Below are 71,694 nucleotides of genomic sequence, written 5' to 3' on the forward strand. Positions count from 1 at the left end.
GCCCCCCCCCGGGATGGTAGTAACACAGTACTGACCCCCCCCCCCCCCCCCCCCGGGATGGTAGTAACACAGTACTGACCCCCCCCCCCCCCCGGGATGGTAGTAACACAGTACTGACCCCCCGGGATGGTAGTAACACAGTACTGACCCCCCCCCCCCCCCCCCCCCCGGGATGGTAGTAACACAGTACTGACCCCCCCCCCCGGGATGGTAATAACACAGTACTGACCCCCCCCCGGGATGGTAGTAACACAGTACTCACCTCCGTCTCCTCCTCTATCTTGGCTCCTTCTGCTTGCAGTACTGACAGTAGAGAATCCGGGCCGGCCACGTCATGAAATCGCTCTGTGGAAGTCAAAAGGCAAAATCAGTCCACCCGGTCTTCATTATTCACTGGCCTCCCTTCCCTGATCTTCCATCCCTCGGCTAACGCACATCAGACACCGACTGCATCGGCTGCACATTTCTGTGTTTTGGCTGAAGTTGTCTGGATCCAGTTTGGGGAAGGACAGCGGTTGAACCTGTGCAAGCGCAGCGGCAGACTGGACGTGAGCCCGTTCTCCTTGCGCACAGAAACAGGCCGTTCGGCCCCACAGGTCCGTGCCGGTGTTTATGCTCCACATCAGCCTCCTCCACCCCTCTACATCTCAGCCCTTCAACATCAACTTCTATTCAGGAGGTTGATTCCTGAGATGAAGGGGTTGCCTTATGAAGAAAGGTTGAGCAGGTTGGGCCTATACCCATAAGCCCAACAAGCTCCCCGCTGGAGTGGGACTAAACTACAGAACCAGTGGGAACCTGTTTAACCTTCGCTGTCTCCAGGCCAGGTCCAAGACCACCCCAACCTCTGTCGTCGAGCTACAGTACGCGGACGACGCCTGCTTCTGCGCACATACAGAGGCTGAACTCCAGGACATAGTCGACGTATTTACTGAGGCGTACGAAAGCCTGGGCCTTACGCTAAACATCCGTAAGACAAAGGGCCTCCACCAGCCTGTCCTCACCATGCAGCACTGCCCCCCCAGTCATCAAGATCCACAGCGTGGCCCTGGACAACGTGGACCATTTCCCATATCTCGGGAGCCTCCTGTCAACAAGAGCAAGCATCGACAGGTAAGTGGACAGAGGCGGCTAAGTGGAGCTGAGTCCACGGCCAGATCAGCTATGATCTTGTTGAATGGCAGAGCAGGCTCAAGGGGCTAGATGGCCTACTCCTGTTCCTAATTCTTGTGTTCTTGTGTTTGTGTTTGACAACGAGATCCAATTCCGCCTCCAGTGCGCCAGTGCAGCCTTCGGCCGCCTGAGGAAGAGTGTGTTTGAAGACCAGGCCCTCAAAACTACCACCAAGCTCATGGTCTACAGGGCTGTAGTAATACCCGCCCTCCTGTATGGCTCAGAGACATGGCCCATGTACAGCAGACACCTCAAGTCGCTGGAGAAATACCACCAACGATGTTTCCACAAGATCCTACAAATCCCCTGGGAGGACAGACGCACCAATGTTAGCGTCCTCGACCAGGCCAACATCCCCAGCATCGAAGCACTGACCACACTCGATCAGCTCCGCTGGGCAGGCCACAAAGTCCGCATGCCCCAGACACGGGATTCCCAAAGCAAGCGCTCTACTCGGAACTCCTTCACAGCAAACGAGCCAAAGGTGGGCAGCGGAAACGTTACAAGGGACACCCTCAAAGCCTCCCTGATAAAGTGCAACATCCCCACTGACACCTGGGAGTCCCTGGCCAAAGACCGCCCTAAGTGGAGGAAGTGTATTCGGGAGGGCACTGAGCACCTCGAGTCTCATCGCCGAGAGCGCGCAGAAATCAAGCGCAGGCTGCGGAAGGAGCGTGTGGCAAACCTGTCCCACCCTCCCCTCCCCTCAACGACTATCTATCCCACTTGTGACAGGGACTGTGGCTCTCATATTGGACTGTTCAGTCACCAAAGAACTCACTTCAGGAGCAGAAGCAAGTCTTCCTCGATTCTGAGGGACTGCCTATGATGATGATGATGATACGCATTGGAATTTAGAAGGATGAGAGGTGATTGTGGAAAGATCAGAAAGGATTAAGAAGTTAGTTCAGACCTGGGGTCGAAAACCAATGAACTCTCTTGCACAAAAAAAAACAAGCAAGCATTGAGCTCAGGGTGAAGGAGATAAGGGAATGAGATAAGGTTGTAAAGCTGCAGGATAATAAAGCCAAATTCAAAGGAGTTGCCCTGGGTAAGAGATAGTGTGCAGATACTGAATGCCAATTAACAGAGTTCCGGCAAATGCTAATGACTGAATGAAAGGTCAGCTGTAAGAAAAACAGACTGAAGGCCAATGGACAGGAGGGAGTTACCATTAACAGGACCGGCTGTGGGGGAACAGCAGGGGGCGTTGGGAATGGATGAAAATACTTCATTGATCAAGATAAGGTTCACACATGGTAACGAAGACACCGACTTGGTAATAACTCTTGGAGGAGAGAGACAGGTTGCAATAACAGCAGAATGTCTCTCTGTATTTCTTCTAAATACAAGCAGGCAATTAATAGTAACTCACATGTGTTAACTGATAGAAGAAAGGTTATAAAGATAGACAAGTTCGGACGGTCCGGAGCGAGAACCTAGAAGCAACACTCGGCAGAAGCAGGGACCAGAGGACAGTGCCTTGAAGGAACAGTGACCGGATTGATCATCCGGGGATGTATTGGGTAACAATGAGAATAGTTAGAGCGAAAAGGAACACCTTTTGGAACGCATTTCTCCAGAGTTAAATAGAGTGTAAGTAGTGAGTCTTGTACTTCTGTATTGGGGAACTATAGAGTGTAAGTAGTGAGTCTTGTACTTCTGTATTGTGGGGAACTATAGAGTGTAAGTAGTGAGTCTTGTACTTCTGTATTGTGGGGAACTATAGAGTGTAAGTAGTGAGTCTTGTACTTCTGTATTGTGGGAACTATATCAAGTTTCCACATGATTTGCGCCTGATTTTTAGGAGCAACTGGTGGAGAACGGACTATCTTAGAAATCGCAATTCTCCACATTTTTTTTTCTGCAGTTCTAGTCAGGTAGAACAGTTCTAGTTTGGAACAGAATTTTTTCTTCAAAAGGGGGCGTGTCCGGCCACTGACGCCTGATTTGAAAGTTTCCACAGTGAAAACATACTCCAAACTAAAGTAGAATGGAGCCAGTGAAGATTTTTGTAGAACTGAAAAAACCTGTTCTACACATAAAAAAATCAGGTGTAGGTTACAAATCAGGCGTCCAGAACGAGGTGGGGGGGAGAGGGGGAAGGGAACTTATTAAATTCTACAATAAATCCTTATTTATACTTATACAAATATTATACAAATAAATCCAACCTGAATAAACATTTATAAGCAAAGAAAAGATTAAATAAACCATCTTCCTACCTGTGTGAAAGTGCTTCAGCCAGGGAGAATGCTGCAGCAAGCCTCACAAAACGAGGCAGCCGTTCCCGAACGCAGGCGGGCGGGCGGGAGGGGAGGAGGGAGCCGACCGAACGCGGGGGGGGAAGGGAAGGGAGATGACCGAACGTGGTGGGGGGAGAGAGCCGAACGAACGCGGGGTGGGGGGGAGAGGGAAGGGAGCCGACCGAACGCGGGAGGGAAAGAGAGAAGGCTGCAGGAAGCCTCAAAAATTGAGGAGCCATTTCCCGACGGCAAAGGGGGGAGGTCGTCAGGAAACGGCTGGCTCAACTTTCTGAGGCTTCCTGCAGCCTTCTCACTGCGACAAGAAGCCTCAGTGCTGATGGCAATGTACTTTTATTAAAAAATGTTCAAAAATTAAACAGCTACCAAGAACTACAAAAATGGCCGAGTGGCAATGTTTTTTTCACACTGAGCATGCGCGAACGCTCCAACGCGCACGCGCAGCGTTGCCGGCAGGAAAAAAACTAATTTAAATAGTAGCCGCCCCCTCCCACTTACAAAATCGGTGCGAGTGTAGGCTCCGCCCCCCTGGGCGCCGCGCCAAACAGACAAGGAGCTGCAGGGCGCTCCAGAATCGCGAGTTTTTTTTTTTAGGCGCCCAGCTCAGAGGGGCGCCCGTTTTTTTTCGTGTGGAAACTTGGGCCCACAAAGTGTAAGTAGTGAGTCTTGTACTTCTGTATTGGGGAACTATAGAGTGTAAGTAGTGAGTCTTGTACTTCTGTATTGGGGAACTATAGAGTGTAAGTAGTGAGTCCTGTCCTGTCCTGTATTAAACGAACATTAACGGTATTGCCATTGTCCAGTGTGTCATTTAACATTTAACTCAAGAACCGTCGCAGGCAACTACTAGTCACACGTCTAGCGAAATAGCCGTTTCTGCAACAGAGATCTTATTGAGACGAAAGATTCTGAGGGGGCTTGACAGGATAGATGCAGAGTGGATGTTTCCCGTTGTGGGGGAATCTAGAACATAAGAACATAAGAAATAGGAGCAGTAGGCGGCCATACGGCCCCTCGAGCCTGCTCCGCCATTCAATATCATGGCTGATCTGATCATGGACTCAGCTCCACTTCCCTGCCCACTCCCTATAACCCCTTATCTCCTTATCGGTTAAGAAACTGTCTATTTCTGTCTTATATAAATTCAATGATCCAGCTTCCACAGCTCTCTGAGGCAGCAAATTTCATAGATCCACAACCCTCAGAGAAGAAATTTCTCCTCATCTGTTTTAAATGGGCGGCCTCTTATTCTAAGATCATGCCCTGTCGGTCTAGTCTCCCCCATCAGTGGAAATATCCTCTCTGCATCCACCTTGTCAAGCCCCCTCATAATCTTACACATTTCGATAAGATCACCTCTCATTCTTCTGAATTCCAATGAGTAGAGGCCCAACCTACTCAACCTTTCCTCATAAGTCAACCCCCTCATCCACGGAATCAACCGAGTGAACCTTCTCTGAACTGCCTCCAAAGCAAGTATATCCTTTTGTAAATATGGAAACCAAAACTGCACGCAGTATTCCAGGTGTGGCCCCACCAATACCCTGTACAGCTGTAGCAAGACTTCCCTGTGATCTTCGTGAATGACGGAGCAGGCTCGAGGAACCAAATGGCCAACCCTTGCTCCTATTTCTTATGTTCCTTTCGCCCTCATGTGTTTATCGGGCTTCCCCTTAAATGCCTTTATTCTATTCGCCACAACCACTCCCTGTGGCAGTGAGTTCCACATTCTCACCACTCTCTGGGTAAAGAAGTTTCTCCTGAATTCCCCATTGGATTTATTGGTGATTATCTTATATTGATAGCCCCTAGTTCTAGTCTTACCCACAAGTGAAAACATCTTCTCTAGGTCTACCCCATCAAAAAAGTTCATAAATTTAAAGTGTGATATGGAGACCAGAACTGTACACAGTAACTCCCAGTGTGATATGGAGACCAGAACTGTACACAGTAACTCCCAGTGTGATATGGAGACCAGAACTGTACACAGTAACTCCCAGTGTGATATGGAGACCAGAACTGTACACAGTAACTCCCAGTGTGATATGGAGACCAGAACTGTACACAGTAACTCCCAGTGTGATATGGAGACCAGAACTGTACACAGTAACTCCCAGTGTGATATGGAGACCTGAACTGTACACAGTAACTCCCAGTGTGATATGGAGACCAGAATTGTACACAGTAACTCCCAGTGTGATATGGAGACCAGAATAGAAGCATGGTCTAACTAAGGTCCGAGAGTGTAAGTGTAACACAACTGCACTTACCCAGCTCCGTCCTGTGCTCCTGCACCGTGTCGTGCAGGTTCTGCAGCTCCGTGTATTTGTCCTGGAGCTGGCCCTTGCCCTCCTCCAGCTGCGGCTGAAACTCCAGGTTCTTCTCCGCCAGGCTGCGATTGGCCGCCAGCAACATCTCCCGCTCCAGCTGGAGGTTCTGCACCTGAGGGGAGACGGACAGACAAGACATAAGTGAGCAGGGTCCTCAGTGCGGAGGGAGATGGCGTAGAGCCCCCTGGCAGAAGTGAGCAGGCTCCCGAGGTGAGCAGGTCATAGTGCAGAGGAAGATGGCGGAGCCCCCCCGACCGAGATAAGTAGTGTCCTAGTGCGGAGGAAGACCATGCAGCCCCATGATAGAGGTGAGCAGGGCCCCAGTGAGGAATGAGATGGCGGAGAGCCCCCTGGCGGAGGTGAGCTGGGCCCCAGTGCGGAGAGCCCCCTGGCGGAGGTGAGCTGGCCCCAGTGCAGAGGGTCCCAGTCTGGAGAGAGATGGGAAAGCCCCGACAGAGGCAAGGAGGCCACATTTTCGGGATGTGGGCAGCGGTGGGAGTGCCAGCATTTATTGACCATCCCTAATTGCCTCTCGAAGGTGATGGTGAGCCGCCTTCTTGAACCGCTGCAGTCCGTGTGGTGAAGGTGCTCCCACAGTGCTGTTAGGGAGGGAGTTCCAGGATGTTGACCCAATGACGATGAAGGAACGGCCGATATATTTCCAAGTCAGGATGGTGTGTGTGTCTGGGAGGGGAACGTGGAGGTGGTGGTGTTCCCATGCGCCTGCTGCCCTTGTCCTTCTAGATGATGGAGGTCGTGGGTTTGGGAGAGCTGGGGCCTGGGTTCAAATCCAGTCTGGAGACCAGTAACTGAAGGCAGTGCTCAAACAGTGATTCACTCCCGTCTGGTACTGTACACCCCGTGTGTGTCTCAGTGCCCCCGGTACATGTACAGTACACAGGGTAAAGGGGAACGATTCACTCCCGTCTGGTACTGTACACCCCGTGTGTGTCTCAGTGCCCCCGGTACATGTACAGTACACAGGGTAAAGGGGAACGATTCACTCCCGTCTGGTACTGTGCACCCCGTGTGTGTCCCAGTGCCCCCGGTACATGTACAGTACACAGGGTAAAGGGTAACGATTAACTCCCGTCTGGTACTGTACACCCCGTGTGTGTCTCAGTGTCCCCTGGTACATGTACAGTACACAGGGTAAAGGCGAACGATTAACTCCCGTCTGGTACTGTACACCCCGTGTGTGTCTCAGTGTCCCCCGGTACATGTACAGTACACAGGGTAAAGGGTAACGATTCACTCCCGTCTGGTACTGTACACCCCGTGTGTGTCTCAGTGTCCCCTGGTACATATACAATACACAGGGTAAAGGGTAACGATTCACTCCCGTCTGGTACTGTACACCCTGTGTGTGTCTCAGTGCCCCCGGTACATGTCAAGTGGAGAGTGGGAGAGAGAAAAAAAGGGCAGAGGAGAGTGAGGGAGAGGGAGAGAAAAGGCAGAGGGGATTGGGGAAGGGATGTGAAAGAAAAAAAGACTTGCACTTGTATAGCACCCTTCACGACCACCAAACATCTCAAAGCGTTTTATAGCCAATGAAGTACTTTTGGAGTGGAGTCAATGTTGTGATCTGGAAAACACGGCAGCCATTTTGCACACAGCAAGCTCCCACAAACAGCAACCTGATAATGACCAAATAATCTGTTTTAGTGATGTTAATTGAGGGATAAATATTGGCCAGGACACCGGGGATAACTCCCCTGCCCTTCCTCCAAATAGTGGCCATGGGACCTGAGAGAGCAGAATGTCTCATCCGAAAGACGGCACCTCCGACAGTGCAACACTCCCTCAGTACTGCCCCTCCGATAGTGCAACACTCCCTCAGTACTGCCCCTCCGACAGAGTGGCACTCCCTCAGTACTGCCCCTCCGACAGTGCAGCGCTCCCTCAGTACTCCCCCTCCGACAGTGCAGCACTCCCTCAGTACTGCCCCTCCGACATTTCAGCACTCCCTCAGTACTCCCCCTCCGACAGTGCAGCACTCCCTCAGTACTCCCCCCACCCCCCCCCCCGACAGTGCAGCGCTCCCTCAGTACTGCCCCTCCGACAGTGCGGCGCTCCCTCAGTACTGCGCTCCCTCAGTACTGCCCCTCCAACAGAGTGGCACTCCCTCAGTACTGCCCCTCAGACAGTGCAGCGCTCCCTCAGTACTCCCCCTCAGACAGTGCAGCACTCCCTCAGTACTGCCCCTCCGACAGTGCAGCACTCCCTCAGTACTGCACCTCCGACAGAGAGGCACTCCCTCAGTACTGCCCCTCCGACAGAGAGGCACTCCCTCAGTACTGCACCTCCGACAGTGCAGCGCTCCCTCAGTACTCCCCCTCCGACAGTGCAGCACTCCCTCAGTACTGCCCCTCCGAGAGAGTGGTACTCCCTCAGTACTGCCCCTCTGACAGTGCAGCGCTCCCTCAGTACTCCCCCTCAGACAGTGCAGCACTCCCTCAGTACTGCCCCTCCGACAGTGCAGCACTCCCTCAGTACTGCACCTCCGACAGAGAGGCACTCCCTCAGTACTGCCCCTCCGACAGAGAGGCACTCCCTCAGTACTGCCCCTCCGACAGAGCGGCATTCCCTCAGCACTGCACTGGAAGTGTCAGCCTACATTTGTGCGCTCAACTTCCTGGAATGGGACTTGAACCCACAGCCTTCTGACTCAGAGGCGAGAGTGCTACCATGGAGAGAGAGAGAGCGAGAGCGGGAAAGGGCGGAGGAGAGTGAGTGAAAACGAGAGAGAAGGAAGAAAATAAAGCGATCGCACGGTACACATCGCGAGGATAGGCTCCAGCTGTGGTGCCTGCGCAGTCGAATAGCCTGCCAACACTCAGTGGGTTGGGGTGTTGGCGGGTTAACAGACAGCTGTGAGTCACGGACTCGCGGCCTGGCCCGCTCAGGCGAGAAGGGAAGTCAGCCTGCCACGCTGCCGTGCAGGTTACTGTACGTGTGGAATGCAGTTTAGCGGGTTCCCGCCCGGTCGAACCGGTACGAGGCGGATTAAACCGAGCGCAGATGCAGCCCTCTGCCTCGTTAACCCTTTGCGGCCCCCCTCGAAACAAATGCGTGTGGAGCGGGCAGAGATCAGATCCCCCACCCTGGCCCACCTTCTCATCAGGGACCCTTCCAGGCTGCAAAGAGAGCGAAAGATTTGGATTTCTACAGCTTCTATCACCACCTCAGGGCGTGCCAATGGGCTTTACAGCCATTGAAGTGCTTTTGGAGTGTAGTCGTTGTTGTAATGTGGGAAACGCGGCAGCTAATTGGCACACAGCAAGCTCCCATGGACAGCCAAGTGTTAATGGCCCGATCATCTGTTTCACTGTGATGTTGATTGAGAGATAACTATTGGCCCAGGACACTTGGGAGAATTCCTCCCTGCACTTATTCGAAATACTGCAATGGAATCTTTTACGTCAACCTGAGAGATCAGACGGGGCCTCGGTTTAACATCCCATCAGAAAAACCTCCCACAATGCAGCACTCCCTCAGTACTGCCCCTCCGACAGTGCAGCACTCCCTCAGTACTGCCCCTCCGACAGTGCAGCGCTCCCTCAGTACTGCCCCTCCCACAGTGCGGCGCTCCCTCAGTACTGCCCCTCCGACTGTGCGGCGCTCCCTCAGTACTGCCCCTCCGACAGTGCGGCGTTCCCTCAGTACTGCCCCTCCGACAGTGCGGCGCTCCCTCAGTACTGCCCCTCCGACAGTGCGGCGCTCCCTCAGTACTGCTCCCCCTCAGTACTGCCCCTCCCACAGTGCAGCACTCCCTCAGTACTGCCCCTCCGACAGTGCAGCACTCCCTCAGTACTGCCCCTCCGACAGTGCAGCACTCCCTCAGTACTGCCCCTCCGACAGTGCAGCACTCCCTCAGTACTGCCCCTCCGACAGCGCAGCACTCCCTCAGTACTGCCCCTCCGACAGTGCAGCGCTCCCTCAGTACTGACCCTCCAACAGTGCAACGCTCCCTCAGTACTGCCCCTCCGACAGTGCAACGCTCCCTCAGTACTGCCCCTCCGACAGTGCACGCTCCCTCAGTACTGCCCCTCCGACAGTGCGGCGCTCCCTCAGTACTGCCCCTCCGACAGTGCACCATGATCGAAATAAATGCACCAACACTAATCGCTCTCTCGCTGATGAAACTCGAGGTATTTAGTTTCACTGCTGTGCCCAACTCTCATTTCCGGGATTTGTGTAACAGCCCCTGTGCCTCCAGTAATTGCAGAACCTTGAACCACACAGAGCAGGAAGGGGCCCAGGCCAAACTGTGTCCCACGCTCGCTCAGCTAATCACCAGTTGACAAGAGTCGGCAGGTTAGTGAGGGACGTCAGATCCCCAGGCCGTTCAGCCCCTCGAGCCTGTTACACAGGAACAGGAGGAGACCATTCAGCCCCTCGAGCCTGTTACACAGGAACAGGAGGAGGCCCATTCAATCAGATCACGGCTGATCTGTACCTCAACTCCATTTAGCCATCTTTGCTCCATATCCCTCGATACTGTTGCCAGGCAAAAGCCTATCAGAGCTTTTTTTGGTAATTTCTAATCGACACTCAGCCTCAACAGCTTGTTAGGGGAGAGAGTTCCAGATTTCCAGCACCCTTTGTGTGATCAAATGCTTACTGCCAGCTCCCCTAAACGGCCTGGCCCTTGTTTCAAGGTAATTCACCCTTGTCCTAAGGTAATTCACCCTTGTCCTAGATTCCACTTGCAGAGGAAATACTTTCTTCCTCGAGCGACACGATCAAATCCATTAATCACCTTAAACACCTCAATTAGACCAGCCCTTAATCCTCGAAACTCATGTAATTGGCAACCAAGTGAGTGAGGACACCAGAGTAATTGAAGGCTTTGTACCCAGTGTCAATAACACATCCTGGTTAAAGTGACTGTCTCAAGTAATGACACTCATCCCTGCTCCCATTCACACAGCTATAACTGTGCAGGGAGACGGGGAGATACACACACCCTGACAGTGCAGCGCTCCCTCAGTACTGCCCCTCTGACAGTGCAGCGCTCCCTCAGTACTGCCCCTCCGACAGTGCAATGCTCCCTCAGTACTGCCCCTCCGACAGTGCAGCGCTCCCTCAGTACTGCCCCTCTGACAGTGCAACGCTCCCTCAGTACTGCCCCTCTGACAGTGCAACGCTCCCTCAGTACTGCCCCTCCGACAGTGCAGCGCTCCCTCAGTACTGCCCCTCCGACAGTGCAGCGCTCCCTCAGTACTGCCCCTCCGACAGTGCAGCGCTCCCTCAGTACTGCCCCTCCGACAGTGCAGCGTTCCCTCAGTACTGGCAATGAGAGTGTCGGCCTGGATTTTGTGCTGAAATCTTTGGAGTGTGACTTGAACCCATGACCTGCTGACTCAGAGGCGAGCGCGATGCCCACTGAGGGACAACTGGAGGATGATTTTAAAGCACGCTGTCTCTCAATGCTCCATACATGTGACCAGCTAGCTCAGCAGAGGGCACGCTGCATTGAGTCTGCTTTCTAGAGGGGAGAGAGACGAGGGAGAGGGAGGGTGGAACGGCGGAGGGAGGGAGGGAGGGAGGGAGGGAGGGAGGGAGGGAGGGAGCCGACGAAGTGATAGACAGAGACAGAGGGAGAGAGATTGACAGAGGGAGAGAGATTGACAGAGGGAGAGAGATTGACAGAGGGAGAGAGATTGACAGAGGGAGAGAGATTGACAGAGGGAGAGAGATTGACAGAGGGAGAGAGATTGACAGAGGGAGAGAGATTGACAGAGGGAGAGAGAGATTGACAGAGGGAGAGAGAGATAGAAAGAGAGAGAAAGCACAAGGATAAACAAGAGTATCTGTCAGAGAGAGCACGAGCGAGAGCACTGGTCTCAGCACTGATCATGAAGCCTCTTCACATCGTTCCGAAATAAAACCCCTCGGTGCTTGGCGTACAACGGATTCCGTCGTGGAGTGGGCCGTGGCAGCCATTTTGTGCAGAGCAGTTCATTTGTTCGGAGGGTGTTGGCCGAGGGACGAATGTTGGCCCGGACAATGCGGGATTGGGGGGGCGGCGGTGAGAAATCACAGGCCCCTCCGACAATGCAGCACCCACCCCTCCCAACCACCCTCTGCCCCCACCTCTGCTCGAGGCTCCAAAGCAAGGGGGCTGGATCGTACGAACGTCTGACTCCGGGGGAGCATTACTGACCGAGACGAGGGAGTTATACAAAGAAACAAACACACACACACACGGAGCAGGTCCAACATTCACTGCCAACAGTTCGCCAGCACAGCGATGTCGCTTGCTACGGCGAGGTCAGATTTCAGGAAATAAATCGGGAGGCACACAACAATCTGATAACGGAAGAGCGTGTCAACACCGCAGTTAGGGGAAATTCCCACCGCAGCACCAGCCTCTGCCAAGGCCTTCCATACCACTCCATTTCAATCCCTACCCAACCCCAGGCACCGACTGCTGAATCTGGCGGTCCTGGCTCCATGGGCGGCATTCTCTCGGAGTCACCACACGCCCGAGGCGCAGGAGCTGAATCAACGCCGACACTCCAGTGTCAGTGCTGAGGGAGGGCTGCACTGTCGGAGGGGCAGTACTGAGGGAGCGCCGCACTGTCGGAGGGTCAGTGCTGAGGGAGTGCTGCACTGTCGGAGGGGCAGTACTGAGGGAGCGCTGCATTGTGGGAGGAGGAGGGGCAGTACTGAGGGAGCGCCGCACTGTCGGAGGGGGGTGCAGTACTGAGGGAGCGCCGCACTGTCGGAGGGGGGTGCAGTGCTGAGGGAGCGCCGCACTGTCGGAGGGGGGGGGGGGAGTTCTGAGGGAGCGCCGCACTGTTGGAGGGGGGGCAGTGCTGAGGGAGTGCCGCACTGTTGGAGGGGGGGCAGTACTGAGGGAGTGCCGCACTGTTGGAGGGGGGGCAGTGCTGAGGGAGCGCCGCACTGTCGGAGGGGGGGCAGTACTGAGGGAGTGCCGCACTGTTGGAGGGGGGCAGTACTGAGGGAGTGCCGCACTGTTGGAGGGGGGCAGTGCTGAGGGAGCGCCGCACTGTCGGAGGAGGAGGGGCAGTACTGAGGGAGCGCCGCACTGTCGGAGGGGGGGCAGTGCTGAGGGAGCGCCGCACTGTTGGAGGGGGGGCAGTACTGAGGGAGTGCCGCACTGTTGGAGGGGGGGCAGTGCTGAGGGAGCGCCGCACTGTTGGAGGGGGGCAGTACTGAGGGAGTGCCGCACTGTCGGAGGGGGGGCAGTACTGAGGGAGTGCCGCACTGTTGGAGGGGGGCAGTACTGAGGGAGTGCCGCACTGTCGGAGGGGGGGCAGTACTGAGGGAGTGCCGCACTGTCGGAGGGGGGGCAGTGCTGAGGGAGAGCCGCACTGTCGGAGGGGGGGCAGTACTGAGGGAGAGCCGCACTGTCGGAGGGGGGGCAGTACTGAGGGAGTGCCGCACTGTCGGAGGGGGGGCAGTACTGAGGGAGTGCCGCACTGTCGGAGGGGGGGCAGTGCTGAGGGAGTGCCGCACTGTCGGAGGGGGGGCAGTACTGAGGGAGCGCCGCACTGTCGGAGGGGGGGCAGTACTGAGGGAGCGCTGCACTGTTGGAGGGGGGAGCAGTACTGAGGGAGAGCCGCACTGTCGGAGGGGCAGTACTGAGGGAGAGCTGCACTGTTGGAGGGGGGGCAGTACTGAGGGAGCGCCGCACTGTCGGAGGGGGGAGCAGTACTGAGGGAGAGCCGCACTGTCGGAGGGGGGGCAGTGCTGAGGGAGAGCCGCACTGTCGGAGGGGGGGCAGTGCTGAGGGAGCGCTGCACTGTTGGAGGGGGGAGCAGTGCTGAGGGAGCGCCGCACTGTCGGAGGGGGGGCAGTACTGAGGGAGAGCCGCACTGTTGGAGGGGGGGCAGTACTGAGGGAGAGCTGCACTGTTGGAGGGGGGAGCAGTGCTGAGGGAGCGTCGCACTGTTGGAGGGGGGCAGTGCTGAGGGAGCGCCGCACTGTCGGAGGGGCAGTGCTGAGGGAGCGCCGCACTGTCGGAGGGGCAGTACTGAGGGAGCGCCGCACTGTCGGAGGGGCAGTACTGAGGGAGCGCCGCACTGTCGGAGGGGCAGTACTGAGGGAGTGCTGCACTGTCGGAGGGGCAGTGCTGAGGGAGCGCCGCACTGTCGGAGGGGCAGTACTGAGGGAGCGCCGCACTGTCGGAGGGGCAGTGCTGAGGGAGCGCCGCACTGTCGGAGGGGCAGTACTGAGGGAGCGCCGCACTGTCGGAGGGGCAGTGCTGAGGGAGCGCCGCACTGTCGGAGGTACCGGCTTTTGGATGAGACCTTAAATCAAGGGCCCCCATCTGCCTTCTCGGGTGGACGTAAAAAATGCCAGGGCACAATTGGAAGAAGTGCAGAGGGGGCTATCCCCGGTGTCCTGGCCAATATTCCTCCCTCAACCAACATCACGAAAACAGCTGATCGGGTGATGATCACATTGCTGTTTGTGGGAGCTTGCTTGTGCACAAATTGGCTGCCCGTGCTTCCTGCATTGTAACAGTGACTACACTCCCAAAAGTGGGAGCACCTTCAGCACACGGACTGCAGCGGTTTCTCTTGCCTTGGAGGGAGTGCAATGAAGTTTCACTGGATTAAGAACATAAGAAATAGGAGCAGGAGTCAGCACTACGGCCCCTCGAGCCTACTCCGCCATTTGGTAAGATTCTGGCTGACCATCAACCTCAAGTCCACTTTCCCGTCTGATCTCCATCTCCCTTCATTCCCCATGGACTCCAAAAAATCTATCGATCTCAGCCGTGAATGTATTCAGAGACTGAGCCTCCACAGCTCTCGGGGGCAGAGAATTCCAAAGATTCACCACCCTCAGTGAAGAAATTCCTCCTTATCCCTGTCTTAAATGGCGGACCCCTTATCCCGAGACAAAGCCCCCTGGTTCTAGACTCCCCGGCCCGGGGGAAACATCCTCTCAGCATCTACCCCGTCAATCCCCTTCAGAATCTTGTCTGTTTCAATGAGATCACCTCTCATTCTTCTAAACTGCAGAGAGTATAGGGCCCATTCTACACAATCTCGCCTCATAGGACAGCCCTCTCCTCCCAGGAATCAATCTAGTGAACGTCCGTTGTACTGCCTCCAAGGCAAGTATATCCTTCCTTGGATTGAACCCTGGGATGGGGGGGAATTGCCCTATGAGAAGAGATTAAGCAGACTAGGCCTATATTCTCTAGAGTTTAGAAGAATGAGGCATCTTATTGAAACATACAAAATTCTTACTGTGCTTGACAGGGTAGATGCAGAGAGGATGTTTCCCTGGGCTGGGGAGTCTAGAACCAGGGCTCACAGTCTCAGGGTACAGGGTTGGCCATTTGATACTGAGTTGAGTTATTATTTAAATGGAGAAAGATTGCAAAGTGCTGCAGTACAGCGGGACCTGGGGGTATTTGCGCATGAAACACAAAAGGATAGTATGCAGGTACAGCAAGTGATCAGGAAGGCCAATGGTATCTTGGCCTTTATTGTAAAGGGGATGGAGTATAAAAGCAGGGAAGTCTTGCTACAGTTATACAGGGTATTGGTGAGGCCGCACCTGGAATACTGTGTACAGTTTTGGTTTCCATATTTACGAAAGGATATACTTGCTTTGGAGGCAGTTCAGAGAAGGTTCACTCGGTTGATTCGGGGGATGAGGGGGTTGACTTATGAGGAAAGGTTGAGTAGGTTGGGCCTCTACTCATTGTAATTCAGAAGAATGAGAGGTGATCTTATCGAAACGTATAAGATTACGAGGGGGCTTGACAAGGTGGATGCAGAGAGGATGTTTCCACTGATGGGGGAGACTAGAACTAGAGGGCATGATCTTAGAATAAGGGGCCACCCATTTAAAACAGAGATGAGGAGGAATTTCTTCTGTGAGGGTTGTAAATCTGTGGAATTCATTGCCTCAGAGAGCTGTGGAAGCTGGGACATTGAATATATTTAAGACAGAAATAGACAGTTTCTTGAATGATAAGGGGTTATGGGGAGCGGGTGGGGAAGTGGAGCTGAGTCCATGATCGGATCAGCCATGATCTTATTGAATGGCGGAGCAGGCTCGAGGGGCCGTATGGCCCGCTCCTGCTCCTATTTCTTATGTTATGAGGAGAAACTTCCTCAGGTGAATCTTTGGAATTCGCTGCCTCAGAGAGCTGTGGAGGCTCAGTCGTTGGGTACACTCAAGGCTGAGGTAGATAGATTGTTGGGTATTAAGGGAATCGAGGGATATGAGGATGGGGCGGGAAAGTGGAGTTGAGGTTGATGATCAGCCAGGATCTCAGTGAATGACGGAGCAGGCTCGAGGGGCCATGGGGCCTACTCCTGCTCCAAATTTTAATGTTCTAATATCTCCTCATGGGGCTCAGTGCCAAATCTAGTTTGATAATGCTCTGTGAAGCACCTTGAGGTGCTTTACTACATTCATCATCACAGGCGGTCCCTGGAACGAGGATGACTTGCTTCCACATGGGTTCACAGATGTTTCAATGACGGACCCGATGTTCCAGGTCCTGATCTCCAGTTGAGGGGGTGGAAGATGCCTGTGGGTGGGTTTTTTTTAACGTGGGGTGACCGTTGCACACCAGCCACCACACGGGGCTTGACAGAGCTGGGTCTTGGTCCAGTGGCAAGGGTTGAACCAGGACGACTGGAGACCAGCTCTGCTGCACGGACCTAGTGCGCCCACACAAATACCGCAGTGTGGGCTGGGCCCGTGCTGTCCCCTGGGCCCGAACCCTCATTCGCCGCACCTCCGCCCCACAATGTTCCAGGGCCCGGCGCTCCAGCTCTATTTCTAGCCCCGACCCGCGTTGGTGTTCTCACACAGGTCGGGGCGGCCCACATTGTTGACGTTTGTGTCTCCATTGTGGGTTGGGCTGTTCTGGTGGCCAGAGCTCATGTCTGGTGTCGTCCAGCTGGGTGGGACTGCACTCGCCTGGTTCCATTCTTATCCGTCTAATCGTAGCCCGAGGAGTACCTGCGACGGCTTCTCTGCCCCCTCCCACATCGTTCTCCCTGGTGTCCCCCCAGGATCAACCCTCCGATTTCTCATCGACATGCTGCCCCTGGGCAACATCATCTGGAAACTCCAGCTGCTACTTTTTAGGTTGAAGAAGTGGGCCCACCACCAGATTCTCAAGAAGCAACTACGGCACGGGCGATAAATCCAGGCACATTCCCCACCCGGGAAGACTTTTCAAACGCACTTGCTCGCTCACCTCCTCGCTGTCCAGCACCAGGCCCTCCTGCTGCTCCGTGCTGTTCAGGATATTCTCCAGCTCCTCTCGGCTCAGCCCCCGCAGCTTGTTCATCAGTGGCACCGACTGAAGCTCTTCCATCGGGAGCTGCGAGTTAAAGAGAGGCAGAGTGAGTCGTCGAGCTTTACCTGGTCCTGGCTGCTCCCTCGGGCCACGAGGGTCTCGCCGCGACTCAGTGGCTAGCGTCCGCGCCCTCAGAGTCAGAAGGTTGTGGGTTCGAGCCCCACTCCACAGACTCGAGCCCGTTAATCGAGCCCGGCAGTACTGAGGGAGCGCTGCACTGTCGGAGGGGCAGTACTGAGGGAGTGCCGCACTGTCGGAGGGGCAGGTACTGAGGGAGTGCCGCACTGTCGGAGGGGCAGGTACTGAGGGAGCGCCGCACTGTCGGAGGGGCAGTACTGAGGGAGTGCCGCACTGTCGGAGGGGCAGGTACTGAGGGAGCGCCGCACTGTCGGAGGGGCAGGTACTGAGGGAGCGCCGCACTGTCGGAGGGGCGGTACTGAGGGAGAGCCACACTGTCGGAGGGGCAGTACTGAGGGAGCGCCGCACTGTCGGAGGGGCAGGTACTGAGGGAGCGCCGCACTGTCGGAGGGGCGGTACTGAGGGAGTGCCGCACTGTCGGAGGGGCAGTACTGAGGGAGGGCTGCACGGTCGGTGGGACAGTACTGAGGGAGGGCTGCAATGTCGGAGGGACAGTACTGAGGGAGTGCTGCACTGTCAGAGGGGCAGTACTGAGGGAGTGCTGCACTGTCGGAGGGGCGGTACTGAGGGAGTGCCGCACTGTCGGAGGGGCAGTACTGAGGGAGGGCTGCACGGTCGGAGGGACAGTACTGAGGGAAGCGCTGCACTGTCGGAGGGGCAGTACTGAGGGAGCGCCGCACTGTCTGAGGGGCAGGTACTGAGGGAGTGCCGCACTGTCGGAGGGGCAGTACTGAGGGAGCGCCGCACTGTCGGAGGGGCGGTACTGAGGGAGTGCCGCACTGTCGGAGGGGCGGTACTGAGGGAGTGCCGCACTGTCGGAGGGGCGGTACTGAGGGAGTGCCGCACTGTCGGAGGGGCAGGTACTGAGGGAGCGCCGCACTGTCGGAGGGGCAGGTACTGAGGGAGCGCCGCACTGTCGGAGGGGCGGTACTGATGGAGAGCCACACTGTCGGAGGGGCAGTACTGAGGGAGCGCCGCACTGTCGGAGGGGCAGGTATTGAGGGAGCGCCGCACTGTCGGAGGGGCGGTACTGAGGGAGTGCCGCACTGTCGGAGGGGCAGTACTGAGGGAGGGCTGCACTGTCGGAGGGGCAGGTACTGAGGGAGCGCCGCACTGTCGGAGGGGCAGGTACTGAGGGAGCGCCGCACTGTCGGAGGGGCGGTACTGAGGGAGAGCCACACTGTCGGAGGGGCAGTACTGAGGGAGCGCCGCACTGTCGGAGGGGCAGGTACTGAGGGAGCGCCGCACTGTCGGAGGGGCGGTACTGAGGGAGTGCCGCACTGTCGGAGGGGCAGTACTGAGGGAGGGCTGCACGGTCGGTGGGACAGTACTGAGGGAGGGCTGCAATGTCGGAGGGACAGTACTGAGGGAGTGCTGCACTGTCAGAGGGGCAGTACTGAGGGAGTGCTGCACTGTCGGAGGGGCGGTACTGAGGGAGTGCCGCACTGTCGGAGGGGCAGTACTGAGGGAGGGCTGCACGGTCGGAGGGACAGTACTGAGGGAAGCGCTGCACTGTCGGAGGGGCAGTACTGAGGGAGCGCCGCACTGTCGGAGGGGCAGTATTGAGGGAGCGCCGCACTGTCGGAGGGGCAGTACTGAGGGAGCGCCGCACTGTCCAAGATGCTGTCTTTCAGGTTGAGAAGTTAAACCGAGACCCCTTCTGCCCCCTCGAGTGGGCGTTGAGAGATTCCACCGCCATTATGTTGAAGAAGAGCACGGGGGAGTTATCCCCTGTGTCCTGGGGCCCAATATCTGTTCCTCAACCAACAGCACAAAATAAACGGATGATCGGGTCATTATCACATTGCTGTGTGTGGGAGCTTGCTGTTTGCTTATTGACTGCTGCGTTTCCCACATTACAACAGTGACTACACTCCAAAAGTATTTAATTGGCTGTAAAGGCTCTGGGATGCCCCGAAATCATGAAAGGTGCTATAGAAATGCAAATCTTTCGTTTGTGCTCGTTGGAGTGATATATATATATATAAAAACTTCATTGGTACATTGGTGAGACCATACCTGGAGTACTGCATATCGTTTTGGTCTCCGTATTTAAGGAAGGTTATACTTGCATTGGAGGCTGTTCAGAGAAGGTTCAAGTGATTGATTCCTGAGATGAAGGGGTTGTCTTATGAAGAAAGGTTGAGCAGGTTGGGCCTATACTCATTGGAGTTCAGAAGAATGAGAGGTGATCTTATTGAAATGTATAAGATACTGAGGGGGCTGGACAGGGTGGATGCAGAGAAGATGTTTCCCCTCGTGGAGGAATCTAGAACTAGGGGGCATAGTCTCAGAATAAGGGGCCGCCCATTTAAAACTGAGATGAGGAGGAATTTCTTCTCTCGGAGAGTTGTAAATCTGTGGAATTCTCTGCCCCAGAGAGCTGTAGAAGCTGGGACATTGAATATATTTAAGGTGGAGATAGACAGATTTTTGAGCGGTAAGGGAGTGAAGGGTTATGGGGAGCGGGCAGGGAACTGGAGATGTTTCTCCTCATAAGAACATAAGAAATAGCAGGAGTAGGCCATACAGCCCCTCGAGCCTGCTCCGCCATTCAATAAGATCATGGCTGATCCGATCATGGACTCAGCTCCACTTCCCCGCCCGCTCCCCTTAATCCCTTATCCCCTTATCGTTTAAGAAACTGTCTATTTCTGTCTTAAATTTATTCAATGTCCCAGCTTCTCCAGCTCTCTGGGGCAGCGAATTCCACAGATTCACAACCGTCAGAGAAGAAATTTCTCCTCATCTCAGTTTTAAATGGGCGGCCCCTTATTCTAAGATCATGCCCTCTAGTTCTAGTCTCCCCCCACCAGTGGAAACATCCTCTCTGCATCCACCTTGTCAAGCCCCCTCATAATCTTATACGTTTCGATAAGATCACCTCTCATTCTTCTAAACTCCAATGTGTATCGGCCCAACCTATCTTCATAAGGCAACCCCCTCATCTCAGGAATCAACCGAGTGAACTTTCTCTGAACTACCTCCAAAGCAAGTATATCCTTTCGTAAATATGGAAAGCAAAAATGCACGCAGTATTCCAGGTGTGGCCTCACCAATACCCTGTATAACTGTAGCAAGATTTTCCTGTTTTTATACTCCATCCCCTTTGCAATAAAGGCCAAGATTCCATTGGCCTTCCTGATCACTTGCTGCACCTGCATACTATCCTTTTGTGTTTCATGCACAAGTACCCCCAGGTCCCACTGTACTGCAGCACTTTGCAATCTTTCTCCATTTAAATAATAACTTGCTCTTTGATTTTTTTCTGCCAAAGTGCATGACCTCACACTTTCCAGGCTGAACGCCAGGGTATAGTCAATGTATTCACTGAGGCATATGAAAACATGGGCCTTACGCTTAACATCCGTAAGACAAAGGTCCTCCACCATCCTGTCCTCACCGCACAGCACTGCCCCCCCAGTCATCAAGATCCACAGCACGGCCCTGGACAACGTGGACCATTTCCCATATCTCGGGAGCCTCTTATCAACAAAGGCAGACACTGAGGCGGAGATTCAGCATCGTCTCCAGTGCGCCATTACAGCCTTCGAACTTCTGAGGAAAAAAGTGTTTGAAGACCAGGCCCTCAAATCTACCACCAAGCTCATGATCTACAGGGATGTAGTGGTGCAAGGGTCAAGGATGTCTCGGAGCGGGTGCAGGACATTCTAAAAAGGGAGGGAGAACAGCCAGTTGTCGTGGTGCACGTTGGTACCAATGACATAGGTAAAAAAAGGGATGAGGTCCTACGAAACGAATTAAGGAGCTAGGAGCTAAATTAAAAAGTAGGACCTCAAAAGTAGTAATCTAGGGATTGCTACCAGTGCCACATGCTAGTCAGAGTAGGAATCGCAGGATAGCACAGATGAATACATGGCTTGAGCAGTGGTGCAGCAGAGAGGGATTCAAATTCCTGGGCCATTGGAACCGGTTCTGGGGGAGGTGGGACCAGTACAAACCAGACGGTCTGCACCTGGGCAGGACCGGAACCAATGTCCTAGGGGGAGTGTTTGCTAGTGCTGTTGGGGAGGAGTTAAACTAATATGACAGGGGGATGGGAACCAATGCAGGGAGACAGAGGGAGACAAAAAGGAGGCAAAAGCAAAAGACAGAAAGGAGATGAGGAAAAGTGGAGGGCAGAGAAACCCAAGGCAAAGAACAAAAAGGGCCATTGTACAGCAAAATTCTAAAAGGACAAAGGGTGTTAAAAAAACAAGCCTGAAGGCTTTGTGTCTTAATGCAAGGAGTATCCGCAATAAGGTGGATGAATTAACTGTGTAAATAGATGTTAACAAATATGATGTGATTGGGATTACGGAGACGTGGCTCCAGGATGATCAGGGCTGGGAACTCAACATCCAGGGGCATTCAACATTCAGGAAGGATAGAATAAAAGGAAAAGGAGGTGGGGTAGCATTGCTGGTTAAAGAGGAGATTAATGCAATAGTTAGGAAAGACATTAGCTTGGATGATGTGGAATCTATATGGGTAGAGCTGCAGAACACCAAAGGGCAAAAAACGTTAGTGGGAGTTGTGTATAGACCTCCAAACAGTAGTAGTGATGTTGGGGAGGGCATCAAACAGGAAATTAGGGGTGCATGCAATAAAGGTGCAGCAGTTATAATGGGTGACTTTAATATGCACATAGATTGGGCTAGCCAAACTGGAAGCAATACAGTGGAGGAGGATTTCCTGGAGTGCATAAGGGATGGTTTTCTAGACCAATATGTCGAGGAACCAACTAGGGGGGAGGCCATCTTAGACTGGGTGTTGTGTAATGAGAGAGGATTAATTAGCAATCTCGTTGTGCGAGGCCCCTTGGGGAAGAGTGACCATAATATGGTGGAATTCTGCATTAGGATGGAGAATGAAACAGTTAATTCAGAGACCATGGTCCAGAACTTAAAGAAGGGTAACTTTGAAGGTATGAGGCTTGAATTGGCTAGGATAGATTGGCGAATGATACTTAAGGGGTTGACTGTGGATGGGCAATGGCAGACATTTAGAGACCGCATGGATGAACTACAACAATTGTACATTCCTGTCTGGCGTAAAAATAAAAAAGGGAAGGTGGCTCAACCGTGGCTATCTAGAGAAATCAGGGATAGTATTAAAGCCAAGGAAGTGGCATACAAATTGGCCAGAAATAGCAGCGAACCCGGGGACTGGGAGAAATTTAGAACTCAGCAGAGGAGGACAAAGGGTTTGATTAGGGCAGGGAAAATGGAGTACGAGAAGAAGATTGCAGAGAACATTAAGACGGATTGCAAAAGTTTCTATCGATATGTAAAGAGAAAAAGGTTAGTAAAGACAAACATAGGTCCCCTGCAGTCAGAATCAGGGGAAGTCATAACGGGGAACAAAGAAATGGCAGACCAATTGAACAAGTACTTTGGTTCGGTATTCACTAAGGAGGACACAAACAACCTTCCGGATATAAAAGGGGTCAGAGGGTCCAGTAAGAAGGAGGAACTGAGGGAAATCTTTATTAGTCGGGAAATTGTGTTGGGGAAATTGATGGGATTGAAGGCCGATAAATCCCCAGGGCCTGATGGACTGCATCCCAGAGTACTTAAGGTGGCGGCCTTGGAAATAGCGGATGCATTGACAGTCAGTTTCCAACATTCCATTGACTCTGGATCAGTTCCTATCGAGTGGAGGGTAGCCAATGTAACCCCACTTTTTAAAAAAGGAGGGAGAGAAAACAGGGAATTATAGACCGGTCAGCCTGACCTCAGTAGTGGGTAAGATGATGGAATCAATTATTAAGGATGTCATAGCAGCGCATTTGGAAAGAGGTGATATGATAGGTCCAAGTCAGCATGGATTTGTGAAAGGGAAATCATGCTTGACAAATCTTCTGGAATTTTTTTGAGGATGTTTCCAGTAAAGTGGACAAAGGAGAACCAGTTGATGTGGTATATTTGGACTTTCAGAAGGCTTTCGACAAGGTCCCACACAAGAGATTAATGTGCAAAGTTAGAGCACATGGGATTGGGGGTAGTGTGCTGACATGGATTGAGAACTGGTTGTCAGACAGGAAGCAAAGAGTAGGAGTAAATGGGTACTTTTCAGAATGGCAGGCAGTGACTAGTGGGTTACCGCAAGGTTCTGTGCTGGGGCCCCAGCTGTTTACATTGTACATTAATGATTTAGACGAGGGGATTAAATGTAGTATCTCCAAATTTGCGGATGACACTAAGTTGGGTGGCAGTGTGAGCTGCGAGGAGGATGCTATGAGGCTGCAGAGTGACTTGGATAGGTTAGGTGAGTGGGCAAATGCATGGCAGATGAAGTATAATGTGGATAAATGTGAGGTTATCCACTTTGGTGGTAAAAACAGAGAGACAGACTATTATCTGAATGGTGACAGATTCGGAAAAGGGGAGGTGCAACAAGACCTGGGTGTCATGGTACATCAGTCATTGAAGGTTGGCATGCAGGTACAGCAGGCGGTTAAGAAAGCAAATGGGGCGAGGAGATTTGAGTACAGGGGCAGGGAGGTGTTACTACAGTTGTACAGGGCCTTGGTGAGGCCACACCTGGAGTATTGTGTACAGTTTTGGTCTCCTAACCTGAGGAAGGACATTCTTGTTATTGAGCGAATGCAGCGAAGGTTCACCAGACTGATTCCTGGGATGGCGGGACTGATCGATCAAGAAAGACTGGATCAACTGGGCTTGTATTCACTGGAGTTCAGAAGAATGAGAGGGGACCTCATAGAAACGTTTAAAATTCTGATGGGTTTAGACAGGTTAGATGCAGGAAGAATGTTCCCAATGTTGGGGAAGTCCAGAACCAGGGGACACAGTCTAAGGATAAGGGGGAAGCCATTTAGAACCGAGATGAGGAGAAACTTCTTCACCCAGAGAGTGGTGAACCTGTGGAATTCTCTACCACAGAAAGTAGTTGAGGCCAATTCACTAAATATATTCAAAAGGGAGTTAGATGAAGTCCTTACTGCTCGGGGGATCAAGGGTTATGGCGAGAAAGCAGGAATGGGGTACTGAAGTTTCATGTTCAGCCATGAACTCATTGAATGGCGGTGCAGGCTAGAAGGGCTGAATGGCCTACTCCTGCACCTATTTTCTATGTTTCTATGATACCCACCCTCCTGTATGGGTCTGAGACATGGACGATATATAGAAGGCACCTCAAATCGCTAGAGATATATCACCAACGATGTCTCCGCAAGATCCTGCAAATCCCCTGGGAGGACAGATGCACCAACATCAGTGTCCTCGACCAGGCCAACATCCCCAGTATTGAAGCACTGACCACACTCGATCAGCTTCGCTGGGCAGGCCACATAATTCACATGCCAGACACGAGACTCCCTAAACAAATGCTTTATGTGGAGCTCCTTCATGGTAAACGAGCCAAAGGAGGACAGCGATAATGTTACAAGGACACCCTCAAAGCCTCCCGGGTAAAGTGCGACATCACCACTGACACCTGGGAGACCCTGGCCGCAGACCGCCCGAGGTGGAGAAAGTCCATCCGGGAGGGCGTTGACTTCTTCGAGTCTCAACACAAAGAGTGTGAAGAGGCCGAGCGCAGGCAGCGGAAGGAGCGCGCGGCAAACCAGCCCCACCCACCCCCTCCCCTCGCCGAATGTCTGTCCCACCTGTAACAGGGTCTGTGGCTCTCGTATCGGACTGTTCAGCCACCAGAGAACTCACTTTGGGAGTGAAGCAAGTCTTCCTCGATTCCGCGGGATTGCCTATGATGAATGTTGTTGTTGGCAGACTTCGAGAAGTCCAAATACACCACATCCACTGGTTCCCCTTTATCCACCCTGTTCGTTACATCCTCAAAGAACTCCAGCAAATTTGTCAAACATGACTTCCCCTTCATAAATCCACGCTGACTTTGCCTGACCGAATTTTGCTTTTCCAAATGTCCTGCTACTGCTTCTTTAATAATGGGCTCCAACATTTTCCCAACCACAGATGCTAGGCTAACTGGTCTATAGTTTCCTGCTTTTTGTCTGCCTCTTTTTTTTTTTTAAATAGGGGCATTACATTTGCAGTTTTCCAATCTGCTGGGACCTCCCCAGAATCCAGGGAATTTTGGTAAATTACAACCAATGCATTATCCCTGCCGCTACTTCTCATTAGACCCTAGGATGTAAGGCATCAGGTCCAGGGGATTTATCTGCCTTTAGTCCCATTATCTTACTGAGCACCACCTCCTTAGTGATTGTGATTGTGTTAAGTTCCTCCCTCCCCCCTATAGCCCCTTGACTATCCACTGTTGGGATATTGTTAGTGTCCTCTACCGTAAAGACTGATACAAAATATTTGTTCAGAGTTTCTGCCATCTCCATGTTTCCCATTACTGATTCCCCGGTCTCGTCCTCTAAGGGACCAACATTTACTTGAGCCACTCTTTTCATTTTTATATACCGAAAGAAACTCTTGCTATTTGTTTTTATATTTTGTAATTGGGGCCGACTCCTGCTCCTATTTCTTATGTTCTTATGTATCATTGACCGATCCCGGCAGGCCAATTGAGCAGGGTGATACAAAAACTGTTCCTCCGATTTAAAAAGGGCTTCATTAAAAAAAACGTTGGCAAATATCTTATTTCAGGATAGGGAGGGGACCGAGAGGTCTCTCCATCATGGCATCGTCAGCCAACTGTACAGTATGTCCTGGGCTCAAACCTGTCACCAAGCTCACGGTCTGCAGAGTAGTAGTGATTCCTGCCCTTCTACATAAGAACATAAGAAATAGGAGCAGGAGTCGGCCATACGGCCCCTCGAGCCTGCTCCGCCATTCAATAAGATCATGGCTGATCTGATCACAGACTCAGCTCCACTTCCCCGCCCGCTCCCCATAACCCTTCACTGCCTTATCGTTCAAAAATCTGTCTATCTCCACCTTAAATTTATTCAATGACCCAGCCTCCACAGCTCTCTGGGGCAGAGAATTCCACAGATTTACAACTCTCTGAGAGAAGAAATTCCTCCTCATCTCAGTTTTAAATGGGCGGCCCCTTATTCTGAGACTATGCCCCCTAGTTCTAGATTCCCCCATGAGGGGAAACATCCTCTCTGCATCTACCCTGTCCAGCCCCCTCAGAATCTTATACATTTCAATAAGATCACCTCTCATTCTTCTAAACTCCAATGAGTAGAGGCCCAACCTGCTCAACCTTTCTTCATAAGACAATCCCTTCATCTGCAGAATCAACCTCGTGAACCTTCTCTGAACAGCCTCCAATGCAAGTATATCCCTCCTTAAATACAGCGACCAAAACTATACGCAGTACTCCAGGTGTGGCCTCACCAATAACCTGTACAGTTGTCGCAGGACTTCTCTGCTTTTATACTCTATCCCCCCTTGCAATAAAGGCCAACATTTCATTTACCTTCCTGATCACTTGCTGTACCTGCATACTAACTTTTTGTGTTTCATGCTTCAGAGACATGGACTACATACAGTAAGCACCTCAAAGCCCTGGAGAAGTACCACCAACGCTGCCTCCGCAAAATCCTGCAAATTCATTGGCAGGGCAGACGCACCAATGTCAGCGTCCTCTCTCAGGCCAACATCCCCAGCATCGAAGCACTGACCACGTTCGATCAGCTCCGCTGGGCAGGCCACATTGTCCGCATACCCCAGAAACGAGACTCCCAAAGCAAGCGCTCGACTTGGAACTCCTTCACGGCAAACGAGCCAGAGGTGGGCAGAGGAAACGTTACAAGGGACACCCTCAAAGCCTCCCTGATAAAGTGCAACATCCCCACCGACACCTGGGAGTCCCTGGCCAAAGACTGTCCTAAGTGCAGGACGTGCATCCGGGAGGGCGCTGAGCACCTCGAGTGTATTCGCTGAGAGCATGCAGAAATCAAGTGCAAACAGCGGAAGGAGCGCACGACCATAAGGACATAAGAACATAAGAATTAGGAACAGGAGTATGCCATCTAGCCCCTCGAGCCTGCTCCACCATTCAACAAGATCATGGCTGATCTGGCCGTGGACTCAGTTCCACTTACCCGCCCGCTCCCCATAACCCTTAATTCCCTTATTGGTTAAAAATCTATCTACCTGTGATTTGAATACATTCAATGAGCTAGCCTCAACTGCTTCCTTGGGCAGAGAATTCCACAGATTCACAACCCTCTGGGAGAAGAAATTCCTTCTCAACTCGGTTTTAAATTGGCTCCCCCGTATTTTGAGGCTGTGCCCCCTAGTTCTAGTCTCCCCGACCAGTGGAAACAACCTCTCTGCCTCTATCTTGTCTATCCCTTTCATTATTTTAAATGTTTCTATAAGATCACCCCTCATCCTTCTGAACTCCAACGAGTAAAGACCCAGTCTACTCAATCTGTCATCATAAGGTAACCCCCTCATCTCCGGAATCAGCCTAGTGAATCGTCTCTGTACCCCCTCCAAAGCCGGTATATCCTTCCTTAAGTAAGGTGACCAAAACTGCACGCAGTACTCCAGGTGCGGCCTCACCAATACCCTGTACAGTTGCAGCAGGACCTCCCTGCTTTTGTACTCCATCCCTCTCGCAATGAAGGCCAACATTCCATTCGCCTTCCTGATTACCTGCTGCACCTGCAAACTAACTTTTTTTGGGATTCATGCACAAGGATCTAAAAGAGTTTCATGCACAAGGACCCCCAGGTCCCTCTGCACCGCAGCATGTTGTAATTTCTCCCCATTCAAATAATATTCCCTTTTACTGTTTTTTTCCCCAAGGTGGATGACCTCACACTTTCCGACATTGTATTCCATCTGCCAAACCTTAGCCCATTCGCTTAACCTATCCAAATCTCTTTGCAGCCTCTCTGTGTCCTCTACACAACCCGCTTTCCCACTAATCTTTGTGTCATCTGCAAATTTTGTTACACTACACTCTGTCCCCTCTTCCAGGTCATCTATGTATATTGTAAACAGTTGTGGTCCCAGCACCGATCCCTGTGGCACACCACCCAAGCTCCCCACCCAACAGTCCCTCCAACCACCGTCTGCCCCATCCGTTACAGCGACTGTAAGTCCCGCATTGGTCTCATCAGCCACCTGAGAATTCACCTTAGTGTGGAAGCAAGTCATCCTCGACCCCGAGGGGCTGCCTAAGATGTCATCCTGACCCAAGTGCTCGAAGAACATCTTTGACCCCCCCGAGTCGCTCCCCAGTTAAGAGAGCCAAAGGATTCAGTTGCTTCGTTACTGAGCCTCACACACACACACACACACACACACAGGAAAGTCCCAGGCTCCATCCCTGGCCTGTGCTGAGTTAGCCTGATCTCACACCCAGGAGACGGGATCCTTGACTTCATTAATAGAGGCATACAATACAACAACAGGGAAGTTGTTCCACTGGGTTAGGCCCCAGCTGGAGTATTTTGTCCAATTCTGGGCACCACACTTTAGGAAGGATGTGAAGGCCTGGGAGAGGGTGCAGAGGGAGATTGCCCAGAATGGTACCGGAGATGTGGGACTTCAGTTACACGGAGAGACTGGAGAAGCTGGGGTTGTTCTCCTTAGAGCAGAGAAGGTTAAGGGGAGATTGACCAGAATGGTACCAGGGATGTGGGACTTCAGTTACATGGAGAGACTGGAGAAGCTGGGATTGTTCTCCTTAGAGCAGAGAAGGTTAAGGGGAGATTGACCAGAATGGTACCAGGGATGTGGGACTTCAGTTACATGGGGAGACTGGAGAAGCTGGGGTTGTTCTCCTTAGAGCAGAGAAGGTTAAGGGGAGATTGACCAGAATGGTACCAGGGATGTGGGACTTCAGTTACATGGAGAGACTGGAGAAGCTGGGATTGGCCAGAAATAGCAGCGAACCTGGGGACTGGGAGAAATTTAGAACTCAGCAGAGGAGGACAAAGGGTTTGATTAGGGCAGGGAAAATGGAGTACGAGAAGAAGCTTGCAGGGAACATTAAGGCGGATTGCAAAAGTTTCTATAGGTATGTAAAGAGAAAAAGGTTAGTAAAGACAAACGTAGGTCCCCTGCAGTCAGAATCAGGGGAAGTCATAACGGGGAACAAAGAAATGGCAGACCAATTGAACAAGTACTTTGGTTCAGTATTCACTAAGGAAGACACAAACAACCTTCCGGATATAAAAGTAGTCAGAGGGTCTATTAAGGAGGAGGAACTGAGGGAAATCTTTATTAGTCGGGAAATTGTGTTGGGGAAATTGATGGGATTGAAGGCCGATAAATCCCCAGGGCCTGATGGACTGCATCCCAGAGTACTTAAGGAGGTGGCCTTGGAAATAGCGGATGCATTGACAGTCATTTTCCAACATTCCATTGACTCTGGATCAGTTCCTATCGAGTGGAGGGTAGCCAAAGTAACCCCACTTTTTAAAAAAGGAGGGAGAGAGAAAGCAGGGAATTATAGACCGGTCAGCCTGACCTCAGTAGTGGGTAAAATGATGGAATCAATTATTAAGGATGTCATAGCAGCGCATTTGGAAAATGGTGACATGATAGGTCCAAGTCAGCATGGATTTGTGAAAGGGAGATCATGCTTGACAAATCTTCTGGAATTTTTTGAGGATGTTTCCAATAAAGTGGACAAAGGAGTACCAGTTGATGTGGTATATTTGGACTTTCAGAAGGCTTTCGACAAGGTCCCACACAGGAGATTAATGTGCAAAGTTAAAGCACATGGGATTGGGGGTAGTGTGCTGACGTGGATTGAGAACTGGTTGTCAGACAGGAAGCAAAGAGTAGGAGTAAATGGGTACTTTTCGGAATGGCAGGCAGTGACTAGTGGGGTACCGCAGGGTTCTGTGCTGGGGCCCCAGCTGTTTACATTGTACATTAATGATTTAGACGAGGGGATTAAATGTAGTATCTCCAAATTTGCGGATGACACTAAGTTGGGTGGCAGTGTGAGCTGCGAGGAGGATGCTATGAGGCTACAGAGTGACTTGGATAGGTTAGGTGAGTGGGCAAATGCGTGGCAGATGAAGTATAATGTGGATAAATGTGAGGTTATCCACTTTGGTGGTAAAAACAGAGAGACAGACTATTATCTGAATGGTGACAGATTAGGAAAAGGGGAGGTGCAACGAGACCTGGGTGTCATGGTACATCAGTCATTGAAGGTTGGCATGCAGGTACAGCAGGCGGTTAAGAAAGCAAATGGCATGTTGGCCTTCATAGCGAGGGGATTTGAGTACAGGGGCAGGGAGGTGTTGCTACAGTTGTACAGGGCCTTGGTGAGGCCACACCTGGAGTATTGTGTACAGTTTTGGTCTCCTAACTTGAGGAAGGACATTCTTGCTATTGAGGGAGTGCAGCGAAGATTCACCAGACTGATTCCCGGGATGGTGGGACTGACCTATCAAGAAAGACTGGATCAACTGGGCTTGTATTCACTGGAGTTCAGAAGAGTGAGAGGGGACCTCATAGAAACGTTTAAAATTCTGACGGGTTTGGACAGGTTGGATGCAGGAAGAATGTTCCCAATGTTGGGGAAGTCCAGAACCAGGGGTCACAGTCTAAGGATAAGGGGTAAGCCATTTAGGACCTAGATAAGGAGAAACTTCTTCACCCAGAGAGTGGTGAACCTGTGGAATTCTCTACCACAGAAAGTAGTTGAGGCCAATTCACTAAATATATTCAAAAGGGAGTTAGATGAAGTCCTTACTACTCGGGGGATCAAGGGGTATGGCGTGAAAGCAGGAAGTGGGTACTGAAGTTTCATGTTCAGCCATGAACTCATTGAATGGCGGTGCAGGCTAGAAGGGCTGAATGGCCTGCTCCTGCACCTATTTTCTATGTTTCTATGTTCTCCTTAGAGCAGAGAAGGTGCAGAGGGAGATTGACCAGAATGGTACCAGGGATGTGGGACTTCAGTTACATGGAGAGACTGGAGAAGCTGGGATTGTTCTCCTTAGAGCAGAGAAGGTTAAGGGGAGATTGACCAGAATGGTGCCAGGGATGTGGGACTTCAGTTCTATGGAGAGACTGGAGAAGCTGGGGTTATTTTCAGAGCAGAGAAGATGTTGAGGGAGTGCAGCGAAGGTTCACCAGACTGATTCCCGCGATGGCAGGACTGACATATGAAGAAAGACTGGATCAACTAGGCTTATATTCACTGGAATTTAGAAGAATGAAACATATAAAATTCTGATTGGATTGGTTAGGTTAGCTGCAGGAAGAATGTTCCCGATGTTGGGGAGTTCCAGAACCAGGGGTCACAGTCTAAGGTTAAGGGGTAAGCCATTTAGGACCGAGATGAGGAGAAACTTCTTCACCCAGAGAGTGGTGAACCTGTGGAATTCTCTACCACAGAAAGTTGTTGACGCCAGTTCGTTAGATATATTCAAGAGGGAGTTGGATATGGCCCTTACGGCTAAAGGGATCAAGGGGTATGGAGAGAAAGCAGGAAAGGGGTACTGAGGTGCATTATCAGCCATGATCTTATTGAATGGTGGTGCAGGCTCGAAGGGCCGAATGGCCTACTCCTGCACCAATTCTCTATGTTTCTATGTCTCTGTTAAGGGGAGATTTGATCAAGATGTTGAAAACCATCAAGGGTTTTGATAGAGTAAATAAGGAGAAACAGTTTCCTGTGTCGGGAGGGTGGGTAACCAGAGGACACAGATTGAAGGTAATTGGGAGATGAGGAGAGATGTGTTTACGCAGCGAGTTGTTGTGATCGGGAACGCGCTGCCTGAAAGGGTGGTGGGAGCAGGTTCAATAGTGACTTACAAAAGGGGTGCTGGATAAATACTGGCAGGTGAAACATTTGCGGGGCTATGGGGAAAGGGCAGGGGAGTGGGACTAATTGGAGAGCTCTTTCAAAGAGCTGACACAGGCACGGTGGACAGAGTGGTCTCTTCCTCTGCTGTGAGATTCCATATAAAGACTTGCATTTTGATAGCGCCTTTATCGACAGCCCAAAGCGCTTTACAGCCAATTTATTATTTTTTGGAGTATAGTCACTGCTGTAAACGCGGCAGCAAGTTTGCGCACAGCAAGCTCCCACACACAGCAACGCAGTAATGACCAGATCATCTGATTTAGTGATGCTGATTGAGAGATACATATTGGCCCAATGACATTGGAGAGAATTCCCCTTTTCTTCTTCGATAGAGTGCCCGCGGGATCTCTTACGTCCACCTACTGTCAGCCGTGGCTCAGTGAGTCAGAAGGTCGTGGGTTCAAGTCCCATTCCAGGGCTTTGAGCACAAAATCGAGGCGGACACTCAAGTGTAGTACTGAGGGAGTGCTGCACCGTCAGAGGGGCAGTACTGAGGGAGTGCTGCACCGTCAGAGGGGCAGTACTGAGGGAGTGCTGCACTGTCGGAGGGGCAGTACTGAGGGAGTGCTGCACCGTCAGAGGGGCAGTACTGAGGGAGCGCTGCACTGTCGGAGGGGCAGTACTGAGGGAGCGCTGCACTGTCGGAGGGGCAGTACTGAGGGAGCGCTGCACTGTCGGAGGGGCAGTACTGAGTGAGCGCTGCACTGTTGGAGGGGCAGTACTGAGGGAGCGCTGCACTGTCGGAGGGACAGTGCTGAGGGAGCGCTGCACTGTCGGAGGGGCAGTACTGAGGGAGCGCTGCACTGTCGGAGGGGCAGTGCTGAGGGAGCGCTGCACTGTCGGAGGGGCAGTGCTGAGGGAGCGCTGCACTGTCGGAGGGGCAGTGCTGAGGGAGCGCTGCACTGTCGGAGGGGCAGTGCTGAGGGAGCGCTGCACTGTCGGAGGGGCAGTGCTGAGGGAGCGCTGCACTGTCGGAGGGGCAGTGCTGAGGGAGCGCTGCACTGTCGGAGGGGTAGTACTGAGGGAGCGCTGCACTGTCGGAGGGGCAGTGCTGAGGGAGCGCTGCACTGTCGGAGGGGTAGTGCTGAGGGAGCGCTGCACTGTCGGAGGGGCAGTGCTGAGGGAGCGCTGCACTGTCGGAGGGGCAGTGCTGAGGGAGCGCTGCACTGTCGGAGGGGCAGTGCTGAGGGAGCGCTGCACTGTCGGAGGGGCAGTACTGAGGGAGCGCTGCACTGTCGGAGGTGCTGTCTCCCCTCTGTCGCCCCTCCGACAGTGTCAGCCTAGATATTTTGTGCTCAAGTCCCTGGAGTGGGACTTGAACCCACGACCTTCTGACTCAGAGGCGAGAGTGCTGCCCACTGAGCCCCAGCTGACTCTGTGGTCAGCAGTGTCGAGTCATTGGGGAAGTCGCTGTTTAAACTGTGCAATACCTGATGACGGACTGACACTGCAGTCAGTCTCACCCTGTCGCTGTGTCCACGCACAGATCCCTCGCCAACAGGCAGAGTGCGATCCCAAAAAGGGAGGATGCGATTTCCACCTGAAGAAGCGGCTGTTAATCCAGAACTGTTAAATCCCAAAGCTCCCAGAAGGTAGGGTCCAGTCCGGGCAATAGCCAAACTTCCGCTCACAGACCTAGAGACGATTGGGGGGAAAAGGCACACGGATCGAGAAAGGGAGTTAGTTCACAAAAGTGCCCCAGTCTCTGTCTGTCGCTCTCAAATGAATTCGGTGATGGGGTGTGGAGGGGTCGGGGGGGGGGTTTATGACCAAAAGGCTGCAACAACACGAACTGATCGGTGCGTGTCCTCAGCTCTGTCACTCATCCAACGTCGTCCCCATTCATCCCGATCTGTCCAAAAACCTTTAATGAAAGAAATCCTCAAAAAGGAATCAAAAGGTTTTGCCCCAAAAAAGGAAAAAAAAAAAAATCGACCTTCTGCCGTTCTGCCTGTCGAAAGCAAGGCTCTCCGAATCCGGGATTCCCTCACAGGTCTAGACTCTTCTCAAAATCCAGGACAAGTCTCCCAAAATCAGGGTTTTCTGCCTCGAAATCCAGGAGTCTCTCAAAAGTGAGGATTTTCTTCCTTCTAAATTCTGAATAGTCTCAAAAATCAGGATTGTCTCTCTCAAATGCTGGATTCTCTTAAAAATCAGGATTCCCTCCCTCTAAATCCTGGATTATCAAACATTTGAGCATTTTCTTCCTTCTGAATTCAGGAGAGTCTCAAAAATCAGGATTGTCTCCCTCAAATTGTGGGTTACCTCAAAGATAATGATTTTTCTTCCTCTAAATCCTGGATTATTTTACAATTTGAGGATTTTTCTTTCTTCTGAATCCTGGATTCTCTCAAAAAAAATCAGGATGCTCTCCGCCTAAATCCTGGATTAGCTGAAAATTGATTATCTTCTTCCTTCTAAAATCCGGAATAGTCTGAAAAAAATCAGGATTGTCTCTCTCTCTCTCAAATCCTGGACTCTCTCAAAAAATCAGGATTGCCTCCCCCCCCCCCTTCTAAATCCTGGATCATCAAACATTTGAACATTTTCTTCCTTCTGAATTCAGGAAGAGTCTCAAAATTAATGATTTTTTTTTTTCCTCTAAATCCTGGATTGTCTGGAAATTGAGGATTTTTCTTCCTTCTGAATCCTGGAAAGTCTCAAAAATCAGGATTGTCTCCCCTCTATATGGTGGGTTACCTCAAAGGTAATGATTTTTCTTCCTCTAAATCCTGGATTATTTTACCATTTGAGGATTTTTCTTTCTTCTGAATCCTGGAAAGTCTCAAAAAATCAGGATTGTCCCCCCTCTAAATCCTGGATCATCAAACATTTGAGCATTTTCTTCCTTCTGGATTCAGGAAAAGTCTCAAAAATAATGATTTTTTTCCCTTTAAATCCTGGATTATCAAACATTTGAGGATTGTCTCCCTCTAAATCCTGGAAGATCTGGATATTGAGGAATGTCTTGCTCCTGAATGGAGGGCCTGGGACTGTCCCCCTCTGACTGAGGGTCAGTGCGGCCTCGCTCTGCCTCTCCACCGCTGCCGGCCCCAATGACTCAGGCCCGGGCCAACAGGCGGCCACTCACAGCCCCGCCTGCTGCTTCCCCCAAGCCTCGGCCAATCACAGTCCGCCTTCTGCCCGCTTTCGGCCCGGAGACCCCGGGCCGGCCCAATCACAGCCCCGCTTAGAGGAGCACGGGCCCCGGCCAATCGCAACCCGTCTCTGGGCTCTGCATCGGCGGCCCAATCACAGCCCCCTGCTTTTAACCCTGACTTCGGCCAATCACTACCCGCCCCAGGCCCTCCAGCCGAGCGGTCCAATCACAGCCACGCCTGGACCCGGCTTCGGCCAATCGCAGCCACGCCTGGACCCGGCCTCGGCCAATCACAGCCCGTGTCTCTCCCCCAGACCATTCCAGCTGTACTTAAAGAGAGGGGGGGGGGGAAGGGAGACCACTCAAACTCACCCAATCAAACCTCCGAACTCACAGCTCTCCAGCCCACTGTGTTACTACTGATCAACTTCTACTTGTTTAGTTAATTGAAGCGGCCATTTCTTTTTCATTCTGCTTTGATTTTAACTAACCTGGCAGCTGATTTCTCCCCTCCACCCCTGACAACAAATGGAACAGTCCACATCATCGGACTCCAACATTTACCACGGGTAGGGGTGCTCTTTTCTGAATTCTGTTACAATCTATTTAAACGCCGCTGAAATTAGAGTATGTAGAATGTGAACTGGAGTTATTCATATCACAGTAAATGCTATATCAAATACGGACTTGGTAGCTACAATCTTTTCCAATTTTAATAAAATTGCAGAACATGTGCCCCCCTCTTCCATTCACAATGGAATAGGCCAGGAGGCGAGGAATTGGACTGATCCACAAAACTAATAGGGGAGTACCTTCAAGCTATGAATTACTTATTTCTGTTTTTCCACAAGAAATTAATTTCTAAGAGTTTATTTTTCTCATACACTTCTTATATTCCAGGGCAGGTGTGGAAAAATCTAGTTTAAGTATGAAAGCCTTCCAATTGTGATTTTTATTTATTTCCCTGCCACCCCTGCAGGTGCGAGTTGGGTAAGCCCCTCACCTGCTGTACTGATAGAGGGGTTTCAGGTGACGTAGTGGGGGACCTCCATCTTAGTTCCATTCATAAAAGGGTCAGCCCCAGGGGCTAATGTATGAGACCATTCACATTAGTATGCAGGTACAGCAAGTAATTCGGGAGGCAAATAAGAACATAACATAAGAATATGAGAAATAGGAACAGGAGTCGGCCATTTGGCCCTTCGAGCCTGCTCCGCCATTCAATAAGTTCATGGCTGATCTGATCATGGACTCAGCTCCACTTCCCTGCGCGCTCCCCATAACCCTTTACTCCCTTATCGCTCAAAAATCTGTCTATCTCCGCCTTAAATATATTCAATGACCCAGCCTCCACAGCTCTCTGGGGGAGAAAATTCCACATATTTACAACCCTCTGAGAGAAGAAATTCCTCCTCATCTCAGTTATTCTGAGACTATGTCCCTCGTTTTAGTTTCCTCCACGAGGGGAAACATCCTCTCTGCATCCACCTTGTCGAGCTCCCTCAGTATCTTATGTTTCAATAAGATCTCCTCTCATTCTTCGATGCAGGAAGAATGTTCCCGATGTTGGGGAAGTCCAGAACCAGGGGTCACAGTCTAAGGACAAGGGGTAAGCCATTTAGGACCGAGATGAGGAGAAACTTCTTCACTCAGAGAATTGTGAACCTGTGGAATTCTCTACCACAGAAAGTTGTTGAGGCCAGTTCGTTAGATATATTCAAAAGGGAGTTAGATGTGGCCCTTACGGCTAAAGGGATCAAGAGGTATGGAGAGAAAGCAGGAATGGGGTACTGAGGCTGCATGAGTAGCCATGATCCTATTGAATGGCGATGCAGGCTCGAAGGGCCGAATAGTCTACTCCTGCACCTATTTTCTATGTTTCGATGTTTCTTCTGAACTCCAATGAGTATAGGCCCAACCTACTCAACCTATTCTCATAAGTCAACCTAGTCATCTCATGAATCAACTTAGTGAAGCTTCTCTGAACTGCCTCCAATGCAAGTATATCCTTCCTTAAATACGGAGACTAAAACTGTACGCAGTACTCCAGGTGTGGCCTCACCAATACCCTGTACAGTTGTAGCAGAACTTCTCTGCTTTTATACTCTATCCCCCTTGCAATAAAGGGCAACATTCCATTTGCCTTCCTGATCACTTGCTGTACCTGCATACTAACTTTTTGTGTTTCATGCACAAGGACTCCCAGGTCCCTCTGTACTGCAGCACTTGGCAATTTTTCTCCATGTAAATGGAGTATAAAAGTAGGGGACTGTATCATCATCATAGGCAGTCCCTCGGAGTCGAGGATGACTTGCTTCCACATTAAAAATGAATTCTCAGATGACTGTTAAGTCCAAAGCGGGAGCTACAGTCTCAGTCGCAGGTTGGACAGACATTAGCTGAAGGTACGTTGGTTGAAGTGCCGGTTTTTTGAAGTGCTCGGATTGTTGTGTGCTCCTTCTGCTGTTTGCGCTTGGTCTCCGCGTGCTCACACCGAAGAGACTCGAGGTGTTCAACGCCCTCACGGATTATTCTCTTCCACTTTGAGCGATCTTGCGCCAGGGATTCCCAGGTGTCGGTGGGGATGTTGAACTTCTTTGAGGAAGCCTTGAGGGAGTCCTTGAAGCGTTTCCTCTGTCCACCTGGGGCTCATGTGCCCTGTCGGAGCTCTGAGTGGAGCATTTGATTTGGGAGTTTCATAGCGGGCATGCGGACGATGTGGCCCGTCCAACGTAGCTGGTCGAGGGCGGTCAGTGCTTCATTGCTGGGGATCTTGGGCTGATCGAGAACACAGAGGTTGCTGCATCTATTCTGTCAATGGATTTGCAGGATCTTCCTGAGGCAGCGTTGGTGGTACTTCTCCAGTGATTTGAAGTTCCTGCTGTATATAGTATATATACAGTATATATCCCGACTTTATCAGACAGTCAGAGGAGCAGTTTGAAGCGCGAGGCATAAATTGTGGGCAAATCATTAAAAATCCCAGCAGCAGAATCAACAACGCAGAGGTCGGGAGGTCAGCAGCGGCAAGGGGCGGAGGTCGGGAGGTCGGGACGGGCGAGGAGCGGAGGTCGGGAGGGATGAGGGTCGGAGGTCGGGAGGGATGAGGGTCGGAGGTCGGGAGTGGCGAGGAGCGGAGGTCGGGAGTGGCGAGGAGCGGAGGTCGGGAGGGATGAGGGTCGGAGGTCGGGAGGGATGAGGGTCGGAGGTCGGGAGTGGCGAGGAGCGGAGGTCGGGAGTGGCGAGGAGCGGAGGTCGGGAGGGATGAGGGTCGGAGGTCGGGAGGGATAGAAACATAGAAACATAGAAACATAGAAAATAGGTGCAGGAGTAGGCCATTCAGCCCTTCTAGCCTGCACCGCCATTCAATGAGTTCATGGCTGAACATGAAACTTCAGTACCCCCTTCCTGCTTTCTCGCCATAACCCTTGATCCCCCGAGTAGTAAGGACTTCATCTAACTCCCTTTTGAATATATTTAGTGAATTGGCCTCAACTACTTTCTGTGGTAGAGAATTCCACAGGTTCACCACTCTCTGGGTGAAGAAGTTTCTCCTCATCTCGGTCCTAAATGGCTTACCCCTTATCCTCAGACTGTGACCCCTGGTTCTGGACTTCCCCAACATTGGGAACATTCTTTCTGCATCTAACCTGTCTAAACCCGTCAGAATTTTAAACGTTTCTATGAGATCCCCTCTCATTCTTCTGAACTCCAGTGAATACAAGCCCAGTTGATCCAATCTTTCTTGATAGGTCAGTCCCGCCATCCCGGGAATCAGTCTGGTGAACCTTCGCTGCACTCCCTCAATAGCAAGAATGTCCTTCCTCAAGTTAGGAGACCAAAACTGTACACAATACTCCAGGTGTGGCCTCACCAAGGCCCTGTACAACTGTAGCAACACCTCCCTGCCCCTGTATTCAAATCCCCTCGCTATGAAGGCCAACATGCCATTTGCTTTCTTAACCGCCTGCTGTACCTGCATGCCAACCTTCAATGACTGATGTACCATGACACCCAGGTCTCATTGCACCTTCCCTTTTCCTAATCTGTCACCATTCAGATAATAGTCTGTCTCTCTGTTTTTACCACCAAAGTGGACAACCTCACATTTATCCACATTATACTTCATCTGCCATGCATTTGCCCACTCACCTAACCTATCCAAGTCGCTCTGCAGCCTAATAGCATCCTCCTCGCAGCTCACACTGCCACCCAACTTAGTATCATCTGCAAATTTGGAGATACTACATTTAATCCCCTCGTCTAAATCATTAATGTACAATGTAAACAGCTGGGGCCCCAGCACAGAACCTTGCGGCACTCCACTAGTCACTGCCTGCCATTCTGAAAAGTACCCGTTTACTCCTACTCTTTGCTTCCTGTCTGACAACCAGTTCTCAATCCACGTCAGCACACTACCCCCAATCCCATGTGCTTTAACTTTGCACATTAATCTCTTGTGTGGGACCTTGTCGAACGCCTTCTGAAAGTCCAAATATACCACATCAACTGGTTCTCCCTTGTCCACTTTACTGGAAACATCCTCAAATGAGGGACGGAGGTCGGGACGGGCGAGGAGCGGAGGTCGGGAGCGGCGAGGAGCGGAGGTCGGGAGTGGCGAGGAGCGGAGGTCGGGAGGGATGAGGGTCGGAGGTCGGGAGGGATGAGGGACGGAGGTCGGGAGTGGCGAGGAGCGGAGGTCGGGAGGGATGAGGGACGGAGGTCGGGAGTGGCGAGGAGCGGAGGTCGGGAGTGGCGAGGAGCGGAGGTCGGGAGGGATGAGGGACGGAGGTCGGGAGGGATGAGGGACGGAGGTCGGGAGGGATGAGGAACGGAGGTCGGGAGGGATGAGGGTCGGAGGTCAGGAGGGATGAGGGACGGAGGTCGGGAGGGATGAGGGTCGGAGGTCGGGAGGGATGAGGGACGGAGGTCGGGAGGGATGAGGGTCGGAGGTCGGAAGGGGCGAGGAGCAGAGGTCGGGAGGGATGAGGGTCGGAGGTCGGGAGGGATGAGGGTCGGAGGTCGGGAGGGATGAGGGTCGGAGGTCGGAAGGGGCGAGGAGCAGAGGTCGGGAGGGATGAGGGTCGGAGGTCGGGAGGGATGAGGGTCGGAGGTCGGAAGGGGCGAGGAGCAGAGGTCGGGAGGGATGAGGGACGGAGGTCGGGAGGGATGAGGGTCGGAGGTCGGAAGGGGCGAGGAGCGGAGGTCGGGAGGGATGAGGGACGGAGGTCGGGAGTGGCGAGGAGCGGAGGTCGGGAGGGATGAGGGTCGGAGGTCGGGAGGGATGAGGGTCGGAGGTCGGAAGGGGCGAGGACGGAGGTCGGGAGCGGCGAGGACGGAGGTCGGGAGGGATGAGGGTCGGAGATCGGGAGTGGCGAGGAGCGGAGGTCGGGAGGGATGAGGGTCGGAGGTCGGGAGGGATGAGGGACGGAGGTCGGGAGGGATGAGGGTCGGAGGTCGGGAGTGGCGAGGAGCGGAGGTCGGGAGGGATGAGGGTCGGAGGTCGGGAGCGGCGAGGAGCGGAGGTCGGGAGGGATGAGGGTCGGAGGTCGGGAGTGGCGAGGAGCGGAGGTCGGGAGGGATGAGGGTCGGAGGTCGGGAGGGATGAGGGACGGAGGTCGGGAGGGATGAGGGTCGGAGGTCGGGAGGGATGAGGGACGGAGGTCGGGAGCGACGAGGACGGAGGTCGGGAGCGGCGAGGACGGAGGTCGGGAGCGACGAGGACGGAGGTCGGGAGGGATGAGGGACGGAGGTCGGGAGGGATGAGGGTCGGAGGTCGGGAGGGATGAGGGTCGGAGGTCGGGAGGGATGAGGAGCGGAGGTCGGGGAGTGGCGAGGAGCGGAGGTCGGGAGGGATGAGGGACGGAGGTCGGGAGGGATGAGGGTCGGAGGTCGGGAGGGATGAGGAGCGGAGGTCGGGGAGTGGCGAGGAGCGGAGGTCGGGAGTGGCGAGGGTCGGAGGTCGGGAGGGATGATGAGCGGAGGTCGGGAGGGGCGAGGAGCGGTGGTCGGGAGGGATGATGAGCGGAGGTCGGGAGGGGCGAGGAGCGGAGGTCGGGAGGGGCAAGGGTCGGAGGTCGGGAGGGATGATGAGCGGAGGTCGGGAGGGGCGAGGAGCGGAGGCCGGGAGGGATGATGAGCGGAGGTCGGGAGGGGCGAGGAGCGGAGGTCGGGAGGGGCAAGGGTCGGAGGTCGGGAGGGATGATGAGCGGAGGTCGGGAGGGGCAAGGGTCGGAGGTCGGGAGGGATGATGAGCGGAGGTCGGGAGGGGCGAGGAGCGGAGGTCGGGAGGGGCAAGGGTCGGAGGTCGGGAGGGATGATGAGCGGAGGTCGGGAGGGGCGAGGAGCGGAGGTCGGGAGGGGCAAGGGTCGGAGGTCGGGAGGGATGATGAGCGGAGGTCGGGAGGGGCGAGGAGCGGAGGTCGGGAGGGGCAAGGGTCGGAGGTCGGGAGGGATGATGAGCGGTGGTCGGGAGGGGCGAGGAGCAGAGGTCGGGAGGGATGAGGGTCGGAGGTCGGGAGGGGCGAGGAGTGGAGGTCGGGAGGGGCGAGGGTCGGAGGTCGGGAGGGATGAGGGTCGGAGGTCGGGAGGGATGAGGGTCGGAGGTCGGGAGCGACGAGGACGGAGGTCGGGAGGGATGAGGGTCGGAGGTCGGGAGCAACGAGGACGGAGGTCGGAAGGTGCAAGGAGCGGAGGTCGGGAGGGATGAGGGTCGGAGGTCGGGAGTGGCGAGGAGCGGAGGTCGGGAGTGGCGAGGAGCGGAGGTCGGGAGTGGCGAGGAGCGGAGGTCGGGAGGGATGAGGGTCGGAGGTCGGGAGGGATGAGGTACGGAGGTCGGGAGGGATGAGGGTCGGAGGTCGGGAGGGATGAGGGACGGAGGTCGGGAGGGATGAGGGTCGGAGGTCGGAAGGGGCGAGGAGCAGAGGTCGGGAGGGATGAGGGTCGGAGGTCGGGAGGGATGAGGGACGGAGGTCGGGAGGGATGAGGGTCGGAGGTCGGAAGGGGCGAGGAGCAGAGGTCGGGAGGGATGAGGGTCGGAGGTCGGGAGGGATGAGGGACGGAGGTCGGGAGGGATGAGGGTCGGAGGTCGGAAGGGGCGAGGAGCAGAGGTCGGGAGGGATGAGGGTCGGAGGTCGGGAGCGGTGAGGAGCGGAGGTCGGGAGGGATGAGGGTCGGAGGTCGGGAGGGATGAGGGTCGGAGGTCGGGAGCGACGAGGACGGAGGTCGGGAGGGATGAGGGTCGGAGGTCGGGAGCGACGAGGACGGAGGTCGGGAGCGGCGAGGACGGAGGTCGGGAGCGGCGAGGAGCGGAGGTCGGGAGGGATGAGGGTCGGAGGTCGGGAGCGGCGAGGACGGAGGTCGGGAGCGGCGAGGACGGAGGTCGGGAGGGATGAGGGTCGGAGGTCGGGGAGTGGCGAGGAGCGGAGGACGGGAGGGATGATGAGCGGAGGTCGGGGAGTGGCGAGGAGCGGAGGTCGGGAGGGGCAAGGGTCGGAGGTCGGGAGGGATGATGAGCGGAGGTCGGGAGGGGCGAGGAGCGGAGGTCGGGAGGGGCAAGGGTCGGAGGTCGGGAGGGATGATGAGCGGAGGTCGGGAGGGGCGAGGAGCGGAGGTCGGGAGGTGAAGGGTCGGAGGTCGGGAGGGATGATGAGCGGTGGTCGGGAGCGGCGAGGAGCGGAGGTCGGGAGTGGCGAGGAGCGGAGGTCGGGAGGGATGAGGGTCGGAGGTCGGGAGGGATGAGGGACGGAGGTCGGAAGGGGCGAGGAGCAGAGGTCGGGAGGGATGAGGGTCGGAGGTCGGGAGGGATGAGGGACGGAGGTCGGGAGGGATGAAGGTCGGAGGTCGGAAGGGGCGAGGAGCAGAGGTCGGGAGGGATGAGGGTCGGAGGTCGGGAGGGATGAGGGACGGAGGTCGGGAGGGATGAGGGTCGGAGGTCGGAAGGGGCGAGGAGCAGAGGTCGGGAGGGATGAGGGTCGGAGGTCGGGAGCGGCGAGGAGCGGAGGTCGGGAGGGATGAGGATCGGAGGTCGGAAGGGGCGAGGAGCGGAGGTCGGGAGGGATGATGAGCGGAGGTCGGGAGGGGCGAGGAGCGGAGGTCGGGAGGGGCAAGGGTCGGAGGTCGGGAGGGATGAGGGTCGGAGGTCGGGAGCGACGAGGACAGAGGTCGGGAGCGGCGAGGAGCTGAGGTCGGGAGGGACGAGGGTCGGAGGTCGGGAGGGATGAGGGACGGAGGTCAGGAGGGATGAAGGACGGAGGTCGGGAGGGATGAGGGTCGGAGGTCGGAAGGGGCGAGGAGCGGAGGTCGGGAGGGATGAGGGTCGGAGGTCGGGAGGGATGAGGAGCGGAGGTCGGGGAGTGGCGAGGAGCGGAGGTCGGGAGTGGCGAGGGTCGGAGGTCGGGAGGGATGATGAGCGGAGGTCGGGAGGGGCGAGGAGCGGAGGTCGGGAGGGGCAAGGGTCGGAGGTCGGGAGGGATGATGAGCGGAGGTCGGGAGGGGCGAGGAGCGGAGGTCGGGAGGGGCAAGGGTCGGAGGTCGGGAGGGATGATGAGCGGAGGTCGGGAGGGGCGAGGAGCGGAGGTCGGGAGGGGCAAGGGTCGGAGGTCGGGAGGGATGATGAGCGGAGGTCGGGAGGGGCGAGGAGCGGAGGTCGGGAGGGGCAAGGGTCGGAGGTCGGGAGGGATGATGAGCGGAGGTCGGGAGGGGCGAGGAGCGGAGGTCGGGAGGGGCAAGGGTCGGAGGTCGGGAGGGATGATGAGCGGTGGTCGGGAGGGGCGAGGAGCAGAGGTCGGGAGGGATGAGGGTCGGAGGTCGGGAGGGGCGAGGAGTGGAGGTCGGGAGGGGCGAGGGTCGGAGGTCGGGAGGGATGAGGGTCGGAGGTCGGGAGGGATGAGGGTCGGAGGTCGGGAGCGACGAGGACGGAGGTCGGGAGGGATGAGGGTCAGAGGTCGGGAGCGACGAGGACGGAGGTCGGAAGGTGCAAGGAGCGGAGGTCGGGAGGGATGAGGGTCGGAGGTCGGGAGCAGTGAGGAGCGGAGGTCGGGAGGGATGAGGGTCGGAGGTCGGGAGTGGCGAGGAGTGGAGGTCGGGAGGGGCGAGGAGCGGAGGTTGGGAGGGGCGAGGAGCGGAGGTCGGGAGGGATGAGGGTCGGAGGTCGGGAGCGGCGAGGAGCGGAGGTCGGGAGGGGCGAGGGTCGGAGGTCGGGAGGGATGATGAGCGGAGGTCGGGAGGGGCGAGGGTCGGAGGTCGGGAGGGACGATGAGCGGAGGTCGGGAGGGGCGAGGGTCGGAGGTCGGGAGGGATGATGAGCGGAGGTCGGGAGGGGCGAGGGTCGGAGGTCGGGAGGGACGATGAGCGGAGGTCGGGAGGGATGATGAGCGGAGGTCGGGAGGGATGAGGGTCGGAGGTCGGGAGGGATGATGAGCGGAGGTCGGGAGGGATGAGGGTCGGAGGTCGGGAGGGATGATGAGCGGAGGTCGGGAGGGATGAGGGTCGGAGGTCGGGAGGGATGATGAGCGGAGGTCGGGAGTGGCGAGGAGCAGAGGTCGGGAGGGATGATGAGCGGAGGTCGGGAGTGGCGAGGAGCAGAGGTCGGGAGGGATGATGAGCGGAGGTCAGGAGGGATGAGGAGCAGAGGTCGGGAGGGATGATGAGCGGAGGTCAGGAGGGATGAGGGTCGGAGGTCGGGAGGGATGATGAGCGGAGGTCGGGAGTGGCGAGGAGCAGAGGTCGGGAGGGATGATGAGCGGAGGTCGGGAGTGGCGAGGAGCAGAGGTCGGGAGGGATGATGAGCGGAGGTCAGGAGGGATGAGGGTCGGAGGTCGGGAGGGATGATGAGCGGAGGTCGGGAGTGGCGAGGAGCGGAGGTCGGGAGGGGCGAGGAGCGGAGGTCGGGAGGGGCGAGTAGCGGAGGTCGGGAGGGATGAGGGTCAGAGGTCGGGAAGGGCGAGTAGCGGAGGTCGGGAAGGGCGAGTAGCGGAGGTCGGGAGGGATGAGGAGCGGAGGGCGGGTTGGGCGAGGAGCGGAGGTCGGGAGCGGCGAGGGTCGGAGGTCAGGACGGGCGACCCTGCGGTAAAAGAATTCACACACAGGCATCTTCCACTGTTTAAAATGAGTTATCCGTCGCCAGAGTACTCATATTTAGTGTTGTAGCAAGTCATCCTTGGCCCCGAGGGACTGCCTATGATGATGATGATGTACATGGTCCATGTCTCAGAAGCATATGGGCGGGCGGTTTTGAGGTCCTGGTCTTCAAGCACTGTCTTCCTCTGGCGACCGAAGGCAGCACTGGCACACTGGGGGCGGTGTTGGACCTCATCGTCGATATCTGCCCTTCTCGACAGTCGGCTCCTGAGGTATGGAAAATGGTCCACGTTGTCCAAGGTCTCATCGTGGGTTTTGAAAACCGGGGGCGGGGGAAGTGCTGTGTGGGGCGGGCAGTTTGATAGAGCGCCTTTGTTTTCGGGATGTTTAGTGTAAGGCCCATGCTCTCGTACGCTAAGGTGTGCGTGTTGACAATTGTTTGGAGTTTGTCCTCCGAGTGAGCGCAGTCACAAGCTTCATCTACATATTGTAATTCAATGGCAGTGGATGGGACGATCTGGACTGAAGGCGACAGAGGCTGAACTGTACAGTGTACTGGGAAGACCACACATGGAGTACTGCGTACAGTTTTGGTCTCCTTATTTAAGCAGGGATCTACTTGCATTGGAGGCTGTTCAGAGAAGGTTCACTCGGTTGATTCCTGAGATGACGGGGTTGTCTTATGAAGAAAGGTTGAGCAGGTTGGGCCTATACTCATTGGAGTTTAGAAGAATGAGAGGAGATCTTATTAAAATGTATAAGATACTGAGGGGGCTGGACAGGGTGGATGCAGAGAGGATGTTTCCCCTCGTGGGGCAATCTGGAACTAGGGGGCATAGTTTCAGAATAAGGGGCCGCCCATTTAAAACTGAGATGAGGAGGAATTTCTTCTCTCAGAGGGTTGTAAATCTGTGGAATTCTCTGCCCCAGAGAGCTGTGGAGGCTGGGTCATTGAATATATTTAAGGTGGAGATAGACAGATTTTTGAGCGATAAGGGAGTGAAGGGTTATGGGGAGCGGGCAGGGAAGTGGGAGCTGAGTCCATGATCAGATCAGCCATGATCTTATTGAATGGCGGAGCAGGCTCGAGGGGCCGTATGGCCGACTCCTGCTCCTATTTCTTATGTTCTGTTATCACCATCCCAAAACAAAGAAAGTCCAACCTTCTCTAGATGAGAGGGAGGTGCCAGAGGAATGGAAAATGGCAAATGTGATACCCTTGTTCAAGGACAACAACAACAACTTGTATTTATATAGTGCCTTTAACACAGTGAAACATCACACGGCGCTTCACAGGGGTATTAACAGACAAAAAAATACATTTGACACTGAGCCGCAAAAGTATAAATTAGAGCCGGTGACCAAAAGCTGGGTCAAAGAGCTAGGTTTTAAGGAGCGTCTTAAAGGAGGAAAGAGAGGTAGAGAGATGGAGAGGTTTAGGGAGGGAGTTCCAGAGCTTGGGGCCCAGGCAGCTGAAGGCACGGCCACCGATGGTGGAGCGATTATAATCAGGGATGGTCAGGAGGGCAGAATTAGAGCAGCGCAGATATCTCAAAAGAACATAACATAAGAATTAGGAACAGGAGTAGGCCATCTGGCCCCTCGAGCCTGCTCCGCCATTCAACAAGATCATGGCTGATCTGGCCGTGGACTCAGCTCCACTTACCCGCCCTCTCCCCGTAACCCTTAATTCCCTTATTGGTTAAAAATCTACCTATCTGTGACTTGAATACATTCAATGAGCTAGCCTCAACTGCTTCCTTGGGCAGAGAATTCCACAGATTCAAAACCCTCTGGGAGAAGAAATTCCTTCTCAACTCGGTTTTAAATTGGCTCCCCCGTATTTTGAGGCTGTGCCCCCTAGTTCTAGTCTCCCCGACCAGTGGAAACAACCTCTCTGCCTCTATCTTGTCTATCCCTTTCATTATTTTAAATGTTTCTATAAGATCACCCCTCATCCTTCTGAACTCCAACGAGTAAAGACCCAGTCTACTCAATCTATCATCATCAGGTAACCCCCTCATCTCCGGAATCAACCTAGTGAACCTTCTCTGAACTGCCTCCAAAGGAAGTATATCCTTTCGTAAATATGGAAACCAAAACTGCACGCAGTATTCCAGGTGTGGCCTCACCAATACCCTGTATAACTGTAGCAAGACTTCCCTGCTTTTATACTCCATCCCCATTGCAATAAAGACCAAGATACCATTGGCCTTCCTGATCACTTGCTGTAACTGCATACTATCCTTTTGTGTTTCATGCACAAGGACCCCCAGGTCCCTCTGTACTGCAGCACTTTGCAATCTTTCTCCATTTAAATAATAACTTGCTCTTTGATTTTTTTCTGCCAAAGTTTCCAACATATTACTCCATCTGCCAAATTTCTGCCCATCACTTAGCCTGTCTATGTCCTTTTGCAGATTTTTTGTGTCCTCCTCACACATTGCTTTTCCTCCCATCTTTGTATCGTCAGCAAACTTGGCTACGTTACACTCAGTCCCTTCTTCCAAGTCGTTCATATAGATTGTAAATAGTTGGGGTCCCAGCACCGATCCCTGCGGCACCCCACTAGTTACTGGTTGCCAACCAGAGAATGACCCATTTATCCCGACTCTGTTTTCTGTTAGTTAACCAATCCTCTATCCACGCTAATATATCACCCCCAACCCCGAGAACTTTTATCTTGTGCAGTAACCTTTTATGTGGCACCTTGTCAAATGCCTTCTGGAAGTCCAAATACACCACATCCACTGGTTCCCCTTTATCCACGGATGGTTGTGAGGCTGAAAGAGATTGCAGATCGGGAGGGGGCGAAGCCATGGAGGGATTTGAAAACAAGGATGAGAATTTTGAAATGGGAGAAATGGGTTTTGGTTTGTGGGGCACTGGCACCAGTACTGGGGTAAGAGAGAGCTGTTCCGCTTGGACAGGCTTCACTTGGACCGTGCTAGGACTAGGGTCTTGGCGAATCAAATAACTCGGGCTGCAGAGAGGGCTTTAAACTAATTAGTGGGGGAGAGGGTTCAGGTGAGCGGAAATTTAAAAAGTCAAAGAATAAGGAGAAGGCAATAGAGCAGGGTAGCACTGGGGGAAATGAAAATGTGTGCAGTTTTGGTCACCTCCTGTTCCTAATTCTTATGTTCTTAATATGTTCTTATGACAGGAAGGGACAGAATGTACAAACATAACAGTGAATCAGAAAGTGGGGTCAAAGCAGGAAAAATGGTAAAAAAAACAAATTTAAAAGCTCTTTATCTGAATGCACATAGCTTTCGTAACAAAATAGATGCGTTGACGGCACAAATAGATACAAATGGGTATGATCTGATAGCCATTACAGAGACGTGGTTGCAAGGTGACCAGGACTGGGAACACAATATTCAGGGGTATTTGACAATTCGGAAGGACAGACAGAAAGGAAAAGGAGGTGGGGTAGCTCTGTTAATAAAGGATGGGATCAGTGCGTAAGTGAGAAACGATATTGGCTCAGAAGATCAAAATGTAGAATCAGTTTGGGTGGAGATAATGAATAATAAAGGGAAAAGTCGCTTGGGCGTAGTCTATAGTCCTCCTAACAGTAGCTACACTGTTGGACGGAGTATAAATCAATAAGTAATGGAGGCTTGTAATAAAGGAACGGCAATAATCATGGGCAATTTTAACCTTCATATTGATTGGACAAAGCAAATTGACCAGGGTGGCCTTGAGGAGGAGTTCATAGAGTGTATCCGGGATAGTTTCCTTGAACAGTACGTTGCGGAACCAACCAGGGAGCAGGATGTCTTAGATCTGGTACTGCGTAATGAGACAGGATTAATAAATGATCTCCTAGTAAAGGATCCTCTAGGAAAGAGTGATCATAGCCTGGTTGAAATTCAAATTCAGTTGGTGGGTGAGAAAGTTGGTTCTCAAACCAGGGTCCTAAGCTTAAATAAAGGAGACTACAAAGGTATGAGGGCAGAGTTGGCTAAAGTGGTCTGGGAAAATAGATTAAAGTGTGGGACGGTTGATGAGCAGTGGCAGACATTTAAGAAGATATTTCATAACTCTCAACAAAAATATATCCCAATGAGAAGGGAGGACTGTAAGAGAAGGGATAACCATCCATGGCTAACTAAAGAAATAAGGGACTGTATCAAATTGAAAACAAGGACATACAATGTGGCCAAGTCTAGTGGGAGGCTAGAGGATTGGGAAACTTTTAAAAACCAGCTAAGAACGACTAAAAAAAATAATAAAGAGAGGGAAGATAGATTATGAAAGCAAACTAGCAAAAAATATAAAAACAGATAGTAAGAGTTTCTACATAAAAAGGAAAAGAGTGGCTAAAGTTAAGTTGGTCCCTTAGAGGATGAGATTGGGGAATTAATAATTGGCTCAGAGACATGAACCATGTACAGTCGACACCTCAAATCGCTGGAGAAATACCACCAACGATGACTCTGCAAGATCCTACAAATCCCCTGGGAGGACAGACGCACCAACGTTAGCGTTCTCGATCAGGCCAACATCCCCAGCATCGAAGCACTGACCACACTCGACCAGCTCCGCTGGGCAGGCCACATTGTTCACATGCCTGACACAAGACTCCCAAAGCAAGCGCTCTACTCGGAACTCCTACACGGCAAGTGAGCCCCAGGTGGGCAGAGGAAACGTTACAAGAACACCCTCAAAGCCTCCTCGATAAAATGCAACATCCCCACCGGCACCTGGGAGTCCCTGGCCAAAGACCGCCCTAAGTGGAAGAAGTGCATCCGGGAGGGGGCTGAGCACCTCGAGTCTCGTCGCCGAGAGCATGCAGAAAACAAGAGCAGGCAGCGGAAGGAGCGTGCGGCAAACCAGACTCCCCACCCACCCTTTCCTTCAACCACTGTCTGTCCCACCTGTGACAGAGACTGTAATTCCCATATTGGAATGTTCAGTCACCTGAGAACTCACTTTTAGAGTGGAAGCAAGTCTTCCTCGAATTCAAGGGACTGCCTCTGATGATGATGAATAATCGGGAACAGGGAAATGATAGAGACTTTGAACAAATATTTTGTATCAGTCTTTGTTGTGTATCCATGCCTGTTTACTGTGTGATGTCTGTAACACTGTTATTCAACACTGAATGTACCCTTGTACGGAACACACCTGACCTGTACACCAGAGGGTGCTGTTGCTGGAGACCTAAGGGTTGCCTGCACACTGCAGGTAACCCAGTATAAAAAGGAACTCACAGCTTGTTGTCCTCACTCAGGAGCTGCAAATAAAGGACTGCAGGACTATACAGTTTAAGCACCATACCCTGTCTCGTGGAGTCATTACTAAAGGTGCCTACATACACTACAACTGGCGACAGGAGTACGAGGTCACGAACCACACGCTCAACATGTCTAACCTCAGCAACTTCCAGCAATTTACAGAGGGGGAAGATTGGGACGCTTTTGTGGAAAGATTGGAACACTTCTTCATAGCCAACGACCTGGACCGGGACACACCGGGTACACTACCGAACAAACGCAGGGCCATCCTGCTTAGCAATTGTGGGCCCACCATCCACTATCTCATCAGGGACTTACTAGCCCCGGAGAAGACAACCACCAAGAGCTATGAGCAACTTGTAACAATCATACAGGAACAACTAAAACTGAAAGAAAGCATCCTCACAGCCAGGCACCGGTTCTATACTTACCGGCGACCTGAGGGCCAAGAAATTGCCAAGTATGCTGCAGATTTAAGAAGACTGGCTGCTCCATGTGAGTTTGGCGACCACCTTAATGAAGCACGAAGGGACATATTTGTCATCGGAATCGGCCACGAGGGGCCTCCTACACAAATTGCTCTCGGCTGACATCACGGTCACCCTGCAGAAAGCAATCCAAGTGAGCCAGGCCCACATGGTTTCGGCCGGCGACTCCAGGCGAATACTGACCCAGGACTCTGAACCGGCGAGCGCAGTGCACCGCATGGACTCTTCTAAAGGCAGAAATGCTGCCCCGAGTCCCGCAACCCTGAGTCCGCCACATGGGGCAAACCGGATGGCCCCGTGCTGGCGCTGTGGAAGAAAAGACCACCACGGCCCACCTGCAGGAAATGGCTGCAAAACCAGCACCACGAGGAGACAAAGGTATAATCAAAATGGTCGCGGCCATGCCACGAGGAGCATTGGAGGAGGAGCACGTGACACCGAGCGGCCAATCGGATTTGAAGGCTCCCTTAAAGGAGACCGGTAACCAAAGAAATTTAAAGGGGAAGTTTCAACTATTTGAGTACATGGACTTTAAAGCTAAAGATGCAATTAAAGGGTGCAAGTATGAAAATGTATGCAATGTAACCATGAATTGTGATGCTGGTTTAACGAATGTGACTCATGAGATGAATGCAGGTGTCAGCAAGGTTAAGAACAAGTTTATTATGCTTAACAATAATGATAGAGATTGTGAAATGCCTAATGTAACCATGTCCTTGGCTTTGATCACACATAGTCGAGCCTACATTATACATTCGAGCATTTGCATCACTTTTGGTGTCCTGGACACCCAAAAGTGATGCAAATGCTAGAATGTATAATGCAGGCTCGACTATGTGTGATCAGAGCCAAGGTGTCATGTATATCGGTAGGACACTGCCAAAGGACATTGGGTCCTACAGGGACCATGCTGATGCCAATGGAATGCCCCTGTGGGAGACCCCCAGGTCCAGCAGGCTACCTGACCATGTAGCCTGGACCTTTGGAACGAATGTGATGCCTCTTGCAGGACACACACACAGCCAGTGGGAGCAGACCCACTACAGTGACAGTGGTCAATGGGCAGCCCAGCCACCACCAATGGCAACCGGCACCAGACCAGCCCTACTGCCCCTGGCCACCAGGGCCAACACCAGAAGCATGAGGCCAATACCCTCCAGCTTCCCTGGCAAACCCTGGGATGACCTGAGCCTCATCCCAATTGGTGGACAAGGAGCCCACCCAGTCTTGTGGCCCTGCCCACCATCCCACAACTACCCACATCACAGTGTACACACACCACCCACTGCTGCCGTGGCTAGCCCCGCCTGAGGGATCCCACAACAGTGACACCCACTTGGTCTGTGTGTGAGGGAGGGGAAACGTGCGAGGCCAACCTCAAGCACAGGGGTCACACCTGGCAACCACACAACCCTCACCACAACCTCCCATAGCCCACCACTGATCACCTCCCCTGGTCATGACAAGAAGGATATGAAAAATGCTCAGGGGGGAATATTATTGTGTAGGCATGCCTGTTTACTGTGTGATGTCTGTAACACTGTCATGCAACATTGAATGTACCCTTGTACTGTACACACCTTACTGGTACACTACAGGGTGATGTTGCTGGAGACCCAGGGGTTGCCTGCACACGGCAGGTAACCCAGTATAAAAAGGAACTCACAGCTTGTTGTCAGCACTCAGGAGCTGCTAATAAAGGACTGCAGGACTGCACAGTTTAAGTACCATACCCTGCCTCGTGGAGTCATTACTAAAGGTGCCGACATACACTACAGTCTTCATGGTAGAAGACACTAAAAACATCCCAATAATGAATAATTAAGGGGCTATAGGGAGGGAGGACCTTAATACAATCACTATCACTAAAGAAGTAGTACTCGGTAAAATAATGGGACTGAAGGTGGACAAGACCCCTAGATCTGATGGCTTATATCCGAGGGTCTTAAAAGAAGTGGCAGCAGAGATAGTGGATGCATTAGTTGTAATCTACCAAAATTCCCTGGATTCTGGAGCGAACCCAGCAGATTGGAAAACTGCAAATGTAACGCCCCTATTTAAAAAAGGAGGCAGACTGAAAGCAGGAAATTATAGACCAGTTAGCCTAACGTCTGTGGTTGGGAAAATGCTGGAGTCCATTATTAAGGAAGCAGTAGCGGGACATTTGGACAAGCATAATTCAATCAAGCAGAGTCAGCATGGTTTAATGAAGGGGAAATCATGTTTGACAAATTTGCTGGAGTTCTTTGAGGATGTAATGAGTAGGGTGGATAAAGGGGGAACCAGTAGATGTGGTGTATTTGGATTTCCAGAAGGCATTCGATAAGGTGCCACATAAAAGGTTACTGCACAAGACTCCCCGGCGCTCGCCTCGCTCCAGCATCGCTGCCCTTACCTCGAGGCCTCCTCGATGGCCCGCCCGATGACCTCCTCGATGTGCCCCGGACATCCCAAAAAGTTCCTTGGCAGATACCCCCACCCACCTTCTGACATTCTGAAATCCGGAAATACCCGAACCTGGGCGCGGGTATTTTCGGATTCGTGACGTCAGAAAGACGTTGCAAAATCCGGAGAAACGCGGAATCCGGAACGGCCTCGGTCCCGAGGGTTCCGGATTCGGGACTCTGCACCTGATCCACCAAACCTGGAGGTGTGGCAAACAGTGAGGATGATCGCAAGCGACTGCAACAGGACACAGATAGGCTGGTAGATTGGGCAGACAAGTGGCAGATGGAATTTAATAGATGTGTGAAACAGAAAAATAGAAAATAGGTGCAGGAGCAGGCCATTCGGCTCTTCGAGCCTGCACCACCATTCAATATGATCATGGCTGAACATGCAACTTCAAAACTCCACTCCTGCTTTCTCTCCATACCCCTTGATCCCTTTAGCCGTAAGGGCCACATCTAACTCCCTTTTGAATATATCTAACGAACTGGCATCAACAACTTTCTGCGGTAGAGAATTCCACAGGTTCATAATTCTCTGAATGAAGAAGTTTCTCCTCATCTCGGTCCTAGATGGCTTACCTCTTATCCTTAGACTGTGACCCCTGGTTCTGGACTTCCCCAACATCGGGAACATTCTTCCTGCATCGAACCTGTCCAATCCCGTCAGAATTTTATATGCTTCTATGAGATCCCCTCTTATTCTTCTGAATTCCAGTGAATATAAGCCCAGTCGATCCAGTCTTTCTTCATATGTCAGTTCCTGCCATCCCGGGAATCAGTCTGGTGAACCTTCGCTGCACTCCCTCAATAGCAAGAATGTCCTTCCTCAGACTAGGAGACCAAAACTGCACACAGTACTCAAGGTGTGGTCTCACCAAGGCCCTGTACAACTGCAGCAAGAGCTCCCTGCTCCTATGCATTTTGGGTGAAGGGGAGGGAGAGGCAATATAGACTTAATGGCACAGTTGTAAAGAGTGTGCAGGAACAGAGGGCCCTGGGGGTTCATGTGCACGGATCTTTGAAGGTGGCAGGATGTATTGAGAGAGTAGTTAGCAAAGCATATGGGATCTTGGGCTTCATAAATAGAGGCAAAAGCAGGAAAGTTATGCTGAACCTTTATAAAGCTCGGGTTAGGCCACAACAACAGTATTGCTTCCAGTTCTGGTCACCACACTTTAGGAAGAATGTGAAGGTCCTTGAGAGAATACAGAGGAGATTTACCAGAATGGTTCCAGGGATGAGGGATTTTAGCTGCAAGGTTAGGCTGGAGAAGCTAGGGTTGTTCTCCTTGGAGCAAAGGAGGTTGAGGGGAGATTTGATAGAGGCGTATAAGATTATGACAGATTTAGATAAGGTAGCCAAAGTCAAGCTGTTCCCATGAGTTGATGGTACAAAGACTAGGGGACACATATTTAAGGTTTTGGGCAAGAGATACAGGGGGATGTGAGGAAGAATTTTTTTACGCAGCAAGTGGTAATGACCTGGAACTCGCTGCCAACGAGGGTGGTGAAAGTGGAGACGATCAATGATTTCAAAAGGAAATTGGATAGGCACTTGAGGGAAATAAACTTGCAGGGCTCCGGGGATAGAGCGGGGAAATGGGACTGACTGGATTGCTCCACAGAGAGCCGGCATGGGCTCGATGGGCCGAATGGCCTCCTTCTGTGCCTCCATGACTTTATGACCCTCCAAAACCCTCATGTAAAAATTAATTATTTAAAAAAATAACTTAAGGAACGAAGTTAACATTTTCTAACCAAAAGCACAATTTGATGGGACAGTGTAGAGGGAGCTTTACTCTGTATCTAACCCCGTGCTGTACCTGCCCTGGGAGTGTTTGATGGGACAGTGTAGAGGGAGCTTTACTCTGTATCTAACCCCGTGCTGTACCTGCCCTGGGAGTGTTTGATGGGACAGTGTAGAGGGAGCTTTACTCTGTATCTAACCCCATGCTGTATCTGCACTGGGAGTGTTTGATGGGACAGTGTAGAGGGAGCTTTACTTTGTTTCTAACCCCGTGCTGTACCTGCCCTGGGAGTGTTTGATGGGACAGTGTAGAGGGAGCTTTACTCTGTATCTAACCCCCTGTACCTGCCCTGGGAGTGTTTGATGGGACAGTGTAGAGGGAGCTTTACTCTGTATCTAAACCCATGCTGTACATGCCCTGGGAGTGTTTGATGGAACAGTGTAGAGGGAGCTTTACTCTGTACCTAACCCTGTGCTGTACCTGCCCTGGGAGTGTTTGATGGGACAGTGTAGAGAGAGCTTTACTCTGTATCTAACCCGTGCTGTACCTGCCCTGGGAGTGTTTGATTCCATTAATCCATTGGGATCTGAACCCATTCCTTTCAACCTTTGAGGTGCAATTCCATTCCTTTTAATTCACCAGGAACCAATCCCATTCTTTTACTCCTCTGGGAGTTGTCTCGGATTGTCTGAGATTCCCATCATTCCTTGCATTCACTAAAAGCTGATCACCTACCTTTCATTCGCTGTGATTCAATCCAATTCCTTATATTTGCTGGGATCCCATGCCAATCCTTTAATTCTCTGGGATGCATCTACTTTTCTTCGCTATTATCCCATTATTTCTTTAATTCACTGGTATCCGATCCCATTCCTTAAAATTTCTGGAATCCATCCCATTCCATTAATACTTGGGATTCGAACCCCATGAATTTAATCCATTGGGATCCAATCACATTCCTTTTTTTCCGAGGATTGGACCCCATTCCTTAATTCGAATGGAATGTTATTCCATTCCTTTACGATTGGTATCCAACCCCCTTCCATTAATTCATCTAACTTTGTGTCATCGGCAAACGTGAATATGTGGCTCTCTGATCCTTCCTCTGAGACATTGAAAAATATAGCTGAGGCCCCAGTACTGATCCCCGGGGAACAGCACGAGTCACATCCCACCAATCAGAGAACATTCCCTTTACTGCTACTCTCTGGGGCCCAAAGTTCCACTCCCCAATAAGGCCTGTTAGCGCCCGTTTGCGATGGCCATGCGCGGAATCGAGCAGCCGCCGATTTCTGGTCGAAAGGCCGCCGTGAGCTAAATTCAGCTCGGGGGGGGCGGGGGAGCGGTGGGGCGGCGGTTTCTGGCGGTCCGTGCGCGCATGTGTCATCGGTGCGCACACCGCCGGGACCCCCACCTCCCGCCAAATATAGCGAGCAAAATCTTATTGCCGCAGAGCGGTGCCCTCGACAGCTTTTTCGGTCGGTGCCCCTTGTATGCTCTCTCTCTCTGCCCTGGCTATGCGGCGGCCATTAAAGGCGAGGGCGCAACGCCGCGCCCAGCGTTTTCTTTTTTTTTATTGTGCCCCTGGGTTCGGCTGGCAGCCCCCTCAGTGATAGAAACATAGAAACATAGAAAATAGGTGCAGGAGTAGGCCATTCGGCCCTTCTAGCCTGCACCACCATTCAATGAGTTCATGGCTGAACATGCAACTTCAGTACCCCATTTCTGCTTTCTCTCCGTACCCCTTGATCCCCCGAGTAGTAAGGACTACATCTAACTCCTTTTTGAATATATTTAGTGAATTGGCCTCAACTACTTTGTGTGGTAGAGAATTCCACAGGTTCACCACTCTCTGGGTGAAGAAGTTTCTCCTCATCTCGGTCCTAAATGGCTTACCCCTTATCCTTAGACTGTGTCCCCTGGTTCTGCACTTCCCCAACATTGGGAACATTCTTCCTGCATCTAACCTGTCGAAACCCATCAGAATTTTAAACGTTTCTATGAGGTCCCCTCTCATTCTTCTGAACTCCAGTGAATACAAGCCCAGTTGATCCAGTCTTTCTTGATATGTCAGTCCCACCATCCCGGGAATCAGTCTGGTGAACCTTCGCTGCACTCCCTCAATAACAAGAATGTCCTTCCTCAAGTTAGGAGACCAAAACTGTACACAATACTCCAGGTGTGGCCTCACCAAGGCCCTGTACAACTGTAGCAACACCTCCCTGCCCCTGTACTCAAATCCTCTCGCTATGAAGGCCAACATGCCATTTGCTTTCTTAACCGCCTGCTGTACCTGCATGCCAACCTTCAATGACTGATGTACCATGACACCCAGGTCTCGTTGCACCTCCCCTTTTCCTAATCGGTCACCATTCAGATAATAGTCTGTCTCTCTGTTTTTACCACCAAAGTGGATAACCTCACACTTTGGGCAGTGATGGGGTTGTTTGCCTTCTACCAACCATGTTAAGCAGTTGTCTGCATTTAGAGAAACAGGAGGAGGCCACTCAGCCCCTCCAGCCCGTTCCACCATTTAACTAGATGGTGGCAGATCTGTACTTCAAATCCATTCAGCCGGCTTTCATACACTCCCCTTGATAAACTTCGGAACATCGGCTCAGAGGTCGGCCACTCAGCCTCTCGAGCATCTTTCACAATTCAATTCCACCATGGTTAATCCCTATGTTCACGCCTTGGTTCCATAATCCTCAATACCCTGAACCAACAACAGTCTATTAATCTAATATTTGAAATTTTCAATTGACCCCGAGCTTCAAGATCTTTCATGGGTGGGAGAGAGTTCCAGATTCCGCCACCCTTTGTGTGAAGAACTGCTTCCTGGCATCACCTCTGGACGGCCAAGCTGAAATATTAAGGGTATGCCCCTTTGTTCTGGTCTGCCCCCAACCCGAGGAAATAGCTTTTCTCGATCAACCCTGTCAACTCCTTTAATTGTCTTAAGCACCTCAATTAGATCACCCTTTAATCTCCTCATTATCAAGATAGGCTAAAATAGTTGGGACTCTTTACATTCGAGCAGCATACACTTAGCGGGGATCTGATTGAGGTTTATAAGATAATGAAGGGAATAGGCGGTGTTCCAGCTGACTGTTTATTTCAATTAAACAGGTTAGGCAGGACCAGGGGCACAAATGTAAGTTGTATCAGGCTAGATCTTGTTGGAATGTTGGAAATGTTGGAATCAATTATTAAGGATGAAATAGCAGCGCATTTGGAAAGCAGTGACAGGATCGGTCCAAGTCAGCATGGATTTATGAAAGGGAAATCATGCTTGACAAATCTTCTGGAATTTTTTGAGGATGTAACTAGCAGAGTGGACAAGGGAGAACCAGTGAATGTGGTGTATTTGGACTTTCAAAAGGCTTTTTTACGAGGGCCCACACAAGAGATTAGTGTGCAAAATTAAAGCACATGGTATTGGGGGTAATATACTGATGTGGACAGAGAACTCGTTGGCAGACAGGAAGCAGAGAGTCGGGATAAACGGTTCTTTTCAGAACGGCAGGCAGTGACTAGTGGGGTGTCGCAGGGCTCAGTGCTGGGACCCCAGCTATTTACAATATACATTAATGATTTAGATGAAGAAATTGAGTGTAATATCTCCAAGTTTGCAGATGACACTAAACTGGGTGACGGTGTGAGCTGTGAGGGGGATGCTACGAGGCTGCAGGGTGAGTGAGTGGGCAAATGCATGGCAGATGCAGTATAATGTGGATAAATGTGAGGTTATGGGGGTAAAAACGCAAAGACAGAATATTATCTGAATGGCGACAGATTAGGAAAAGGGGAGGTGCAACAAGACCTGGGTGTCATGGTACATCAGTCATTGAAAGTTGGCATGCAGGTACAGCAGGCGGTGAAGAAGGCAAATGGTATGTTGGTCTTCCTAGCTAGGGGATTTGAGTATAGGAGCAGGGAGGTCTTACTGCAGTTGTACAGAGCCTTGGTGAGGCCTCATCTGGAATATTGTGTTCAGTTTTGGTCTCCTAATCTGAGGAAGGACATTCTTGCTAGTGAGGGAGTGCAGCGAAGGTTCACCAGACTGATTCCCGGGATGGCTGGACTGACATATGATGAGAGACTGGATCAACTGGGCCTTTATACATTGGAGTTTAGAAGGATGAGAGGGGATCTCATAGAAACATATAAAATTTTGACGGGACGGAACAGGTTAGATGCTGGTAGAATGTTCCCGATGTTGGGAAGTCCAGAACCAGGGGACACAGTCTTAGGATAAGGGGTAAGCCATTTAGGACTGAGATGAGGAGAAACTTCTTCACTCAGAGTTGTTAACCTGTGGAATTCCCTGCCGCAGAGAGTTGTTGATGCCAGTGCATTGGATATATTCAAGAGGGAGTTAGATATGGCCCTTACGGCTAAAGGGATCGAGGGGTATGGAGAGAAAGCAGGAAAGTTTACTGAGGTGAATGATCAGCCAAGATCTTATTGAATGGCGGTGCAGGCTCGAAGGGCCGAATGGCCTACTCCTGCACCTATTTTCTATGTTTCTATCTAGTTTAGACGTCTGAAGGTGGTTCTTTTCTGAGAGAATAGTAGCCTCTGGAACACGCTGCTGTTTCATGTTGGGGAAGTCCAGAACCAGGGGTCACAGTCTAAGGATAAGGGGTAAGCCATTTAGGACCGAGATAAGGAGAAACTTCTTCACCCAGAGAGTGGTGAACCTGTGGAATTCTCTACCACAGAAAGTAGTTGAGGCCAATTCACTAAATATATTCAAAAGGGAGTTAGATGAAGTCCTTACTACTCGGGGGATCAAAGGGTATGGCGAGAAAGCAGGAATGGGGTACTGAAGTTTCATGTTCAGCCATGAACTCATTGAATGGCGGTGCAGGCTAGAAGGGCTGAATGGCCTACTCCTGCACCTATTTTCTATGTTTCTATGTTTCTATGTGGTGGATGCAGACTTACTGAATTCCTTCAGGCGAAAGCTGGATTTGTTTCTGTCTGCGGCGGAGATTAACACTTACAGAAGTGTAGGTACTGCAGGGAATTTAATGGCCAGACTGATCTCCTGGACTAGTTTCGATCGCCTCGATGGGTCGGAGAGGAATTTCCCAGATTTTCTTCCCCCCAAGTGGGCCTGGGTTGTTTATCTGTTATTTTGTCTCTCCCAGGAGATCACATGGTTTTGGGGTGGGGGGGCAGTGGACATGTTGTGATACACGGGGGGGGTAATCGGGATTGTGTGGGACAGGCTGGGTGGACCAGGTGGTCTTTACCCGTCCCTCGTTGTCCGTATGTTTGTAAGGGTTTACAAGCCGAGTCGATGCAACCTGCTCTCATAATTTAACCCATTGAACACTGGGAACATCCTCGTGAGTCTGTGCTATACCTCTGCCAAGGCCAATATATCCTTTCTGAGCTGTGGTGCCAAGAGCTGAACTCAGCACTCTAGATACTGTCTAACCAGAGCTTTCGACAACTGTAGGACACCTCCCACCCATTTTTTTCCAGCCCCCTTGAGCTGAAGGCTAACCTTCCAGCTCCTTCAAGTTCTTTTCTGGACCAGTCCACTAGTTTTTAGTGATTTTGGTAACCAACGGTAACCAGGCTCCAGGCCCAGACTACCCATGAGCAACGCCATGGGAGATAACAACATAACAACATAAGAAATAGGAGCAGGAGTAGGCCATTTGACCCCTCGAGCCTGCTCCGCCATTCAATAAGATCATGGCTGATCTGATCATGGACTCAGCTCCACTTCCCCGCCCGCTCCCCATAACCCTTCACTCCCTTATCGCTCAAAAATCTGTCTATCTCCACCTTAAATATATTCAATGACCCAGCCTCCACAGCTCTCTGGGGCAGAGAATTCCACAGATTTACAACCCTCTGAGAGAAGAAATTTCTCCTCATCTCTGTTTTAAATGGGCGACCCCTTATTCTGAGATCTCCTCGTGACCCCAAATTTAGAAGAATGAGAGGTGATCTTATTGAAATGTATAAGATACTGAGGGGGCTCGACAGGGTAGATGCAGAGAGGATGTTTCCCCTCGTGGGGGAACCTAGAACTAGGGGGACATAGTCCCAGAATAAGGGGTCACCCATTTAAAACTGAGATGAGGAGGAATTTCTTCTCTCAGAGGGTTGTAAATCTGTGGAATTCTCTGCCCCAGAGAGCTGTGGAGGCTGGGTCATTGAATATATTTAAGGTGGAGATAGACAGATTTTTGAGCGATAAGGGAGTGAAGGGTTATGGGGAGCGGGCGGGGAAGTGGAGCTGAGTCCATGATCAGATCATCCATGATCTTATTGAATGGCGGAGCAGGCTCGAGGGGCCGTATGGCCTACTCCTGCTCCTATTTCTTATGTTCTTATGTTTATGTTATGCACAAATTGAACTATTCCACCCGACTGTGCATCACTATGACTGGGTCGGTTAAACTGGTCCTGTTGCGCGTTATGACTTTCACAAACAATGGAGTGACATCAGACGCAGAGGTTTGCTGTTGATGAAAATGGGTCGGATTGGGAGCCGGTTATTAGTGGAGTTCCTCAGGATCCATTACTGTTCCACATTCTTGCTAATGAGCCAGAAGAGGAACAAAAATGATATTCTAACACTCACCGTTGATGTGTTGATTGGTTGCGAGCAGATTTGGATGAGTTGGTGAATGGGCCTGTGTGGAACACGTATTTACAAATAACTCACTGCGGAGAAACAGGCCGTTCGGCCCAGCGGGTCCGTGCCGGTGTCTATGCTCCACACCAGTCTCCTCCCACCCCCCTACATCTCGCCCTTTCAGTACAACCCTCCATGCCTTTCTCCCTCGTGGGTTTACCTAGCCTCCCATGGGTTTATCGAGTGTCAGTCAATGGCTCAGTGGGTAGCACTCTCGCCTCCGAGTCCAGAAGGTTGTGGGTTCAAGTCCCACTCCAGGGGCCTTGAACGCATAAATCTCGGCTGACACTCCAGTGCAGTACTGAAGGAGTGCTGCACTGTCGGAGGGGCAGTACTGAGGGAGTGCTGCAATGTCGGAGGGGCAGTACTGAGGGAGTGCTGCACTGTCGGAGGGGCAGTACTGAGGGAGTGCTGCACTGTTGGAAGTGCAGTACTGAGGGAGCTCGGCACTGTCGGAGGGGCAGTACTGAGGGAGAGCTGCACTGCCGGAGGGTCAATACTGAGGGAGCGCTGCACTGTTGGAGGGGCAGTACTGATGGAGTGCTGCACTGTCGGAGGGGCAGTACTGAGGGAGCACTGCACTGTTGGAGGGGCAGTACTGAGGGAGTGTTGCACTGTCGGAGGGGCAGTACTGAGGGAGCACTGCACTGCGGGAGGGGCAGTACTGAGGGAGCACTGCACTGTCGGAGGGGCAGTACTGAGGGAGCGTTGCACTGTCGGAGGGGCAGTACTGAGGGAGTGTTGCACTGTCGGAGGGGCAGTACTGAGGGAGTGTTGCACTGTTGGAGGTGCGGTCTTTCGAATGAGACCTCTCAGTCCTCTCAGTTCCCCTGGCACTATGTTTATCCCTCAATTAACAGAACAAAAAAACAGACTATCTGGGTCATTATCACATTGTTGTTTGTGGGAGCTTGCTGTGCGCAAATTGGCTGCTGCGTTTCCAATATTTCAACAGTAACTACACTCCAAAAGAACTTCATTGGCTGTAAAGCACTTGGAAACGCAAAATAAATGCAAGACTTTCTTGCGTCTAAAATGTCTCTATGCTAATCGCTTCAACCGCTCCCTGTGGTAGCAAGTTCCACATTCTCACCACTCACTGGGTGAAGACGTTTCTCCTGAGTTCCCTGTTGGATTTATGAATGGCTATCTTATATTGATGGCCCTCCAGTTCTGGTCTCCTCACAAGGGGGTAAACATCTTCTCTACGTCTACCCTTTCAAAACCTTTCTTGATTTAAAATGAATCCATGTGGACAAGTGGCGTGTCGTGGTCAAGTGCCAAGGAAGCTCAAGGAAATTCCACCCTGTGCAAAGGTGCGCGCTGAACAAACCAGAATGGAAAGAGGTCCTGGGGATAGCAGGTGACCAACGTTAAAGTTGCACAGACAGTGCAGCGAACTATAGGGAGAGGAGACCGTGTTTCAGGTGATATTGGGAGGACCAATGACGAATGCTACACTGAGACTTTGGAACATCCGCTCGAGTACAATACTTGAGTTTTGTGAGTGGTTTTGGAGCCTGCCCTTAATGAGGGAGTTTGAGGCGTTGGAGAGTGTTATGTATGCAACAAAGGTTCAAACTGAGTCCTGTTTAACTCAGCAAGGTACAACTTTGGCTCTGCTTTATTTAGGCCCAAAGTGCCTGACTCTCAACATGGCTGGCCTTTTATACCAGAGCAGCACCAGGTGCCTGCTGCTCAGTGGCCTCCAACAATGACACCATCTGGTGGCTACAAACAGCATGTACATACATGACAGAGAATGCAGAAGTGGGTAGCAGGTTGATATCAAACCGACGAGTTCTTAATGATCAAGATAGTCTGTGGGAGTTGGGGGTCAGCCATCAGCCCTGTGTTTGATGATCGACATTGGCTCCCGGTCTGGCAACATCTCGATTTTAACATTCTCCATCCTGGTTTTCGAATCTCTCCATAGCCTTGCCCCTTCCGATCTCTGTCACCTCCTCCAGCCTCTACAACCCTCCCTATCTCTGTAACCTCCTCCAGCCCCTACACCCCTCCCTAACTCTGTAATCTCCTCCAGCCCCTACAACCCTCCCTAACTCTGTAATCTCCTCCAGCCTCTACAACCCTCCCTATCTCTATAAACTCCTCCAGCCTCTACAACCCTCCCTATCTCTGTAACCTCCTCCAGCCCCTACAACCCTCCCTAACTCTGTAACCTCCTCCAGCCTCTACAACCTTCCCTATCTCTGTAATCTCCTCCAGCCTCTACACCCCTCCCTCTCTCTGTAACCCCCTCCAGCCTCTACACACCTCCCTATCTCTGTAATCTCCTCCAGCCTCTACACCCCTCCCTATCCCTGTAATCTCCTCCAGCCTCTACAACACTCCCTAACGCTGTAATCTCCTCCAGCCTCTACAACCCTCCCTATCTCTGTAACCTCCTCCAGCCCCTACACCCCTCCCTATCTCTGTAACCTCCTCCAGCCACTACAACCCTCCCTATCTCTGTAACCTACTCCATCCACTATACCCCTCCCTATCTCTGTAACCTCCTTCAGCCCCTACAACCCTCCCTATCTCTGTAACCCCCTCCAGCCCCTACAATCCTGCCTATCTCTGTACCCTCCTCCAGCCATTATACTCCTCCCTATCTCTGTAACATCCTCCAGCCCCTACACCGTCCCTATCTCGGTAACCTGCTCCAGCCCCTACAACCCTCCCTATCTCTGTAACCTCCTCCAGCCCCTACAACCCTCCCTATCTCTGTAACCTCCTCCACCCCTACACCCCTCCCTATCTCTGTAACCTCCTCCAGCCACTACACCCCTCCCTATCTCTGTAACATCCTCCAGCCCCTACCACCCTCCCTATCTCTGTAACCTCCTCCAGTCACTACATCCCTCCCTATCTCTGTAACCTCCTCCAGTCACTACATCCCTCCCTATCTCTGTAACATCCTCCAGCCCCTACACCCCTCCCTATCTATGTAACCTACTCCAGCCCCTCCACCCCTCCCTATCTCTGTAACCTCTTCTAGCCCCTACAACCCTCCCTATCTCTGTAACCTACTCCAGCCCCTACACCCCTCCCTATCTCTGTAACCTCCTCCAGCCCCTACACCTCTCCCTATCTCTGTAACCTCCTCTAGCCCCTACAACCCTCCCTATCTCTGTAACCGTCCCCTCCCCCGCTCCTTCCCATGTGACATTACCCCCCTCCCCCGCTCCTTCCCATGTGACATTGCCCCCTCCCCCGCTCCTTCCCATGTGACATAAGAACAAAAGAAATAGGAGCAGGATTGGGCCATACGGCCCCTCGAGCCTGCTCCACCATTGAATAAGATCGTGGCTGATCTGATCATGGACTCAGCTCCACTTCCCTGCCCGCTCCCCATAACCCTTTACTCCCTTATCGCTCAAAAATCTGTCTATCTCCACCTTAAATATATTCAATGACCCAGCCTCCACAGCTCTCTGGGGCAGAGAATTCCACAGATTTACAACCCTCTGAGAGAAGAAATTCCTCCTCATCTCAGTTTTAAATGGGCGGCCTCTTATTCTGAAACTATGCCCCTTAGTTCTAGATTCCCCCACGAGGGGAAACATCCTCTCTGCATCTACCCTGGCCAGCCCCCTCAGAATATTGTACGTTTTGACAAGATCTCTCATTCTTCTAAACTCCAATGAGGAGAGGCCCAACCTGCTCAACCTTTCTTCATAAGTCAACCCCTTCATCTCAGGAATCAACCTGGTGAACTTTCTCTGAACAGCCTCCAATGCAAGTATATCCTTCCTTAAATACGGAGACCAAAACTGTACGCAGTACTCCAGGTGTGGCCTCACCAATACCCTGTACAGGTGTAGCAGGACTTCTCTGCTTTTATACTCCATCCCCCTTGCAATAAAGGCCAACATTCCCTGTGCCTTCCTGATTCCTTGCTGTACCTGCATACTAATGATCTTCATGTCTTTTCTCAGTGAGCAATGCAGAGATGTGAACGCTGGGAGCAGGGTCAGATTGAGGGCCTGATGGGCTTCGGGCAAACTGATCCATTTGGGCCTTTAATTCTGTTTGTTCATATTCATTTCATTGGATTCTGAGTATGAAAACATCGGCCAGTATGTTCAACAATGAAAGCATATGTGCTGTATTAAGTAGGTATATGTGCTGGTAACATTGCAATACTGGATTTCTCTACATATATGCAAATTTCTCTCAATAACATGTGAAATAAAACAGGCTAGTACATATTCTGTTCTGTATACAGGTACATTAGTGTATATAGGTATTTCTGTATATAGGTACATTAGTATATATAGGTACATCTGTATATAGGTACATTAGTGTAAATAGGTACTTCTGTATATAGGTACATTAGTATATATAGGTACTTCTGTATATAGGTACATTAGTATATATAGGTACATTTGTATATAGGTACATTAGTATATATAGGTACTTCTGTATATAGGTACATTAGTATATATAGGTACTTCTGTATATAGGTACATTAGTATATATAGGTACTTCTGTATATAGGTACATTAGTATATATAGGTACATCTGTATATAGGTACATTAATGTATATAGGTACTTCTGTATATAGGTACATTAGTGTATATAGGTACTTCTGTATATAGGTACATTAGTATATATAGGTACTTCTGTATATAGGTACATTAGTGTATATAGTTACTTCTGTATATAGGTACATTAGTATATATAGGTACATCTGTATACAGGTACATTAATGTATATAAGTACTTCTGTATATAGGTACATTAGTATATATAGGTACTTCTGTATATAGGTACATTAGTGTATATAGGTACTTCTGTATACAGGTACATTAGTATATATAGGTACATCTGTATACAGGTACATTAATGTATATAGGTACTTCTGTATACAGATACATTTGTGTATATCGGTACTTCTGTATATAGGTACATTAGTATATATAGGTACTTCTGTATATAGGTACATTAGTGTATATAGGTACTTCTGTATATAGGTACATTAGTGTATATAGGTACTTCTGTGTATAGGTACATTAGTGTATATAGGTACTTCCGTATATAGGTACATTAGTGTATATAGGTACATCTGTATATAGGTACATTAATGTATATAGGTACATCTATATATAGGTACATTAGTGTATATAGGTACTTCTGTATATAGGTACATTAGTATATATAGGTACTTCTGTATATAGGTACATTAGTGTATATAGGTACATTAGTATATATAGGTACATCTGTATACAGGTACATTAATGTATATAAGTACTTCTGTATATAGGTACATTAGTATATATAGGTACTTCTGTATATAGGTACATTAGTGTATATAGGTACTTCTGTATATAGGTACATTAGTATATATAGGTACATCTGTATACAGGTACATTAATGTATATAAGTACTTCTGTATATAGGTACATTAGTATATATAGGTACTTCTGTATATAGGTACATTAGTGTATATAGGTACTTCTGTATACAGGTACATTAGTATATATAGGTACATCTGTATACAGGTACATTAATGTATATAGGTACTTCTGTATACAGATACATTTGTGTATATCGGTACTTCTGTATATAGGTACATTAGTATATATAGGTACTTCTGTGTATAGGTACATTAGTGTATATAGGTACTTCTGTATATAGGTACATTAGTGTATATAGGTACTTCTGTGTATAGGTACATTAGTATATATCGGTACTTCTGTGTATAGGTACATAAGTCTGCCTTCGGCCGCCTGAGGAAAAGAGTGTTTGAAGACCAGGCCCTCAAATCTGCCACCAAGCTTATGGTCTAGAGGGCTGTAGTAATACCTGCCCTCCTGTATGGCTCAGAGGCATGGACCATGTGCAGAAGACACCACAAGTTGCTGGAGATATCTCCACAAGATACTACAAGTCCCCTGTGAGGGCAGACGCACTAACATTAGCATCCTCGACTAGGCCAACATCCCCAGCCTCGAAGCACTGACCACACTTGATCGGCTCGGCTGAACAGGCCATATAGTTCGCATGCCAGACACGAGACTCCCAAAGCAAGCGCACTACTCGGAATTCCTTCACGGAAAATGAGCCAAATGTGGGGAGAGGAAACGTTACATGGACACCCTCAAAGCCTGATAAAGTGTAACAACCTCACCAACATCTGGGAGCCCCTGGCCAAAGACGCTCTAAGTGCAGGAAGTACATCCGAGAGGGCGCTGAGCACCTCGAGTCTCAACGCCGAGATCATGCAGAGACCAAGTGCGGCAAAACTGTCCCACCATCCCTCACCCTCAATGACGATCTGTCCCACCTGTGACAGGATCCGTGGCTCTCGTATCAGACTGTTCAGCCACCAAAGAACTCACTTCAGGAGTGGAAGCAAGTCTTCCTCGATCACGTATCTGTAACAGGCTCGAGGGGCTGAATGGGCCTTCTCCTGTTCCTATGTAACAGGCTCGAGCGGCTGAATGGGCCTCCTCCTGTTCCTGTGTAAATCATTCGAGGGGCTGAATGGGCATCCTCCTGTTCCTGTGTAACAGGCTCGAGAGGCTGAATGGGCCTCCTGCTGTTCCTGCGTAACAGGCTTGAGAGGCTGAATGGGCTTCCTCCTGTTCCTATGTAACGTGCTCGAAGGACTGATTGGGCCTCCTCCTGTTCCTGTGTAACAGGCTCGAGGGGCTGAATGGCCTCCTCCTGTTCCTGTGTAACAGGCTCGAAGGGCTGAATGGGCCTCCTCCTTTTCCGGTGTAACAGGCTCGAGCGGCTGAATGGCCTCCTCATGTTCCTCTGTACCAGGCTCGAGGGACTGAATGGGCCTCCTCCTGTTCCTGTTTAAATCATTCTAGGGGCTGAATGGGCCTCCTTCTGTTCCTCTGTAACGGGCTCGAGGGGCTGAATGGGCCTCCTCCTGTTCCTCTGTAACGGGCTCGAGGGGCTGAATGGGCCTCCTCATGTTCCTCTGTACCAGGCTCGAGGGACTGAATGGGCCTCCTCCTGTTCCTGTTTAAATCATTCTAGGGGCTGAATGGGCCTCCTCCTGTTCCTCTGTAACGGGCTCGAGGGGCTGAATGGCCTCCTCATGTTCCTCTGTACCAGGCTCGAGGGGCTAAATGGCCTCCTCATTTTCCGGTGTAACAGGATCGAGGGGCTGAATGGTCCTCCTCCTGTCCCTGTGTAACAGGCTCGAGGGGACAAATGGCCTCCTCCTGTCCCTGTGGAACAGGCTCGAGGGGCTGAATGGGCCTCCTCCTGCTCCTGTGTAACAGGCTCGAGGGGCTGAATGGTCCTCCTCCTGTTCCTGTGTAACAGGCTCGAGGGGCTGAATGGTCCTCCTCATGTTCCTCTGTACCAGGCTCGAGAGGCTGAATGGGCTGGTTCCTGTTCCTATGTAATGGGCTCGAGGGGCTGAATGGGCCGCTTCCTGTTCCTGTGTAATAGGCTCGAGGATCTGAATGGGCCTCCCCCTGTTCCTATGTAACGTGCTCGAGGGGCTGAATGGCCTCCTCATTTTCCTCTGTACCAGGCTCGAGGGGCTGAATGGGCCTCCTTCTGTTCCTCTGTAACGGGCTCGAGGGACTGAATGGGCCTCCTCCTGTTCCTCTGTAACGGGCTCGAGGGGCTGAATGGGCCTCCTCATGTTCCTCTGTACCAGGCTCGAGGGACTGAATGGGCCTCCTCCTGTTCCTGTTTAAATCATTCTAGGGGCTGAATGGGCCTCCTCCTGTTCCTCTGTAACGGGCTCGAGGGGCTGAATGGCCTCCTCATGTTCCTCTGTACCAGGCTCGAGGGGCTAAATGGCCTCCTCATTTTCCGGTGTAACAGGATCGAGGGGCTGAATGGTCCTCCTCCTGTCCCTGTGTAACAGGCTCGAGGGGACAAATGGCCTCCTCCTGTCCCTGTGGAACAGGCTCGAGGGGCTGAATGGGCCTCCTCCTGTTCCTGTGTAACAGGCTCGAGGGGCTGAATGGTCCTCCTCCTGTTCCTGTGTAACAGGCTCGAGGGGCTGAATGGTCCTCCTCATGTTCCTCTGTACCAGGCTCGAGAGGCTGAATGGGCTGGTTCCTGTTCCTATGTAATGGGCTCGAGGGGCTGAATGGGCCGCTTCCTGTTCCTGTGTAACAGGCTCGAGGATCTGAATGGGCCTCCCCCTGTTCCTATGTAACGTGCTCGAGGGGCTGAATGGCCTCCTCATTTTCCTCTGTACCAGGCTCGAGGGGCTGAATGGGCCTCCTCCGATTCCGATGGAACAGGCTCGAGGGGCAGAAGGGGCCTCCTCCTGTTCCTGTGTAACAGGCTCGAGGGGCTGAATGGGCCTCCTCCTGTTCCTGTTTAAATCATTCTAGGGGCTGAATGGGCCTCCTCCTGTCCCTGTGTAACAGGCTCGAGGGGCTAAATGGCCTCCTCCTGTTCCTGTGTAACATGCTCGAGGGGCTAAATGGCCTCCTCCTGTTCCTGTGTAACAGGCTCGAGAGGCTGAATGGGCCTCCTCATTTTCTTCTGTACCAGGCTCGAGGGGCTGAGTGGGCCTCCTGTTCCTGTGTAACATGCTCGAGGGGCTGAATGGGCCTTCTCCTGTTCCTATGTAAAAAGCTCGAGGGGCTGAATGGGCCGCCTCCTGTTCCTGTGTAACAGACTCGAGGGGCTGAATGGGCCTCCTCCTGTTCCTGTGTAACATGCTCGAGGGGCTGAATGGGCCTCCTCCTGTTCCTGTGTAACATGCTCGAGGGGCTGAATGGGCCTCCTCCTGTTCCTGTGCAACAGGCTCGAGGGGCTGAATGGGCCTTCTCCTGTTCCTATGTAACGGGCTCGAGGGGCTGAATGGGCCTCCTGCTGTTCCTGTGTAACAGGCTTGAGGGGCTGAATGGGCCTCCTCCTATTCCTATGTAACATGCTCGAAGGGCTGAATGGCCTCCTCATGTTCCTCTGTACCAGGCTCGAGAGGCTGATTGGGCCTCCTCCTGTTCCTGTGTAACAGGCTCGAGGGGCTGAATGGCCTCCTCATGTTCCTCTGTACCAGGCTCGAGGGGCTGAATGGGCCTCCTCCTGTTCCGATGTAACAGGCTCGAGGGGTTGAATGGCCTCCGCATTTTCCTCGGTACCAGGCTCGAGGGGCTGAATGGGCCTCCTCCTGTTCCTATGTAACGTGCTCGAGGGGCTGAATGGACTCCTCCTGATCCGATGTAACGTGCTCGAGGGGCTGAATGGCCTCCTCATTTTCCTCTGTACCAGGCTCGAGGGGCTGAATGGGCCTCCTCCGATTCCGATGGAACAGGCTCGAGGGGCTGAAGGGGCCTCCTCCTGTTCCTGTGTAACAGGCTCGAGGGGCTGAATGGGCCTCCTCCTGTTCCTGTTTAAATCATTCTAGGGGCTGAATGGGCCTCCTCCTGTTCCTGTGTAACAGGCTCGAGGGGCTAAATGGCCTCCTCCTGTCCCTGTGTAACAGGCTCGAGGGGCTAAATGGCCTCCTCCTGTTCCTGTGTAACAGGCTCGAGAGGCTGAATGGGCATCCTCATTTTCTTCTGTACCAGGCTCGAGGGGCTGAGTGGGCCTCCTGTTCCTGTGTAACATGCTCGAGGGGCTGAATGGGCCTTCTCCTGTTCCTATGTAAAAAGCTCGAGGGGCTGAATGGGCCGCCTCCTGTTCCTGTGTAACAGACTCGAGGGGCTGAATGGGTCTCCTCCTGTTCCTGTGTAACATGCTCGAGGGGGTGAATGGGCCTCCTCCTGTTCCTGTGTAACATGCTCGAGGGGCTGAATGGGCCTCCTCCTGTTCCTGTGCAACAGGCTCGAGGGGCTGAATGGGCCTTCTCCTGTTCCTATGTAACGGGCTCGAGGGGCTGAATGGGCCTCCTGCTGTTCCTGTGTAACAGGCTTGAGGGGCTGAATGGGCCTCCTCCTATTCCTATGTAACATGCTCGAAGGGCTGAATGGCCTCCTCATGTTCCTCTGTACCAGGCTCGAGAGGCTGATTG

General features: G+C 52.0%; 1 protein-coding gene across 1 annotated transcript; it reads right to left on the minus strand.

Annotated features, from left to right (window-relative positions):
- Nucleotides 1-262: 262 nt before the first annotated feature.
- LOC139250305 (vacuolar protein sorting-associated protein 37C-like) lies at nt 263-35,067 on the minus strand (the record flags this gene model as incomplete). Its single annotated transcript, XM_070872798.1, has 4 exons — nt 33,398-35,067; nt 16,977-17,102; nt 5,708-5,879; nt 263-345 (listed from the first exon to the last, which is right to left on the minus strand). Coding segments are annotated over exons 2-4 (375 nt in total), but the record flags the coding sequence as incomplete, so codon positions are not given.
- Between the last annotated feature and the right edge of the window lie 36,627 nt (nt 35,068-71,694).

Source organism: Pristiophorus japonicus, unplaced genomic scaffold (assembly GCF_044704955.1).
Source record: "Pristiophorus japonicus isolate sPriJap1 unplaced genomic scaffold, sPriJap1.hap1 HAP1_SCAFFOLD_369, whole genome shotgun sequence".
NCBI lineage: Eukaryota > Metazoa > Chordata > Chondrichthyes > Pristiophoridae > Pristiophorus > Pristiophorus japonicus.